Source organism: Podarcis gaigeae (assembly GCF_964106915.1).
Source record: "Podarcis gaigeae genome assembly, chromosome: 1".
Taxonomy (NCBI): domain Eukaryota; kingdom Metazoa; phylum Chordata; class Lepidosauria; order Squamata; family Lacertidae; genus Podarcis; species Podarcis gaigeae.
The window spans coordinates 14,916,272-14,988,360 of NC_139678.1; the positions used below are offsets into that span (position 1 = coordinate 14,916,272).

The window sequence follows — 72,089 nt, forward strand, 5'->3', positions numbered from 1 at the left end:
CCATTGCGTTGCTCTTCCCTCTTTTCTAGTCAGCAGCAGTGATTCATCTTCTGGGAAGGCAGTGCTGGATTATAACTGTGTTAAAAGTGGATTGTGACTCTGTTAAAGAAATAATCAAACAAAGAAGACTTGCCTGGTGCCCACTCAATGATCTTTTCGCCCTTCATTTTAAGACATACTTTATGTCTTAAACCTCAAGCAGATTAATGATTTCTATGTAAAGCAGTGATGAGTGAAACCACCAATCTGGGCTTCTCTCAGTTTCTCATTCTTCCAATCATTAATTTAGTTCTTCAGTTTGCAATATTTCTAAAGGCCTCTTGAAGATTCATCAACATTCTCCTAATACACACATTCTGTATGCAGTTTTGCCTAATGTAAATATCCTTTGCAAAGCAATTTTTCCTAAAATAATGCATTGTTGGATGTTGCTTTCACTTGTATATGCATTTTTTTGTAGGTTATTGTCACCAATATATGCATTTTTAAGCACACTTTACCTCAGTAATAGGCATTTTTGTACCTGGCTGGAGAGCTCTTATTGCAAAATTCAGAGAAATGCAAATTTTGGAAGACATTTACGAATTGGTTCTCATTGCTTTAGAAGGTGTAAATTAGACCCACTCTATTTTTGGTGACTATTTTTTTAACTGCAAGCTTTTTAAACTGTATTAAACTGTATTTATTGGTTTTTAATTGGCTCACAATCCAATTTCATCCACATGTACACTGAAGTATATCCCATTGTTTCCAAAGGAGCTCTTTCACAGTCAGGTCACTTTATGTTTAGGATTTATTGTATCTCTTGTTGATTTGTTTTAATTTGCATTGCACTTTTTAATTTCCATTGTAAATTGCCCTCGGACATATACATTATGCTCTGCACAGGGTGATTTTTTTAAAAAAACACACACACACATTAAAATTAAAATGTTGGCAAGAAGATCTCCCTTGCTTGTGTAGAGTTTGGAGCCAGGTTCCTAATGATTAATCACCGGAGATATGAATTAAAGTAATCTCAAAAGCAGGAAAACTCTTTCATCATGAAGGAGCCCCGCTCACGACAGGGTATGTAAACAAAAGCATTGACTTCTCAGAAGTGTCTACACATTTTTTTTTAATGGAATCTGTTTCCTTAATGAAAGTTCCAGGAATTTTACCAAAGCCAGTCAGGAAATTCTGTAAATGTACCTGACTCCTGGTCTTGCTCCCATGCTGATTATGGTTTGGATTACTGGTGCTTTGGGATGTCAGAGAACTCTGGTTGACGCAGAAATAAGTGTGGATAATGCCTCTGTTTGCATATTCGCTCATTGTCAGCACTGGATCAGCTTCAGAAAAAGGCAACTAACGCAGCTACAAATATCTATCATTAATTAACTTAACTTGCATCCATGTTAAGTTTCCCGGATGCAAGCTCCAGTGAACTCTGTGAAACTTACTTCTGGGCAAGCATGCATAGGATTACCTCTGTAATAATAACCTCTAGAAAGAAACATAGTGGGTGGGGAATCTAAAAGAGAGAGGGGGGGTTGTTTGCTTATCTGACAGCAACCAAACTTGCAGAGCAATAAACAGGGCTCATTCCAGAAACAGAGCAAATGCCCCCCCAAACAAAGGTGCCTTATTTACTCAGTGATCAAGGGATCACTTACATCATAAGGATAAATAAAAAATAAATTGTCCAATAGCACCTTAGAGACCAACTAAGTTTGTTCTGGGTATAAGCTTTCGTGTGCATGCACACTTCTTCAGATACGAAAGCTTATACCCAGAACAAACTTAGTTGGTCTCTAAGGTGCTACTGGACAATTTTTTAATTTATTTCAACTGCATCAGACCAACACGGCTACCTCCCTGAATCTAGAACCATAGGGATGTTGCGCTCTGCTTTCTAAAGGGAGAACGTTCTTCCTAAACGCAGCAGGACATACTTTGTAAGAATAGTAGAAGTAATAATACAGTGGTGCCCCGCAAGACGAACGCCTCGCAAGACGAAAAACCCGCTAGACGAAAGGGTTTTTCTGTTTTGGAGGCGCTTCGCAAAACGAATTTCCCTATGGGGTTGCTTCACAAGACGAAAAAATCTTGCGTCCCCCAGCGGTTTTTTTTTTGCTTTTTTTGCCCTTTTCCTAAGCCGCTAAGCCGCTTATCAGCTGTTCCGCTGATAAGCCGCTTAACAGCTGATCGCTGGAAGCCGCTTGACAGCTCTAGCACTAATTTGCTAAGCTGTCAATGGGCTTGCTTCGCAAGACGAAAAAACCGCTAGACGAAGAGAATCGCGGAACGGATTAATTTCGTCTAGCAAGGCACCACTGTAATAATAATAATAATAATAATCTTACATAGACTGAGGTTGCAAGCTTAAACCCATTTACCTGGGTGACGGCCCCATTAATTCAATAGGAGTTACTTTTGGGTAAGATTGCAGTGTTTGCTACATTGCAGGGACATTGTGCTGTCCAATAATAGTAATAATAGTAATAATAGTAATAATAGTAATAATAATAATAATAATAATAATAATAATAATAATTTTATCATTTATACCCCGCCCATCTGTCTGGGCTTCCCCAGCCACTCTGGGCGATTCCCAACAGAATATTAATAATAATAATAAATAAGGGATAAAACATCAAAAATTAAAAACTTCCCTAAACAGGGCTGCCTTCAGATGTCTTCTAAAAGTCAGATAGTTGCTTATTTCCTTGACATCTGATGGGAGGGCGTTCCACAGGGCGGGCGCCACAACTGAGAAGGCCCTCTGCCTGGTTCCCTGTAACTTCGCTTCTCGCAGTGAGGGAAGCACCAGGAGCTGGACCTCAGTGTCCGGGCTGAACGATGGGGTGGGATTTACTTTTGAATAAGCATACATAAACAAAGACTGCAATCCTAAACCCACTTAGGCCATATTCACAACATACATTTAAAACATTGTGATACTGCTTCAAACAGCCATGGCATCCCTCACCAAAGAATTCTGGAAGCTGTAGTTTGTTACGGATGGTGAGATTTCTTAAAAGAGCTCTAGTCCCTTCCCCCGTGAGTGGTTTAACAATCAATCCCCAAGGAACTCTGGAAATTGTAGTTCTGGGATGTGACTAGGGGTCTTGTTGTAGCCTTATGAGGCTTTGCCCTCGGGTGGGAAAAATGTTGCGCCTGGGAAAGGGAAGTGGGAGTCAACAAGACACTCAAGGAATAGTTTCGGAGAAAAGGCTTTTATTTCTACCATCCATGAACTGATAGATAAGTCACAAAAAGCATGCACGAGTTCACAATCATGTGCACAAGCATATATACCCCTTCCAGTTCCCTCCTCCTTTCTCCTCCTTCTTCCAGAGTCCTCCCCCATGTTGAGGTTCCTGAGCATGTACAGAAAGCTGTCTTGGGACTATTGTGGCCTCTTGGCACCCTTCCCAGGAAAGGGGGGGGGGGATTTCAGAGTGTTCAGATATGTTTCAATATCTTGTTCTGGCATGGTTCCCGGACAGAAAGCAAGTTGCAATGTGGTTCTTTAGCAAGGCCAGAAGGCCTGAGAAAGGCCTGAGAAACAACGGACTGTTCTCTACCTTTGTTACAGCAGAGCGGAATGTTTCTGATGCTTAGCTGCTGAGAAAATGATTTTGAGAAGCTTGGGGGGGTGACTTTGGGCCTAGGTGAGGTCACCTGTCCTCACCTTCCTTCATTGTAACAATAATTGGACAATGACCGCACGCCCATTAAACGGGGGGCGCCCTTTGTGGGGTTGCACGCAGCCCCTGGGACCCTATGCGGCACTGTTAGCACAGGCTTAGCTTCGCCTTCCCCAGGTGGGATACCTGGAGGTCTCTGCCTACCTCAGCCAGTTGCCCAATCCCACCTGGGGAGGTGTTGCCAAGGTGATCAGGCCAGGTAGGGGGAGGGACCATCCTGACCACACAACAGGGGGAGGAACTTACCTGGGAATCATCAGTTGGCTCCAGAGCTTCTCCCACCCTCCCCTCCCTCAGTTAAGACTTCTTTTGCAGGTTAACCCTTTCTCCACAGGTACGCGGGCGCTGCTACGTCAGGGTCGTTGTTGAAGGGCCGGAAAGGAATTCCCCTGCATTGACAGGCTTGCCTTTCCCATAGCAAAATGTCACAACTTTGTCGGTATCAGGTCTTGGGCGGAATCCTTTAGTCTATCTTCCCTAAATGGGAGTGGGGTGTAGCGGTGACCCACACCCCCTCCTCTTTGCGGCGGTGATACCAGGGTTCCCCATTAAAGGGGTTGTTTGAGGGGAGGCATTGGTTGTACGCCTAGAGGTTGTCATTGCTCTCCTCTGCGATGGTGGCGTAACAGGGGCGGACTCTCTCTGCTTGAACATATGTTCTCCAGAGCCAGCCCCCCCCCCACACTGGATAACCCTGATGTCCCCCAGATCCCTGGCGGGGGACTGGGAAGGATAAACACCCAGTGCGCGAGCCAAGGTCTACCCACATCTGAAACATAATAAAGTTGTGGCCAATTTTAATTCCATAGCACGTTGTCTTGAGTCATTATTCCACACGGGGCTGCCCAGGGTTTGGGGGACTCCGCCTGTCCACGCAATAGCTATTCACTGTGTCGAACAGTGGGACTGTATCTGCAAAGGCTTACCTAGGAGTAATCCCCACTGAATTCAATGGGACACCTTTGAGTAGACACGGTTAGGATTCAGGCAGATGGCGGCTTTGCCCCACCTCTATGGAGGGAAAGAGATGCAATTGCCTCTAGAACCAATACAAAAGGAAAAGACGATGGGGTTATTTATGTAAAAACCCACCGCTGGGGCAAAAAAAATAAAAATAAAGGATAAAATTGTGTGTTGCCAATGCAAGAACAGCAAAATGGGAGGCTGGCAATATTTTCCCTCATTTCCAGGACTTCTCTTGTTGTGTGGGTCTGGTGGAGAGATGAACATTCCCACGCACAAGGTGAAGATAACCGACTTAGCTGAGGGCTAGACACATCTGCAGCCCTTTCTAAATGTGTGTGAGTAATTCTGGAGAATGGCAACATGTTGCATAGTTTTGTGGGAAGGAAGGAAAAGATTTGTTGAAATAGCTAACTGAACTAGAATACAAAAAAGGGAGGTGCGAGGAGGTCAAGGAAACAAGCAAATGAAAGATAAGCTATGGGAAGATTTGTTGTATTTTTTTCTTTTTCTTTTTCTTTTTTCTTTTTCTTTTTGGTTTAATTGTGTCTATTTTTCTGTTTGTTACAAGTCTGTGTTTAATTTGGTGTGTTCTCTTTTTCTTTTTGTAACCTTTAAAACCTTAATAAATATTATTTTTTTAAAAACCAAACATGTTGCATAGCTTTGGCTCTGAATCATCAGGCAGCTGCTCTGCTAGTTTAAAGATTAGTGTGAAAGCAGGTGCCTAATTGAGCGAAACGCATGCGGTTTGGATTAAGCGTAAGGGCAAGCAATGGAGCTCAGCGTTTATTGTTCGTTTGCAAAGTTCCTGTATTTGTGACTGGGTGGGGTGGATGCAGGGGGTTTCCATGTAGCTGGGACAGTGGCCTCGTCTGTGTTATAAACCTAAAGCAGTATGATGCCTTCCTGCAAAGAATCCTGGGAACTGTAGTTTGTTAAGGTTGTAGAGTCATAAAATGAAATTACCTTGGGAAAAGTTGGTGGGACTTACTGCTGATGGCGCTCCAGCAATGTGTGGAGAGAGAAATGGCTTGGTTGGACTGTTAAAAGAGAAAATGAAAAAAAGTAATTGCCACACGCCACTGATTATCACTGCATTATCCACCAAGAAGCTCTGTGTGGCAAGGTTCTGCAACTGGATAACATAATGTCCACAGTCACGAAAACAGTGAATTTTCTGCGTGCACGGGGTCTGAATCATCGTTAGTTCAAACAATTTTTAAAGGAGGTGGGCATGGAACATACAGATGTGCCATACCATACAGAAGTAAGGTGGCTGAGTAGGAGCACTGTTCTCAAGAGATTTTTTGAGCTTTTGGAAGAAATTACTCTTTTTATGCAAAGTAAAGGGAAGCCCTTGTCAGAACTTGTCAAAACTGGCTGTGCGATTTGGCCATGTTGCGTGACATAACAGAGCATCTCGCCCAACTGAATCTGAGGCTGCAGGGCCGCAAACAAGTCATAACCTCAATGTATGAGGCAATAACAGCTTTCCAGGAGAAACTGCGCCTATGGAAGTCACAGCTTGAAAAAGACAGTCTTCCCCATCTGCCAGAGCATCTCAACCTCATTCCCAGGTACTTTTTCATGTGCTCGATTGGGTACCAAAGTGAATCGGCTGACTGATGAATTCAATCGATGCTTTTCTGACTTTAAAGAACAAAACTTAACCTTTACCAGCTTTGCCAATCCCTTCAACATTGATGTTGACAGTGTACCACATCACCTTCAAATGGAATTAATAGAACTTCAGTGCAACAGCAGTCTGAAAGCGAAGTTCCAGGATGTGACAGTCGACGACTTTTACCGTCTCCTCCCCCTGCTTTGATGCCACAGCTCCGACTTCAAGCTGCACGTGTTCTGTCCATGTTTGGGAGCACCTATCTATGTGAACAGATGTTTTCAGTCATGAATCTGAAGAAGACCAAGCTCTGATCACGCATCACTGATGATAACCTCCATGCTGTTTTGCGGATTGCTACAGCACAAGACCTAACGCCAGACATCGATGGACTGACCTCAGGAAAACGATGTCAGCCATCTAGTCAGAAAAAGTTTTTAAAAAGTTAATGCCTTGTGTTTACCATATGTGTAATAAACAGTGTTTGTCAATATTTGTATGTTTAAAAAAAATACACTGTCTGTTACCAAAAATCATTTTTCAATAAATTGTACAATAATTGTACATTTGAATAGCTACTTGCCATTATTCTGACTATGTTTCTGCTTTCAGAGCTAGTTATTACTTACATTATTACAAAAAACAGTAATAATTGAATGCAGTGACAATAATTTATGATAATAAAGAGTGGACACATAGTCCTACAGATACAACCGGCCCTTTGAGGGTGACCAAACTGCTGATGCAGCCCCCGATGAATTTGAGTTTGACACCTCTGGTGTAGACAGTTGTAAGGAGACTCCTATTCTCCTCAGAGCTACAGTTGCCAGAGTGGTTTAACGGTTGATCATTTTACTGACACCTGACCTCCCCATAGGGCCTTTGTGGGTCACAGAATTGCTTTAGCAATTACTGCTTTCTGCTTAACGATCAAGAGCACGCACTGAGGTTGGGCTGAGCTATAGAGAGAAAGAAAAGCATGTTGTAACACTGTACCAGGTTTTCTGTAGGTGATAAATTTTCCTAAAGTCAAATGGTGAGGCTTGTTAGTAGTTTCTTGCATAATAATAAGCAGAAAGACTTAGCTGCTAGTTCACCGATCTGGAAAACTTCTGTGGTCTTTATGATGTAAACCATTTCTCATAAACCCTGCTGGTTTTTGTATGCATTACTAAGCAGCAATGTGTTGAATGAAGTATGAGGGAACATGGACACTCAACCTGTGATCTGAGTCTCATTAGTTTTCAGTGGGAGAAATGGACAGTGAGCACCATTTTATACACGCCTGTTCAGGGAAAAGCTTCTTTGAGTTCAATTTCGACTCCCTTTCCCCTCTTTCCGAGGTTCCTAACATTTATTTCCATCCTTTCCTGCATACTCCAAATTGTCTTAACTTAATTCTTTTATCCATCTGTTCTCATATACAGTGGTACCTCGGGCTAAGTACTTAATTTGTTCCGGAGGTCCATTCTTAACCTGAAACTGTTCTTAACCTGAAGCACCACTTTAGCTAATGGGGCCTCCTGCTGCTGCCACACCACCGGAGCACAATTTCTGTTCTCATCCCGAAGCAAAGTTCTTAACCCGAGGTAGTATTTCTGGGTTAGCAGAGTCTGTAACCTGAAGCGTATGTAACCTGAAGCGTATGTAACCCGATGTAAAGGAATAATTGGACAGTCCTCTGGATGGAGAGATGTAGAAAGTGGCGTCCCCTAAGGATCAGTATTGGGGCACGTGCTTTTAAACTTAGAGTTGGGAGTGAGAAAATTGTCATCTAGTTCGACCCCCTGCAGTTCAAGACTCCTCTGCTCAATTCAGGATTCGAACGCATGACTCTGAGATTAAGAATCTTATGCTCTACCAACTGAGCTACCAAGGAGTATGAATACATGCATGTAAGCTACGGTCAGGCAAAGAATCATAGACACCGAGAGACAACAGGACTGCTCAAGGTGCCCCGACTATAAAATTGGAGAAATTGAGAGAGATATAGATGCACCGGCAGCATATCTCTTCTTTCTCCTATCCAAAAAATGCTAGAAAGGCCTTTACACTCGCCAGAAGCTCGGCCCTGCCCTCACCGGTCCTGGAAGGAGCTTTCAAAAAAGGCCCATATGCTCAGAGACTTTGCGACTGTTCACTGGGGGATATAGGAAGCCCAAAGCACTTGTTCTTTAGATGTCCCTTTTATGAAGAGGCATGAAGTAAGACCATTGATCCCCTACTGGTGAGGTTCGCTGACCTCCCGGAAAAGCAAAAATTCGACCTTTTCCTGTTAGACAAAGATCATAAGACAACCCGGATGGTTGCCAGATTCCGTGTACAGATCTGTAGGTGCAGATCATCCCCTGACTCAAACTAGTTCATGAAGAAAATCCCCAAACTCGGTTCCATGGGTGACTCTGGGTCATATCTTTGTGGTAGCTTATCTTAAAGTTTTAAGTGTCTATATGCTTATCACATTTATAAATTTTAAATTTATTGTTGTACATTGTTTTAACTGTTTTCTTTCTGGTATTGTACCCCCAAGTGTGTTTTATAAGCTGGTCTCTGACCATAATAAATTATCTATCTATCTAATCTATCTATCATCTATCTATCTATCTATCTATCTATCTATCTATCTATCTATCTATCATCTATCTATCTATCATCTATCATCTATCTATCTATCATCTATCTATCATCTATCTATCTATCATCTATCTATCTATCATCTATCTATCTATCTATCTATCTATCTATCATCTATCTATCTATCTATCTATCTATCTATCTATCTATCTATATCTCTATCATCTATCTATCTATATCATCTATCTATCTATCTATCTATCTATCTATCTATCTATCTATCTATCTATCTATCTATATCATCTATCTATCTATCTATATCTATCTGTATCTATCATCTATCTATCTATATCATCTATCTATCTATCTATATCTATCTGTATCTATCATCTATCTATCTATATCTATCTATCTATCTATCTATCTATCTATCTATCTATCTATCTATCTATCTTGTATTTCTTCTTATTCCATGAAAGCCAGCCAGCCAAGATATGTAGTCTCTTAATTTCTTGACTAGCCTGACTTTTAATGAAATGGCTGTGTTAGATACATCACTGCTGTCTGGTGAACTTTATTGCATGATTAAAGCAACAGAAAAGGACATATCAGTGGCTATGGAGCCATAGGTATGTGGTTGGCCTCTGTGAAAACAGGATGCTGGGCTAAGGTGAGCCATGGGCCTGATCCAGTAGTCACATCTTGTGTTTTTATTATCTTATATTTCTGCAGAATTTGCAGTCTTTTAAATAATAATAAAAAAAATCCACATGAAATTTCACCAGCATTTTATTGCAGTTTTCACATTTGTGCATGCATATGTCCACCTTTGTAAGCAATTTCCTCTAATTCATTTTTGTATGTATGTTTACCCCTAATATGTGTTTTTCTGTGCACTGGTTGAAGAACTGCATTTTAAAATTCAGAGAAGAGTGGATTTTGGAGGGCAGCTGTGTTTCATTTCACATATTGGTTTGAGAAGTGAGAATGCAAATAAAATTGGATCAAAATGCAAATAAAATGGAATTTTCTCCTCCCTCCTTATCCTGAATACACATTGTACAATATCCAGTCATCCCAGTTTGTGGATTGTGGCTTATTTAACTCCAAACAAACCATGGTGTCAAACCAATAGTCATTCTTGGCTTACCAAATATAGCAAAGATTGGTTTACCATTCTAGTAGGGCTGCTGTTCTGTTATTTAATTATTGTTTATTGGTTTTATTTTTTAAAAAATTGAGCCTCAGAGGAGACTACAAATTTGAGTGACAGAGTATGTGGTGATGAGAGGGACTGCTTCACCAACCCTCCCCCAGTTCTTTTTTTGTATGATAATAACTTTCCATTTTTCATTTGCAAGACAGGAAACAGGTGCTCATGTGACTTCTGCAATATGCTTGTGAGTTAAAGCAGAAGTGAGTATTTCCTACTGATGGGAAACAAAGCATGCCCTAAGAACACAGTTTGGCCCAGGTCGAGATCCTGACATTATGAGAATTAATTGTGAGGCACCTCTGAGCCTCATAGGTAACTAAAATATTGACAGTTTCAGAGCGAGGAAATGCAGAATTTCAGAATTCTTGACTTTTCAGAGCAAGCAACTCACTCTCCCTTCCCAGCTCTGCTCCCTTCTCTAGGAACAAAGCATCTTTAGATATCCATTGATTCCCATTCTTTGGAGGTTAGCTCATGCTTGTGCCAAAGTGGAAATTGCAACACAGTGGGGGATTTTTGCCGGTTGCTTCACAGACCAACACAGCAATGAAGAGTGGTCAGTTTAGCAGAGGCCTAGAAATGATTGCATCATTTGCAGTTGCTCACTTAAGGGCTCTCTGGAATACCCCTTGTGTAATGTTCAGTCCTGAACCCACATTCTGCTGAGCAATGTAGGCAATTCATCACTTGTTAAGGACAGCTATTAAAAGCCCTGGCGGTTATTGTTTATAAAGCTTGTTGCTGCAAAGGATAATGATTGTTTAACAATACAGTGGTACCTCGGGTTATAGATGCTTCAGGTTACATATGCTTCAGGTTACAGACTCTGCTAACCCAGAAATAGTACCTCGGGTTAAGAACTTTGCTTCAGGATGAGGACAGAAATTGGGTGGCGGTGGCGGCACAGTGGCAGCAGGAGGCCCCATTAGCTAAAGTGGTGCTTCAGGTTAAGAACAGTTTCAGGTTAAGTATGGACCTCCAGAATGAATTAAGTACTTAACCCGAGGTACCACTGTATATAAAAGCTGGAATGCCTGTGTAAATGAATTTGGAGAAGAGTAGTCATGTTAGTTTCCTGCTGCAAATACAATGAAGTGTCTTGTGGCACCTAACACATTTATCATAGTGTAAGCTTTTGTGGACTACAGTTAAGGATAGTTCTGTTTTTTCAACTTATCAGTTTGTGATATTTTTATTATTTTACAGATTTGACTAATATTTTTACAGATTTGACTAATATACACCTCTTTGCAATGCCATTTTCCCCAACACATTTATTTTCTCTAATGTGTGCATATTAACATACATTTCACATTGCATTTTGCATTTTTTTGTACACATTACTTGGCTGGAGAACTGCTTTGCAAAATTCAGAGAAATGCAAATTTTCAAAGCTGGTCCATTAGAAATGTCTTCTATATGCTTGGTTAGTTTCTCCTTAACAATACTTTCCACCTGTTTTCCTGGAGCAGATGTTAACATAACTGGCCTGTAATTCTCAGTATCTCCCCTGGATTCCCCCCCCCACCTTTAAAAAAATGGTATTATATTGTCTATATCATGTCCTCAGTTGTGGAGGCTGATCTGAGGGACAAAATACATATTTTTATTAGAGAATCAGCAATTTCACATTTGAGTTATTTGATAACTTTTGGGTGGCTGCCATCAGAACTGGGGATTGGCCGGTTTCTATTTTGTCGATTAGAAATGAGAGTGCCTGATCACCTCATCTGTCTCCTGAGAAATCTCTATGTGGGACAAGAAGCTACAGTTAGAACTGGATATGGAACAACTGGATATGGACCATAAAGAAGGCTGACCGCCGAAGAATTGATGCTTTTGAATTATGGTGCCGGAGGAGACTCTTGAGAGTCCCATGGACTGCAAGAAGATCAAACATATCCATTCTGAAGGAAATCAGCCCTGAGTGCTCACTGGAAGGACAGATCCTGAAGCTGAGGCTCCAATACTTTGGCCACCTCATGAGAAGAGAAGGCTCCCTGGAAAAGACCCTGATGTTGGGAAAGATGGAGGGCACAAGGAGAAGGGGACGACAGAGGACGAGCTGGTTGGATGGTGTTCTCGAAGCTACCAGCATGAGTTTGACCAAACTGCGGGAGGCAGTGGAGGACAGAAGTGCCTGGCATGCTCTGGTCCATGGGGTCACAAAGAGTCGGACACGACTAAACAACTAAACATCATCATCATCATCATCATCATCAACAACAACAACATTTTGTCGATTAGGCCTTAGAACTTCATTTATTTTCAGCACTATCTGCCTTGGTTCCTCAGACACAATTCCCCTTGCAATAATTAATTCAGGCACTGTTATCTGCCCCATATCTTCCAAAGTGAAGACACATGCAAAGCATTCATTCAGCTTCTCTGCAATCTCATTATCCTCCTTTAGCACACCTTTGACTCCCTCGTCATCCAAGAGTCCAACTGCCTAGATGGTCTCCTGCTACGAAGGTATTTAATTCGTTTCTTGTTATTGGTCTTAAGGTGTCAGCAATGTGCCCCTCAAATTCTTTTTAGCAACCCTTGCTGCCTTCACTTTTTGTAGTTGCCAAAGTTGGTTTGCCTTTTTGTTCTCTTCATTTGGCAGGAAGCCTTCTTGCCTCCAATAGCTTCTTTGCTTGTTAATCTCATTGGCATCCTCTTGGCTCTCATGGTACCTTTCCTTCTTTCCAGTTATTGTGTTTTTGACCTTGCCTTTCAACTTCCTTTTTTACCAATTCCCTCATTTGGGGGAAGTTCCCTTTTTGGAAATCAAATGTGATCACACGGGATTTTCTTAGCACTTGGCCATTTAGTCTGGTTTAGTTCAATATCACTCCGGTCACCAGGAAGCCCCACAAACAAGATCTGAGTTCAATGGTCATCTCACATGAACAACCATGCGCCTATGAAATGCTGGAGAGCCGCTTCCATTCAATGTAGACAATGCTGAACTAGATGGACAAATGGTCTAACTCAGCATAAGGCAACTTCCTACATTCCTAAGCCAAAAGGAGGAAAAATCCTGCCTGGCTCCTTGCTTCTCTAGCAACTGGCTTGAATGCAAAAAATACCATACAAGTGCTGTTGTTTTGCAATGGTTAGTTTGCAACATTAGCGGTGGTTGGGGAAAGGGCATCTCCTCCTCCATTTTGGAGATTTAGTTATTAAATGAAAAGTACTTTAGCTCTCTTTTCCACCCCAATTCCTCCTTACGAAATAACACTTGAAATATTGGAGAGGATGACATTCTTTAATCACAGATAGGTAGCCGTGTTGGTCTGCCATAGTCAAAACAAAAAAAAATCCTTCCAGTAGCACCTTAAAGACCAACTAAGTCAGTTCTTGGTATGAGCTTTCGTGTGCATGCACACTTCTTCAGATACACTGAAACAGAAGTCACCAGACCCTTCTATATAGTGAGAAGGTGGGGAGGGGTATTACTCAGAAGGGTGGTGGGAATGGGTGATTGGCAGATAGCTGTGATGAGCCTGTTGACGACTCTTAACGACTGCAATAGGTCTTACAGGAAGAAGCAAGGGGTGAAAAGGTGAAAAATGGCTTTGTCATGTATAATGAGATAAGAATCCAAGGTCTTTGTTCAGACCAGGTTTCTCCATGGTTTTAAGTTTGGTGATAAGTTGTAATTCAGCAGCTTCTTTAATCAGATTGTGATCAAAACCGCCAAAACAAACATTAACAACAATGGAGGGGAAATTGGACTTACTCAAGAGCATGAGCAAGGATGGGGGTCTGTTCTCCTTGCTCTAGCAGTCTAATGTACATTTATCACTGTGCTAACTTTGTTACGTCCATCAGAAGGACAAGGCCACTTGCCTCTGAGAACACACTGTCTGTTAGTAACCATTTGCATGTATGTTCTTAGTGCACTCAATCAAGCTCCAAAAGAATTATTCCCCAAGTGCAAATTAGAGGGCCTTTAAAGGAGATCGTTTAAATAATCTGAACATGTTCTTGCACAGATCCAGAAAATTAAAATACAATTGCTTGTTTGTTGTTTGCCTTGCGATGAATTTAATTAAGTCATACTCGGAGTTAATCAATGGCCCTTACTAACTTAAGTCCATTGTTACAGGTAGGTAGCCGTGTTGGTCTGCTGTAGTCGAAACAAAATAAAAAAATTCCTTCCAGTAGCACCTTCGAGACCAACTAAGTTTGTTATTGGTATGAGCTTTCGTGTGGTATCTGAAGAAGTGTGCATGCACACAAAAGCTCATACCAATAACAAACTTAGCTGGTCTCGAAGGTCCTACTGGAAGGAATTCTTTTATTTTGTTAAGTCCATTGGTTTCAGTAGGTCTACTCTTGTGCATGGCTTTGTCGGATAGCTACAATCCATTACGGTTTGCTGGTCTAAGAGTATGGGATTACTGAAAAAGCTCAGTGGTGTGGTGGGAAATTATGAAACGCAGGTGCTTTTCATGGCAACCCTTCTAAAGCTGTAAAACACAAATAAAATGTTGACCAGTGCAGACATCAATAACAAGCAAACTTTTCTCTCTCACACCACCAGCCCTTTTATTTAACATCCAGTCTGCAAACGAATCTCCTTGCTCACTTGTTTTGTCACATTTTGGTTGGCAATATTTCCAAAATGAAATCCTTAGTCATTCATGCTCAGGTCACCTACTTCATCCTCTCATTTGTTTATTTGACGGGTTTCTCTCTTAGGAAAGAAAGAAAGCTTATTTATTCAGCACCCAGAAGATTGGCACATAGCTTCCCTGGAGATGACATCATTGTCTCTGCTGTGAAACAAGTGGCAGTGCTTAATCCTGGCCTGTCCCTGCTTCACATCACCACGGGGGAAAACCCATGAATTTAGCTTTCCCAGGGATTAGTCCGGGCATGGCCAAACTTGGTCCTTCAGCTGTTTTGGGACTACAACTCCCATCATCCCTAGCTAACAGGATCAGTGGTCAGAGATGATGGGAACTGTAGTCCCAAAACAGCTGGAGGGCCAATTTTGGCCATGCCTGGATTAGTCAAACCGGAAGCTCTTCAAACCAAATGGGTTATTTCATTGAGCAGCCTTTCTCAACCTGGTTCCTGCCAAACATTGTTGAACTCCTATCAGCCCCAGCCAGCATGACCAGGGATGATGGGAATTGAATTCCAGCAACTATCAGAGCATCACAGCCCACCCCGAATTGCTTGTGTGGCTTGATTCACTCTTCATAGGTTAATCAGTTATAACAGATGGCAGGGCTCCTGTTATCTTGAATAACTGTGCTAGGGAATAATTTGGCTAGTTTCGCTTTCCCATGTGAGGGGTGAGGAAAGCCTTGCTACTTCCCTATAAATATATATTTCCAGCATTGCATGAATTTTCTGTATTTATTATGAAAGACCAAAGGAACTCCCTTAACTTGTTTTTCTCACTCTGCTGAGATGTGTTATTCTGGTTGTTTTTTTTTATGTCTGTGGTCCCATGGCTTGAAAATTAGAATTCGTATTGGACTGGTTTCAATATTATCAAATTAATGAGTATTTTTTTTAAAGGATCTATTAAAAGGTTTTATAGATTGAAGTTCTGACTTTGAAAAGATTCTGCTCTAAGGTTTCAGAAATGTATAAATTGTTATTAGAATGGGAGATGAAAGATGAAATGCAGCTACTAGGCTGGTGACTGGGAGCGGCCGCCGAGACCATAGAACACCGGTCTTGAAAGACCTACATTGGCTCCCAGTACGTTTCCGAGCACAATTCAAAGTGTTGGTGCTGACCTTTAAAGCCCTAAATGGCCTCGGTCTAGTATATCTGAAGGAGCGTCTCCTCCCCCATCGTTCTACCCGGACACTGAGGTCCAGCCAGCACCGAGGGCCTTCTGGCGGTTCCCTCATTGCGAGAAGCAAAGCTACAGGGAACCAGGCAGAGGGCCTTCTCGGTAGTGGCGCCCGCCCTGTGGAACGCCACCAGATGTCAAAGCGATAAACATCTACCTGACATTCAGAAGACATCTGAAGGCAGCCCTGTTCAGGGAAGTTTTTAATATGTGACATTTTTGTGTATCTTTCATCTTTGTTGGAAGCTGCCCAGAGTGGCTGGGGAAACCCAGCCAGATGGGCGGGGTACAAATAAATTATTATTATTATTATTATTATTATTATTATTATTATTATTATTATTATTAAATGGTTAAATCAGTGATGATACAATGGGCTAAAAGTTCTTGGATATAATATAGAAATAGAAATGAACTCTTGGGAAAAGCTGTGGAAAGCTGATCTGAAATCTACTGGAGAACTGCATTGCACAATTTGTAGAAGTGCGAATTTTGAAGCATGGCTGTGTTTCGTTTTTTGTATTGTTTCAGAAAGCACAAATGAGGTATTTAAATAGGGACTGACTTACAAAACCAGTGATGTTTGGTGTTTCCGCTCTGCCCTTTCTTACTTACTTAGTGGCAGCCCTAGCACTTTCCATTTTAAACAGAGACCATCCTCCAAGGCATTGTGAGATATTAAAATGGCAGCTCCTTGTGGCAGACATGTTTTCTAAGGTGAAGGCTCAGCAGTGGGGCTGCGCTAGGGCAGAAGATGTGAATGCTGATATTATTATTATTATTATTATTATTATTATTGAAGAATAATACTTTAGAATTCAACAATAACAAAGGAAAAACCACAGTAATTGTTACATTAATTCATTACAATTCACCAATTTTAACAATATATAAATAGTAATAGAAAAATTACACATCACTTTTGACTTACTGAAGTTTTCATGTTACACTTTTATCTCTTTATCTCCTTCTTAACACATCAAAAAGAGAAAGACCAAGAAAGGAGGCACAAAAAAAGAAAAGAGAAAAAGGGGAGGGAAAGGGGGGGGGAGAAAAAAAGAAAGAAGGGAAAACACACACAAAACAAACACGTTTGAATGCTGATGTTATTAGGCCTGATTTACATTCGCTCTGAGGTGAGAGGTAAGATTCGTATCACTTGACTGATCTATTCAGAAAAACTGGCTGAACTTCCTCTTCTGAAAAGTATGGTATCAGGAGGAAAATCAAGTGATGAGAAGGTCTGTTGTGGTGTTTGACATGTGACAGCTGGTCGCCAACAGATCTTCTTTGTTTTCTTTTGGGGAATGTCAGTGTCATATTAATTCTATTCACGTGTCGGGTGCGGCCGTGGTTTCTTGGGAGCGGGGCTATGTTTTTAGTCGAGTTCCCCATAGCGTGTCTCCTCCCTTTAATTAATTAATTAAATTTGTACTTCCTTCATCCATATATCTCAGGGCTGTTCATAGCATAAAAAAATACAAGATAAAAGCACAAACTACAGAATAAAAACAAGAACAAGACCAAAACAAACCAATAACCCCCCGCCTCCCTCAAACACATTTAAATAGATATAGGAAGTTAGTTTTCACCAGACTCCGAAAGGTGCGTGATGAAGGTGCCAGGTGAACTTCCCTGGGGAGAGTATTCCAGGGATCAAATCTGAGAGATGGGTGAGGTCACCCATCTTTCAGTCACCTGACATGATTGATGGGCATATTTGAAGGCACTCCCACTTTTCTAAAAACCCTTCTAAAATTAAGACTTATCGGTTGGGCGCTGGGAATGTGCTTTTCTCTAGCAAAGGAGTAATAGGAAGCTCAGTTTAACCTCCCAGTTGTGCCTTTGAAACCATACCCACCTGCCCCACAAAAGGCATCAGTTGTAGGGTAGGCAGCTGTGGTTTGCAGGGAATGATCTGGTGTGCTAAACTGGGACCCCTGCGGGGAAGAAGTTGACTTGTGGGCTGGAGGTTTCCCACACCTGAGAAAGGACAGGCAAACACATCTATAAATACAGCAAGGAGAGAAGACCTTCTCATTATTAAATTCTGAGACTATAACTCAGAAGTAGTCTTCTTCTTCTTCTTCTTTGGAGATCACTCGTAGCTGAGTAAGATTGTCTTCCACGAACACAGTCTTAACAGTGAGTCTGTGACTGTGGAGGCCAATTCTGGATCCACATGTCCTTCCATAGTGGGGACATAGGTTTCCGGGCAGGAATTTATCACGGTGAGGGTTTGCCAAATGTGCTTTCCGCTTAGCACGTTTGTCTCTTTCATCCTGAGTTTGAGCATCTTCAAAGTCCATGACACCTTTGGTAAAGGCTGTTCTGCAATTGGAGTGCTCAGAGGCCAGTGTTTTCTAGTTGTTAGTGTTTCTACTGCATTTTTTTTAGATTTGCCTTGAGAGATTCTTTAGACCTCTTTTGTTGACCACCAGCATTACGCTTTCCATTTTTAAGTAGTGTCCATTTTTAGCAAGTATCTAACCTTCTGAGACTCATCCCAGCCATCTCCTGCTAAAAGGATCATTAAGGAGCAAGAAGTGGAGATCCACAGAGAGATTGACAAATGGCCTGACTCTGTTCAAGTGCTTGTATGTTCATAAATACATGGAAACAAGCATAGCTCAACATTTCATTTCTGCAGATTTTAAAAAAAGCACTGGGTGGTTCTTGGGACTTCTATTTCAGCAAAGAGCGTCCTGTGTCCCAACTCTTCTGACGGCTGCTTCATGTGGTCAGCTATCGCTTGCCTCTTATTTCGACTCAATCCTCGAAGAGCAAGAACAGCGACAATGTGCTCCTTTCTGCAAAATGCAATGAAGGTGAATTCTCCAAGAAACAAATGGGGGAAATATGCATGTAAAACAAAAGCAAAACGAGGCAGTAAAAAGATCAGCTCCCATTATTCATTGGCAAACATTGACACCCAAATGATCATAGAGGGCTGGAGTTTCTAAAATGCTGTTGTCATCCAATAAGCTGTAATCTGGTCAATTGTAGGTCAAAGACTATAGGGCTTCAACTACAAAGTCATTTCCCCATGTCTGGGGTGGTGGGGTGTGAGGGGAGGGAATTCTGCAAAGTCCTTTCTTGTAGAAAGTGGCTAAGTTGGGGACTTTCCACTTTAACACCCCCACAATGCACCTGGAGAAACGTTACATGGAGGGAGGCATTGTGGGAAATTAAAATGGCAGCTTCTAGCTGCCCAGTGCTGATTCAGAGTGCTATAGCCTGTTTTTGCCACCTGGCCCACTGACATAGGAGGGTCTTGTGGGGGGGGCATTTAGCCAAGGTGGAGAGTGACTCTGAATGTCCTAACCTACCTAGGATTGCCATACCTTAGAAAGCACCTATATCTGTGTGATGTTATATTATCAGTTAGTGGTTGTGCTGCCTGTTCTAGGAATTCAGTTGCTTCCATTATGTTTGGCTTATATATTTGCAAAGAAACAGATATTATGAAGACACCATATGCCAGCCTCACCAACCAGGTGCTCTCCAAATGTTTTGGATAGCAACTCGCACCACTCCCAGCCAACACGGCCATTTTGGATTACAAGAACCACCAACTGTGCTGACTGGGGCTGAAGTTAGTTTTAGCTCCCGGCATTAGGAGGGTGGCAGGTTGGCGGAGACAGCACTAAATCTACAGTAGGGATGGGCCTCTTTGTTCCTTTCAGTTCTTGAAGTTTCTCATTTTTCCAGTCTTAAATTTACCTTTCCACAACAACTAGTGATCGTTTTGTGTGTCTTTTTAAAAAGAACCTTGTGAAAATTCACCAGCATTTTCGTGCGAATTTCCCACCAATATTACCAAATTTTTCCATCTACAAGACGCCCTCATGTATAAGACACCCCCTGTTTTGGGGGACTCCAATTTAAGAAAATGGGGGGAGATGGCCCCGTGTATAAGACACCCCCTAATTTTTGACATTATTTTTTAGGGAAAAAACCTAGTCTATACACGGAAAAATATGGCAACTCATTTTTGTATATTATGCATTTTTATGCATACTTTACACTCGTTTACACATTATTGCAATGTGTTACTTGGCTGGAGAACAGCACTGCATATTTAAGAGAAATGGCAATTTTTGAAGGATGGTTGTGCTTTGGTTCGCATATCGTATTTGGTTCTCATATGTGTTCTGCTTCAAACTTAACTGAGTTTCCCCCCTACCACGTCATCTGCAGAATTCTCTCTTATCATGAGGAAGCAGACCCTGTAAAGAGGAACGGCCCTGGAACTTCCCAGTACATACAGAAAGGAGGCCCGTCTTCTCTGGCAAATAGTTGTTTGCGCTTTTTTATGGTAATGGTTATTTCATTGTTGTTGCAATAATAGCCAGTGTGTCAAGAATTATGACCGTTAGGGTTGGCAGCTGTGCTAAGTTTCTGTTTAAAAAAAGCTGGTTAGGAATGTTTATTTAAACATCTTTTTGTAAAAAAAAAAAAGAGTAAAATTAGTGTCTCCTTCTGCTGTGGATTGAGGAAAGAGGAACATGGAATAAAAGAACATGGGAAGAATTCAATGTCACACACTTCTGATTGTTTGCTTTGTGGGGAGGAGATGCAGGCAACCCTCTTGCACAAGCAGAAGTCCTTACACAGTGCTTCCAGTGATGGGATTCATTAGTTGAATCCTAACCAGCTCCCTTTATCACCTCCCTGTAAACAAGCAAAGCTGGCTGGAAATGACTTGGTTCTGCCTCTTCTCCGCCCTTCCATCTTCTCCGGGGCCGGCCCTATCATTAGGCAAAGTGAGGTGGCTGCCTAGGGCAAGATGATGATAGCTGTCATGAAAGGGCAGCAAATGGTTAGTAATTTTAATTTCTTATTGTTGGGTTTTTGCTGCCAGAGAGGTGGAGACTTAGTTGGGGGAGTTTTTGCCTTAAGCGCAAACACAATATGGGTACAATATGACTTTAAGTGTGATTTTTTGGGGGGATGGGGGTGGGGGCAGCCATTTAATTGTCTCAGGCACCAAGATGTTTGGCCAACTCTGATCATCTTGCTCTGCCTCCTCGCTCCAAAAATGCCCACATGGTGTTTAAAGAAGGGATAAGATGGGCTCACCCTGTGCAGAATGCACTGAAGGAGCCCCCAACTGCCCCTGATAAATTTAAAGCAAAATTCAGGGGGAAATGAAAGAATGCAGCAGAATAGAATGCATTACTGGTTTTGATCTTTAAGGCCCTATGCGGCCTAGGACCCTTGTACCTACGGGACCGCCTCTCTTGGTATGCCCAGCGGAGGACCTTAAGGTCCATAAATAACAACACTTTGGAGGTCCCAAGCCTCAAGGAGGTTAGATTGGTTTCAACTAGGGCCAGGGCCTTTTCAGCATTGGCCCCAACATGGTGGAATGCTCTGTCACAAGAGACTAGGGCCCTGTGGGATTTGACATCTTTCCGCAGGGCCTGCAAGACGGAGCTGTTCCGCCTGGCCTTTGGTTTGGACTCACTCTGACCTCTTATATGGGATTTAGTATATAAATTTTCCCTTGACTTTTTTGCTGGCCCATGTAGGACCAGCATGGATAGCTGGCTTGGGTGAATATCTGGTGTTTCCTCCCTTTATGGTCTTGATTTATGGGCTACTACTAAAATGAGGCTATATTTTAAGCTGTATTTTAAGCCGTATTTTAATTGTTTGTTGTTGTTGTTGTTGTTTTCTTCCCTATTACATTTTATTGTAATTCATATTTGGTGTTAGCTGCCCTGAGCCCGGCCCTGGCTGGGGAGGGCGAGGTATAAACAAAAACAAATTAAATTTATTTATTTACTTTTACTTACTTACTTACTTACTTACTTACTTACTTACTTACTTACGCTCAGCATAAAACTGCTGAAATTGATGGACCTAAGTTGGTGATGGTCTTTAATTTCAGAGGGTCTACTCTGAGTAAAGGAAGGGACGCAGGTGGCGCTGTGGGTTAAACCACAGAGCCTAGGACTTGCCGATCAGAAGGTCGGCAGTTCGAATCCCCGCAACGGGGTGAGCTCCTATTGCTCTGTCCTTGCTCCTGCCAACTTAGCAGTTTGAAAGCACACCAAAAATGCTAGTAGATAAATAGGTACCACTCCGGCGGGAAGGTAAACGGCGTTTCTGTGCACTGCTCTGGTTCGCTAGAAGCGGCTTAGTCATGCTGGCCACATGACCCGGAAGCTGTATGCCGGCTCCCTCTGGCAATAAAGCGAGATGAGCACCACAACCCCAGAGTCGTCCGCGACTGGACTTAATGTTCAGGGGTCCCTTTACCTTTACTCTGAGTAAAATATATTTGAAAAAAACCCAATGAATCAAAGCAGCAATGTGCCCCCACAAAGAACGGAATGGGGGAGCATCTATAAGGCCCAAGGATGGGTGAGTCTAGCAGTTTAGGTCTCTCTCAGTTTCTCATCGTTCCAATTTGAGAGAACCCAAAACTGGCAGGTTCACCCATCCATCCCTAATTGCAATAAAACTGAAAAAGTGGGAGTGCCTCCCCCCGATGCAGCTACTTATGCGGCAGTGGGGTGGGGAGATATGACATACATATGACCGCTCCCTAGAAGTCACTTTGCACTCTATTTTGCACCCACAGAAAACCTCCACCTAGAGAACGAGAGATATTGTAATAATCAAACCTGCGAGTTACAGCTATTCAGAATGGGTTGGCATACCTGATGTCTGGATAATCCTGGTATAAACAGTTAATGTGGTCCTTGATCCTGGGTTTTTCTTCCTCGCCAATTATTCTAGCAATGTATTCTATGGCAGGAGCAAGCCAGTCAGAAGTTGAACCCTGGAAATATGTTAGAATACCTGGTTATTCTCCCCACCACCAAATGACCTGCAGTTAAGATGGAAGCATTCAGGTTTCGAAAAAGCAATGTATCTCTGATAACATTTTGTCACACAAAGGTTTGATCACACTCCTAGCTGGTCTCCTACTACTCACGTATTTAAATACTTTTTGTTGGTCTTTATCTTTTTAGCAGTGTACTCCTCAATTTGGTTTTTTTCCATCATCTTTTATAGTCTGCTTGCATTTATTTTGCCAAAGTTTGTGCCCCTTTTTGTTCTCCACATTTCAACAAGACTTACATTTTCTAAAGGAGGGTTTCCCAAACTTTGGTCTCCACCTGTTTTTGGACTACAACTCCCATCATCCCTAGCTAGCAGGACCAGTGGTCAAGGGTGTTGGGAACTGTAGTCCAAAAACAGGTGGAGATTCAAGTTTAACATACCCTGTTCTAAAGGAAGATGTCTTGCCTCTAATAACCTTTTTTTGACTCTTACCACACAGACATCCTCTTGGTCTTGATCAGGCATAGGCAAACTCCAGCCCTCCAGATGTTTGGGACTACAATTCCCATCACTCCTGACCACTGGTCCTGTTAGCTAGGGATGATGGGAATTGTAGTCCCAAACATCTGGAGGGCTGGAGTTTGCCTATGCCTGGCCTTGATGGTACTTTTCTTGATCTGCAAGAGCTTCTAATATTGTGGTTCCAAACAATTCCAGATGTTTTGGGCTGTAAATCCCAACAGTCTTGTATTCCTAAACACCTGGTTGGAAAAGGCTGATGTAGTCAGTGGTGATGGAACTCCACTTAAGACAGCTTCTAACGTTCTACCTTTAACCCTACTACTCTTAAAATGAATCTTGTTAACACATTTTAGGAAAGAAACAACTTTAAAGGTTACAGATCTTGAGGTTTTGTTGGCTCACTTGCATTTAAATAACCTCAGGTACTTTCACATCAATCCACTGCTACGATGTACTGTGTTTTTCACTCTATAAGATGCACCAGACCACAAGACGCACCTAGCTTTTGGAGGAGGAAAACAAGAAAAAACATATTCTGAATCTCAGAAGCCAGAACAGCAAGAGGGATCACTGCGCAGTGAAAGCAGCAATCCCTCTTGCTGTCCTGGCTTCTGGGATAGCTGTGCAGCCTGCATTCGCTCCATAGGACGCACACACATTTCCCCTTACTTTTTAGGAGGGAAAAAGTGAGTCTTATAGAGCAAAAAAATACGGTAGATACAAATGGCAGAAATTCCTTACCAGATCCTGCATTGTGTTGTTAATAGCTGTGGCATCCTGAGACATTATTTTGCTGACCTCGTCTCGTTTCGTTTTCCTCATTCTGCCTCTTGGCTTGAGAGTTCGCGTGATGTACTCTTTGACCACATCCTTGTGAACCTCGTTGAGAAAATCCTGCGTACAACAAGAAAACGTTAAAAATAATAACAGTGGGTTGGCCAAAGCACAAGAGCACAGCCAGGGGCTTATTGCCATGCCAATCCACAAGGACTGGGAAAGATTCAGAGAACCCAAAAGGATCGCAAGAAACCCATTGGATGAGTTTTTCAGTGCACAGCCACCTGTAAGATCTAGTTTTATTCGTGTCACTGCGACGTATTGAAATGGTTACCTTTAGGCTTATTAATTCTGTCCGTTGCACCTCACTAAGAATGTCACTAATCAATTTACAGCCAAAGCAAAACAAAAATAATAAACAACAATACAAAGCAAAACAACAATACTAAAATCGCAACATAATAATAAATAAAATAATAATCATCATAATAGCGATAATAGTAATAATAGTAATAATAATAATAATAATTTTCCTTAACATCTTTATTGAAAGTTCAAGTTTATTGAAAGTTCAAAAAGTACATAATTAGATGTGCACTAAACATGGTGAAAGGTAAATAAAAGAGAGAAAAGGAAAAAGAGAAACATCATCATCATCATCTAATCTCTCTCCACCCTCAGGTCCTAGGTTTGCAACGATTAAACTCAATGTTAAAAACAACTTATTATCACTAAAATAAATTGGTTCCTTATATATTTGGGTATATATGGGTATATATATTTGTTGTTGTTGCTTATTACATTTTTGAAATCTGTTGTTATGCTATGGATGTAAGAAATAGAGTTTGTCAGGCTTCAGCCCAGTAGTCCTCAGGGTCTCTATAAATGAAATCTAACTGGATGCACCTCCAGATGTTTCTGGACTACAACTCCCATCATCCCTGATCACTGGCTATGCTGACTGGGGCTGATGGGAGTTGTAGTCCAGAAACATCTGGCGGGGCGCAGGATGTTCACCCTGGGACTACATCATCCACGAGGCCCAGCCAGTATGACGGCTGACAATAGTTAAAAAAATCTCTATATACGCTATGCCATGTGTACATTGTGTGAAAGACAGGTTAGGAATGTTTTTGTTTTAATTACTTACTTGTGTTTTTATCTTGTATTTTATTCTGTGAACTGCCCTGTGATGACTATAAATTTAATAAACAAACAAACATTTTTTTAAAAAATCATTACTGAATTATTAATTCTTACTATTACCTGACGGACGGGTTCCTGCAGATACTTTAGATGTTCTGAAGACTCCTCAATGATGGACAATATTTTAATGATGAATGAATCGAAAGTTCTGCCACTTACGACCCATGCCTGGCTTAGAATTTTCTTGAACATTGGCTGGTGAAACACACACACACACACGTCAATATAATAATAATAATAATAATAATAATAATAATAATAATAATAATAATAATTTATTGTTTATACCCCAACCAACTGGCTGGGCTTCCCCAGCCACTCTGGGCGGCTTCCAACAAAATATTAAACTACAGTAATGCATCAAACATTAAAAGCTTCCCTAAAGAGGGCTGCCTTCAGATGTCTTCTAAAAGTCTGGTAGTTGTTATTCTCTTTGACATCTGGTGGGAGGGCGTTCCACAGGGCGGGTGCCACCACTGAGAAGGCCCTCTGCCTAGTTCCCTGTAACTTGGCTGCTTGCATAGGTGGGGAACATACGGCCCTCCACTTGTTGTTGGACATCAACTTCCATCAGCACCATTTGTTATGGCCAAATTCCTCCAGTGGCAGACACCAGGCTCTCAAATTTCAGTGGTGCCCTGCGCAATGGTAAAATCCGGTGCCCCTGCCTCTCGGGCTCTGTTCTACTTCATTGCTGTGGTGCCCCCTGCAGCATGGTGCCTAAGATGGCCACACCGATCATGCCACCCTAAAAGCACCTCTGGTTCCTTGCAGCTGGCCTTAAAGGATTGGAGCCTAAGGTTGTTCTGTGGCTCCTTGGGTTCTCATTCTTCAAAATCTTGATCATGGTCCTTTGGTCTTTTCCCATAGCTTTTAAACCATCTTTAAGTACTACTTGGCACATGATTCCACGAATATTTCAGACAAGCCCTCCTGTTTCTGTGTCGATGTTTTGCTGATATGCAAGTGCATTTAAGAATAACCTGGTTAAAACACCATTGATCTATCTGCTAACACTTCTTTCCTAGGTGGGCATGAAAACAAACTACTGGAATCTACTGGGAAACATTTTAAACTTTGCCAGGAACTTTGGGAAAAAAAATATAGCCCCTCACAATGGACGTCTGGGCATGGAGACTTTAACATACGATACTGAGGACCATGTTCACACACTATAAAAGCTCAAGAAATGTGGGAAGATCACTTGGGGGACAGGTTCCTGCAACTGTCTATTGCAGGGGTGGGGAACCAGTGACCTCCCACAAGCTGTTCGATTCCCATCATCCCATACTCTGACCATTGGTCATGCTGGCTGGTGCTGATGGGAGCTGGAGCATAGCATCCTCTGGAGGACCACAGCTGGCCCATCCCTGGCCTACTGGAATAGAACTAAACCCGAAGATAAGGCAGTATGTATTGGCTATTAAGTTTTATGGTAGGAGGATAGTTTATTTTCTATGTCAGTGTAAAAATCTAATTATCATTCCTACTTTAAAAAGAGATTGTTGGCAGCCAAGTAAACAGTTTCCCAGGTTTTTGATATCTGGAACTTTCCCCCATCCTTGATTCACAGTGCAGGACCACGTTACTCTTACGACGCAAAACGATGCATATGTTACAATCAGCTCCCAGGAAAAAGCATCAATAGAGTCAATATTCAGGGGAAGGGCTTCAGCTCAGTGGTGGAGCTGAAGAACTAGGATTTATGAATCCCTTGAACGCTGTGCATGAACACATGTAACAGAAGCACAATTTTAAAGAAAAGCACATTTGGGGAGGAATTACAGTCATACCTCGGGTTACAGACCCTTCAGGTTGCGTTCTTTTGGGTTACGGATCGCCGGAACCCAGAAGTACCGGAACGGGTTACTTCCGGGTTTTGGGAGTCGCGCATGCGCAGAAGTGCTAAATCACGCTTTGCGCATGCACAGAAGCGCCAAATCGCAACCTGTGAGTGCGCAGATGCACCGCTGTGGGTTGCAAATGTGCATCCTGCACAGATCACGTTCGCAACCTGAGCGTCCACTGTATTTGGAGCCAATGGCGAGGGGTGCTTCACCCTTTCCCACCTTTGCCCTCAGAATTCTCTTAGAATAGAATCATAGAATCATAGTTGGAAGAGACCACAAGGGCCATCGAGTCCAACCCCCTGCCAAGCAGGAAACACCATCAGAGCACTCCTGACATATGGTTGTCAAGCCTCTGCTTAAAGACCTCCAAAGAAGGAGACTCCACCACACTCCTTGGCAGCAAATTCCACTGTCAAACAGCTCTTACTGTCAGGAAGTTCTTCCTAATGTTTAGGTGGAATCTTCTTTCTTGTAGTTTGGAACCATTGCTCCGTGTCCGCTTCTCTGGAGCAGCAGAAAACAACCTTTCTCCCTCCTCTATGTGACATCCTTTGATATATTTGAACGTGGCTATCATATCACCCCTTAACCTCCTCTTCTCCAGGCTAAACATGCCCAGCTCCCTTAGCCGTTCCTCATAAGGCATCGTTTCCAGGCCTTTGACCATTTTGGTTGCCCTCCTCTGGACACGTTCCAGTTTGTCAGTGTCCTTCTTGAACTGTGGTGCCCAGAACTGGACACAGTTTGAAACTGTGCAGCGGGGAGGACAGTTTCAAGTGGAGATGCGGTAGGGGAAGGGTTAAGCACTTTCCTCCTTGCTCCCTTTCTCCTCTGCCTGGTTATCCCCCAAAGGTGTTTCCAATAAACCCCTGTGTGTGCCATATGTAGTTAGGGTCTGGTCCCTAACCAGCTGCGTGTCAATGCAGTTCTTCAAATCCAGGGTGTGGTGCAAGATCTTAGAGACAGTTCAGGCGTGTGGGAGGAGGAGGAAGGCTCAAAACAGGAAGCGCTGCAGATCGCTTTGGTAATTGTCAAGGGTGGCCTGTGTGCATTTACCGTAGATGCTCCACCTAATTAAGGGATTATGGGCAGTTGGAATGCCTCCATGAGATCTGGGCTTCTTCAGATCCCTAAACTGTATTCCCCTAGATAAATATAAGCCTTTTCCACCAGCTGGCAACTGTATTAAAGAGGCAGGAACCAATTAAAATGTAAATCAGAGGGAAAGTAAAGTGGGATAGAGGAGCGGGTCAACGAGCTGTGCTAAATCACTTTGAGCAGCTTTTCTTGGTGCTTCGGCCAGGAGCCTCTGCTTTTAAAAAAAGTAGCACAAGTCTATTTCTGTTGCGAAGACAAGGAGGCGCTGATGCATACGGAATGACCGAGCATCATCTGGTCCATGTTTTAGAGATGCTCTGGGGTAGAAAAAGCATGCCTTTGAATTATTGTATTTTTTTGGATCCACATTCGCCAGGAAAGTAATCACAACATCTCAGGGCAAAATCCTCCTGCACTGTTGTCGGTCCCTGATGCTATGGTAATGTCCGCAGTATACAGTGGTACCTCAGGTTACATACGCTTCAGGTTACATACACTTCAGGTTACACACTCCGCTAATGCAGAAATAGTGCTTCAGGTTAAGAACTTTGCTTCAGGATAAGAACAGAAATTGTGCTCCGGTGGCGCGGCAGCAGCAGGAGGCCCCATTAGCTAAAGTGGTGCTTCAGCTTAAGAACAGTTTCAGGTTAAATACAGACCTCTGGAATGAATTAAGTACTTAACCTGAGGTACCACTGTATGTTTAAAGCCTCTGTCCTGGAAATGTGAAAAATCCCTGCAGCAGTAGGGCTCTGTTTACATCCACAAATCTCAACAGTCAGGGCTTCACCCAAAGAATTCTGGGAAATGGAGTTTCTTAAGGGTGCTGGGAGTTGTTAAGAGACCCCTCCACCCTGCCAGAGCTACATTTAGAACTCATGTGCATTCCCCACCTTGCCTGAGGTGGCTGAGGGACTTGGGGGAATGACATAGGATATGGGAAGCTGCCTTACAGCAAGCCAGACTAAATATTGTCTACACTAACTCACTGGAATTAGGGTAGTGCTGGAGGAGACTATTGAGAGTCCCATGGACTGCAAGAAGATCAAACCGATCCATTCTTAAGGAAATCAGCCCTGAGTGCTCACTGGAAGGACAGATCCTGAAGCTGAGACTCCAATACTTTGGCCGCCTCATGAGAAGAGAAGACTCCCTGGAAAAGACCCTGATGTTGGGAAAGATGGAGGGCACAAGGAGAAGGGGGTGACAGAGGACAAGATGGTTGGATAGTGTTCTCGAAGCTACCAGCATGAGTTTGACCAAACTGCGGGAGGCAGTGGAAGACAGGAGTGCCTGGCGTGCTCTGGTCCATGGGGTCACAAAGAGTTGGACACGGCTAAACGACTGAACAACAACAACAGCTCACTCCACTGTTGCAAACAGGCAATATTCTCATCCTTGCCTGGAGATAACGGGGATTCAATTTTGGACGTTTTGAATGGAAAGAGGAGACTGAGAGAAGATAGGATGGCCATCCTCAAATATCCGAAGGGCTGTCACAAGGAAGATGGAGAGAGCTTGTTTTCTCCTGTTCTGGAGGGTAGGACTCGAACCAATGGCTTCAAGTTACAAGAAAGGAGATTCCGACTAAACATCAGGAAGAACTTTCTGACAGTAAGTGATGTTCAACAGTGGAACAGTCTCCCTCGGAAGGTGCTGGACTCTCCTTCCTTGGAGGTTTTTAAGCAGAGGTTGGCTGGCCATCTGTCGTGGATGCTATAGCTGAGATTCCTGCATTGCCGGGGTTTGGACTAGATGACCCCTGGGCTCCCTTGCAACTCCACAGTTCTGTGATTCTATGAAAGCAGGTGATCGGCCACTGACCAGTGGTACTTATTGTCTGCCACTGCCACTGACTGTTAGCTATGCTGACACACCAACCCCTGTGCAGACGGCAGCTTGCAAGTGAGGATGATGTCTGCCTTTCACAATAATTCTGCCTTGCAAGGGGCTTTACAGTTGCAAAAAACATCACTGTTGTTTGCAACCTTGGCTTTGCTTGAAAGTGAAAGCAGCGATGGTGAGAAATTAAGTTATCCGACTTCTTAGAATTGTTCCCGTTCCTACCACATGAAAGAAGATGTGGTTTGGGTTGTTCCAAGGACATGTGCAAGGCTGTCAGTTAAACTGCTCGGAAGATATACTCCCCCATCCGCTTTTCGAAGAGCCCTGACCTGATTCAAAGAGGCCTGATTCATAATAAAATAAAATTTCATCAGTTCATAACAGCAATTCAGTTATGGTAAGTGAAATATACTCAGTCGCAAGGTGATTTCATGCTCTTTATTCAGCTTATCGTGGTGAGGAGGAATGAATGAAAGTCCCCTCAAAGTATCTGCTTTATATACATTATTTACACAATGGGCTGCACATGATTGGCTAATTCTGGAATTCTACTGTAAGCCAATCAGGTTGTGGATTCACTTCTATCTGGAGCATGATTGGGTGGTTCCTGCCAACCAATCATACTGCTGCATTGTTCTAAGACCAATCAGACTGCTGCATTCTGAATCCTATTGTTCTAGGACCAATCAGACTGCTGCCTTTTGGGTCCTATTGTTCTAGGACCAATCAGACTGCTGCAGTTTGGATCCTATTCAATTCAGTACATAACAGTAAGTCCCTTTTCTCATTTCAGAATCCTGGGAGCAGTGGTCTCCTCGCCACAGAAACATGATTCAAAGAACCCTTAACAAATCACAGTTTCCAGGGTTCTCTGGGGGGAAGCCATGTGCTTTAAATGTGTGGTGGGTGTGTTTTGAATGCATGGTGTGTCAATCTGCCCATGCACACACCCTGGCTCAGTGATGGCATCTCACGGAGGAAATCAACAAGACCTGCTGCGGCTTGGAATCTCAGCAGCTGGGTTCTAGCACAGTCTTCTTGAATTGCAAATACTCCTCTTACCTGTGTTTCCAGCTTTAATTTATTTAAAAAGCATTTCCTGTATCTCAGCATCAGACTAGTCAGGGTCTTCTCCAGTTCTTTGCAGTTGATGTGAAAAGTCGTTTGCAAGTTCATCCTGTAGTGAAAAGGCCGACAAGTCAATGTTCATTAAGGTGTAATTTACAAAGCCAATACTACTTTATCTCTTAAAAGAGCAACCCCCTTTCTCTGATTACAAAAGGCATGAAGCATTAAAGGTAAAGGGTAAAGGGACCCCTGACCGTTAGGTCCAGTCGTGGCCGACTCTGGGGCTGCGGCGCTCATCTCGCTTTATTGGCCGAGGGAGCCGACGTACAGCTTCTGGGTCATGTGGCCAGCATGACTAAGCTGCTTCTAGTGAACCAGAGCAGCGCACGGAAATGGCGTTTACCTTCCTGCCAGAGCAGTACCTATTTACTTGCACTTTTGACGTGCTTTCGAACTGCTAGGTTGGCAGGAGCAGGGACCGAGCAACAGGAGCTCACCCCGTTGCGGGGATTCAAACCGCCAACCTCCTGATCAGCAAGCCCCAGGCTCTGTGGTTTAGACCACAGTGCCACCCGCATTACTTGCTATTTAGTGTAGAGCAAACAGTCTAGGAACCCACAGCTAAATAATTTCACTCTGATTTCTGACGAAGATCAAAGAAGGCCAAATAGAACGATGTTGAAATTTAAGGTTTTCTTTCGGCCACTTATTTTCCCGCTGGTTATCCTCATTAAACGCCTCACTCTTTTAACAACTTCAAAATAAATGGCATTTCCCAAAGATCCAAATTGATTTTTGCCAACCTCTGTCTTAATTAGAAGCCTTAATTTCCCATCGCTAGGAAGAGAAGCGAAGGTGAAATTAAAAGCCTGAAATTAAATTGCATGCTAGATGGCAACTTGCCAGCTTGATCGCTGCATACCAGTAATAATGAACTCAAAGTAATGATAAAGAGAAGAATCGAAAGAGGAGTCGTGCACCAATTAAAGGTTTTGGCTTTGAACCGATTAATCAGTTAACAAATTGATTACATTTTAATACATCTGTGTATTTTTAGATTCTATATAGGAGTCCTTTCACCAAATGTGCTGGCTGGGCTTTTCAAATTTCTACCCCACCTTTCTTCCAAGATGGATTCCCCCTCCCTCCAGGTCAGGAACTGGGGTGTGCAGAGATATCCCCTGAGGAGTTCCACAAAGCCTGTGTTTCTATATTTCTTGCAAATGTGAAATATACTCGTGCTCTTTATTCAGCTCATAGTAGTGAGGAATGCAAGTCTGCTTTATATACATTATTTACACAATGGGCCCCACGTGATTGGCTAATTCTGGGATTCACCTGTAGGCCAATCAGGTTGCGAATTCACTTCCACCTGGAGCTGGATTGGGTGGCTCCTGCAGACCAATCATACAGCTGCATTGTTTTAGGACCAATCAGACTGCTGCATTTTGGATCCTCCAAAATGCAGATTTTGGAGACCTCACCTGGAGTACTGTGTCCAGTTCTGGGCACCACAGTTCAAGAAGGACACTGACAAACTGAAACTGTGAAAAGGATCTAGGAGTCTTGGTGGACCACAAACTTGACATGAGCCAACAGTGTGACGCGGCAGCTAAAAAAGCCAATGCAATTCTGGGCTGCATCAATAGGAGTATAGCATCTAGATCAAGGGAAGTAATAGTGCCACTGTATTCTGCTCTGGTCAGACCTCACCTGGAGTACTGTGCCCATTTCTGGGCACCACAGTTCAAGAAGGACACTGACAAACTGGAACGTGTCCAGAGGAGGGCAACCAAAATGGTCAAAGACCTGGAAACGATGACTTATGAAGAACGGCTAAGGGAGCTGGGCATGTTTAGCCTGGAGAAGAGGAGGTTAAGGGGTGATATGATAGCCATGTTCAAATATATAAAAGGATGTCACATAGAGGAGGGAGAAAGGTTGTTTTCTGCTGCTCCAGAGAAGCGGACACGGAGCAATGGATCCAAACTACAAGAAAGAAGATTCCACCTAAACATTAGGAAGAACTTCCTGACAGTAAGAGCTGTTCGACAGTGGAATTTGCTGCCAGTGGAATTTGGTGGAGTCTCCTTCTTTGGAGGTCTTTAAGCAGAGGCTTGACAACCATATGTCAGGAGTGCTCTGATGGTGTTTCCTGCTTGGCAGGGGGTTGGACTCGATGGCCCTTGTGGTCTCTTCCAACTCTATGATTCTATTCAACTCAGTACATAACACCGACACTGTAAGTGTCCCTATTTTCCAGGGACGCCCCTGATTTACAGAAGCCATCCTAGTTTCTGATTTGATCCTGGAATGCCCCACTTTTCCTTAGGATGTCCCTCTTTTCATTGGAGAAATGTTGGAGGGTATAGAATGATCCGACCCCCCTGCCATCTGAAGGCAATCCTGTATAGGGAAGGTTTTGTTTTTTGAAAAGAAAAATGTAATGTTTTATTATGTTTTTAGATATGTTGGAAGCTGCCCAGAGTGGCTGGGGCAACCCAGTAAGATGTGTGGGGTTATAAATAGCAGAATGATTATTATGGAATGGGACGTCCTGATTTTCATGGGAGAAATGTTGGAGGGTATGAGAATGCCTTGCTCCGCATCCCCCTTTGCCAGTTGGCTTAGGAGCGGGTCTCTGTTTTGCTTCCTAAGTGATGGATACGCTTCTGGAATTCTCCCCCCCCCCCAAGCCGTCAGCCACAGGGTGGGATCCGTCAGGGAATCCCAGGGTGGTGACACTGTTCACCTGCTGGCTGAAAGGAGGAAAAACCGGTGCTGCATGAGATATTTGTGCTCTAGGGTCCGTCAAGCAGTGGATGGATTCAAGAAAGTGATTGAGAAGCGGAAATGACTGGCAGAATCCGAGACCAGGGAGAAGAGTCGGTGGAAGAAGATCGGAAGAAATTTAAAGTTTATTTACAGAAACATTGTAAAATTAAGGAATGTTAGAAGGATGTTGGAATGAAGTTACGTGGTTTTAGCAGAAATGTTATAAAGGATTAAGTAAAAATAGATTGTTAATTGGTGAGAATGTAAAGTTACATTATATTAATATAAATTATTAGGATAAAAACAAAGATGGAAAGGATTTGCTGAAATAGCTAATTGAACTAGAATACAAAAAGGGGAGGTGTGAGGAGGTCAAGGAAACCAGCAAATGAAAGATAAATTATGGAAGGGTTGATTTGTCTTTTTTCTAATTGTTTTTACTCTTTTGGGGTTTTTTGTTCTCCTTTTTTTCTTTATTTTTGTAATCTTTCAAAACCTCAATAAATATTATTTAATAAAAAAAAGAAAGTGATTGAGAAGGGGGCGTACCGTGCTTAAGATGTGTAACAAGCATCTCATTTGGTATCTCATCCCCAACAATTCTTAAAATAAATGCCTCCGGCCTTTTAGGGAAGGTACAGTATCTCTAAACATTTTTTTCTAAGTTCATTGTATATACTGTCCCCAAACACCTTTGTTTTTTTACACATGTGGTAAAAATCTACCTTCCTTATCTAAACATTTCCAGCATCTTTCACTTCTAATCCTGTACATTTTTGCCAACTTGGTTGGGGTGAGATACCATCGATATATCACCTTCCTGATGTTTTCCTTTAATACAGTGCATGCCGTAAATTTTATCCCCTTGTTCCAGAGTTTAGACCATGCCTCAAACTGGATGTTGTGACCCACATCTATTGCCCATTTCATCATTACCACTTTGATTTCCTCATCTGTATTTAATTGTAGATAATTGCAGACCCTGGTTAATAATTTGGCCTTTCCTTCTATTAATATTAATTCCATGTTTGATTTACTCTTATTAAAGCCATGTTTTATTTTATCTTTGTTAAAAATATCATTCATCTGGTGATATTGAAACCAGTCCGTCAATTTGTCTCTAATCTAATCAAGAAAGTGATTGAGAAGGTGGTGTACTGTGGTTAAGATGTGTAACACCGGGAGAATCCGAGACCAGAAAGAAGAGGAATACCAAGAAGACTGGAAGAAATTTAAAGACTATTTGAATAAATATTGTAATACTAAAGATATGTATCCACTTGAAAGAACTAATTAGGCCTAGGATTAAATTAGATTTAAATATATAAATAAGAAAATGTACTATAAGAAAAGTTAGGAAATTGGAATATGACTGTAATATTGTTTTATGAAATAATGATATTGGAAACTGCTACATTTAATTACGAGGAAATTCAGATGGAAGAGATTAGAGGAAGTCAAGCAATATGTTTATGAAAATGGATTTTAATTAACTAATTGAATTATTTTGCAATGCCATACAGCAGCAGCAACAACAAAAAGTATGCACAAACATGTCTACATATTGGAGGAAATTGTTTGCAGTAATGTGTATACTAGTTGATAATGTGTGATCATGGCCACTGGTCCCATCACCTCCTGGCAAACAGAAGGGGAAGAAATGGAGGCAGTGAGAGATTTTACTTTCTTGGGCTCCATGATCACTGCAGATGGTAACAGCAGCCATGAAATAAAAAGACGCCTGCTTCTTGGGAGAAAAGCAATGACAAACCTAGACAGCATCTTAAAAAGCAGAGATCTCATCTTGCCAACAAAGGTCTGTATAGTTTTCCCAGTAGTGATGTATGGAAGTGAAAGCTGGACCATAAAGAAGGCTGATCATCGAAGAATTGATCCTTTTGAATTATGGTGCTGGAGGAGACTCTTGAGAGTCCCATGGACTGCAAGAAGATCAAACCTATCCATTCTGAAGGTAATCAGCCCTGATTGCTGGCTGGAAGGACAGATCCTGAAGCTGAGGCTCCCGCACTTTGGCCACCTCATGAGAAGAGAAGACTCCCTGGAAAAGACCCTGATGTTGGGAAAGATGGAGGGCAGAAGGAGAAGGGGACAACAGAGGACGAGATGGTTGGACAGTGTTCTCGAAGCTACCAGCATGAGTTTGACCAAACTGCAGGAGGCAATGGAAGACAGGAGTGCCTGGCGTGCTCTGGTCCATGGGGTCACGAAAAGTCGGACACGACTAAACGACTAAACAACAACAACAATACTAGGAGAAATGTACACTAAAATGCAGATGAATTTTCACGAGCAGCTTCTTTTTAAAATTGCCAACTGGTGCAGAAATGTGGTGAATTGAAGGTGGGAAAAACAATAAACTAAGTACAATCAACACTGACAGATTTGCTCATCCCTAGTCATTGCCATTGTTTTTGTTTGTTTTTTAACCATGTTTGGAGAAAAAAATGTATCCCACACATTGCTGGGTGTACTAATCCTTCAAAACAAAAAAAATGCATATTTACGTTTACACAATAATTTCTTGTTTTTCTTTTAATTGCCTGCTTGGCAATTAAATAAAAAAATGACAGTAACAAGCTGAATTTATTTCCAGCCCCTTCTACTGTCTTGCTAATTACTGGAGGTGCCCTGCCACCTAGAGGCAGAATAATGCTAGTGCATAAAATAAAATCTAAAAACATACTATAAATGTGAAATGGGCTGCTGATATATTTTTTAAAATGCCTTTACTTATATTTTGTGTTTAAATAGATTTTGAATGGCTGTAAGATGATAACGTGTTTTTGTCTCTTGTCTTTCTGATTGCATGTTAATTTTTATTGCATTGATTTCCATGGTGACTATGGGCGAATGCACCTCCAAGTGTCCCCATTTTTAAGGGACAGTCCTGGATTTACAGAAGCTGTCCCAGTTTCTGATTTGATCCGGAAATGTCCCACTTTTCCTTAGGACATCCCTATTTTCACTGGAGAGATGTTGGAGGCTATGGAGTTATACGACCCCTGAGCCAAGAAAATACGGTAACTAACTACAGTGGTACCTTGGGTTACATACGCTTCAGGTTACATACGCTTCAGGTTACAGACTCCACTAACCCAGAAATATTACCTCGGGTTAAGAACTTTGCTTCAGGATGAGAACAGAAATCGTGCTCCAGCAGTGCAGTGGCAGGCTCCATTAGCTAAAGTGGTACCTCAGGTTAAGAACAGACCTCTAGAACGAATTAAGTTCTTAACCTGAGGTACCCCTGTATTCAACCTTTAGAAGACACCTGAAGGCATGCCTGTATTGGGAAGTTTTTTTAATGTTTAGTGTTTTATTATGTTTTTATATACTGTATGTTGGTGGCTGGGGCAACCCAGTCAGATGGGTAGTGTAATAATAATAATAATAATAATAATAATAATAATAATAATATGCCCCTATTTTCATTGGATAAATGTTGGAGGGTATGAAAGCGGTGTGTGTGTGTGTGTCTAATTTCCTATCTCCATAACCAGAATGGAAAAGGGGGTTACTGGCCTCTTAGTGGGCAGGTTCATCCGTTTGGGGGTGCACTTGTAATTTTTGTGCAGGGCTGCTTTCTAAAAAGAAATTGTAAGTCAGTAAAATGGGCATAGGGAACTTGTGTCACACCTTAATTTACCTTTGTTGGATAAGTTCCCCTGATACTGGTACTTCCACCCAGCACAATGTGCGGAGACTGAGGAATTGTATTTTCCTTGCAAAACGACCCCTGGACGTTCTGTTGTCCAAAAGGACACAACCAATTTGCCTTCTGTGCTAAATCCTAAGATCTGGTCCAACATCTCCTCTTCAAACACAGGGTGAGTAAAAAAACAAAACAGGTTTACCTCAAGTCCTGGAAGCTGTTAAGGTAGGCCATCATGAACATCAGAAACTGGGGGTGATCTTTCGCTTGGTCCAAAAATGCTTTCCCAAAGCTGTAATAAAATTGTGGCTAATTAAAAATGGCCACTAACCAGTGATAAACACAGAACAAGCATAAACACCACAGACTTCAGCATCCTTTCCTGTTAGAGGAATCCTGCATTTGAGGATTAGCAGAAATCCTGTCTGTCTAGTCCAGTGTTTCCCAAACTTTGGGTCTCCAGCTGTTTTTGGACTACAATTCCCATCATCCCTGACCACTGGTCTTGCTGGCTAGGGATGGTGGGAGTTGTAGTCCCAAAACAGCTGGAGACCCAAGTTTGGGAAACACTGGTCTAGTCAAAGAGCCATGGGGTTAAGGAATAACCTACTGGCTGTGGGATTCACAGCTTGGCTTCCTTTACAACAAACTCCACTGTCTAATGTGGGTTTTTTAAAAGTCAGAGGAGCTGGGAAAAACTTTGGGAGAGTGATTTGAAGTTCACAGCATGTGAACAGCATCTTTGAAAATGATTTACAGATGGTATTTAATGTCAAGTAGATTTGCTAAAATGTATAAGTCCGAATCACATAAGTGCTGGAGATGTAATGATGTTTAAGGTACATTTTATCATATGTGGTGGACTGGTAAAAGAGGATTGGGAAATGATATATAATTATTTGGAAGAAAAAAACTGTTTAAAAGTACCTTTCAAAAACAAACAAACACCAGAGTCCTTTTCATTGGGGATAATTCCCAACTGTTAAAAAAGCCTATTTATGTTTTGTTAGCCCCAAAATGAAAAACAAGTGAGGTCCCAACCAAAGAAGAATGGCAACTTAAACTGATGGAATATATGCAGCTTGCAGATTTAACATATAGAATAAGAGAACATGAAGAACACACGTATAAAGAAGACTGGAAAATGTTTACTGAATATATGGGTGAAAATTGGGTTCATTTAAAAACGCTGGTAGCATTAAGATAAATCCAACAGTGTAAATAAGTTTTGATGGACTACTGAATGGTTTAGTGTATGCAAAATATGCAGGGGACGCGTGTGGCGCTGTGGGTAAAAGCCTCAGCGCCTAGGGCTTGTCGATCGAAAGGTCGGCGGTTCGAATCCCCGCGGCGGGGTGCGCTCCCGCTGCTCGGTCCCAGCGCCTGCCAACCTAGCAGTTCGAAAGCACCTCCGGGTGCAAGTAGATAAATAGGGACCGCTTACTGGCGGGAAGGTAAACGGCGTTTCCGTGTGCTGCGCTGGCTCGCCAGATGCAGCTTTGTCACGCTGGCCACGTGACCCGGAAGTGTCTCCGGACAGCGCTGGCCCCTGGCCTCTTGAGCGAGATGGGCGCACCAACCCCAGAGTCTGGCAAGACTGGCCCGTACGGGCAGGGGTACCTTTACCTTTACCTTTATGTTATGCAAAATGAACCACAGAAAGAGAAGAAGGGAAGTCATTGGTTTAAGGTTGTTTAAATGAATATTTTGAAATGTAATTTAGAAAATTTAATAAAAAATAAATACAAAAATAAAATAAAAGTCAGGGGAGTTATTGGATGATAGTTTTATCAATCATGTTTAGCCAGGTCAGCTAAAATGGGTCCTTCATGCTTAGAGAAGCAATATGAATTTGACTACTAGTTGGTGATGAGGACATTGTGATTTGAAGAGATGGCCAAACAGGCCCCAGATTTCTTTTCCAGCTCTTCCGTCTGAAGTCCTTTTCCTGGTGATGTCAGAGTCAGAATTTGGATTCATTTGGATCCATCATGCCTATTTGCTAGAACCATTAAGCATAAAACGTGATCCAGTTTAGACACTGGTACTTTGAAACAAGCAGACATTACCGTGGTAGGAATTCTGCCACTTCTTTCACGATACCTTTGAGAACGGCGTCTTCCACTTTTTCGCAAATGCAGCCGGCTACCTTTCTGTGTTGTTTGGCGAGCTAGACCAAAGGGGACAAGGGATGTAACAAAAAGCAGAGAGGCAATGGCTTTCTTTGATGAGTACAATGGGCACCTCGATGTTTTTTTCCAGCTGTGGCAGACACAGAACATGCCAGAGCTTGCATTTTTCAAAGAAAAAGAAGGACCTGGGTGAGGCAAGGGAAATCTATTTGCCAGAATTTTAACCGACTGGGGCAACAAAACACCTCATTGTTTTTTCATAGGCAAATGGTCAGGGGAAAAAGTGTGGGGGGTGTAGCTTTTGAGAAGTGCAATTTCTGAAGGATCTCATTAGTGTGAATTAAGCAGGGTTGCCTTTAAATGCAAACGGAATCACATTTCTGCTCCATCCCTACCAGCAGGCCTGTGTTATTCTGATTTCTGAGGGATGGCCATGCCTTAACTAACATCAGGCTTCCTCAACCTCGGCCCTCCAGATGTTTTTGGCCTACACCTCCCATGATCCCTAGCTAGGAGGACCAGTGGTCAGGGATGATGGGAATTGTAGTCTCAAAACATCTGGAGGGCTGAGGAAGCCTGTTAGACTAACATCATAAGACGTGCCTTATGGCAGGTCCGCTGCATCCAACTTCCTATTTCTGTAAGGTGATCAAAGCCGATCCTCATGGAAGCCAGCAAACAGGACACAAAGGCAATTGCTGCAACCCCTTACAAAATTCCCAACACTTCTGCTAATCCATATACTTTTTGATTATTGAAAACATATAATAATCCCATGAAACGTTCGTAATGACAGCAGAACAAAAAGCCCTGCCTCCAAAACACCTCACCTTAAATTTTATTTTCTCCCAATATGGGTTTATTATTGTTAAGTTGGGGGCGAACATAGCAGACACAGCGATTCTTCAAACAGCTCTTCTTTATTCAGATGTCAGAACAGATCTAAGCTGAGGGGCTTAGTCAGCCTGCTTATATAGAGCTCCAGAACAATTGTAACTGTTGCCATTTTCTAAAACTATCCGATCACTGAACGTCACTTTTCGATACTTCATTTGCATAACTATCTACAGTATCCCCCTGCTGGCCCAGGGTGAGAACTTCAGTACATAACAATTATTTCTTTTGCATTTTATTTAACTGAAATGACTCAGCCCGTTGCAAATTGCAAAAATATGAGTTCCTCCTGGCTTCATTGATCTCCCAATCCCTAAATCTAGCAGGGGCTTTTATTTCTCTCTCTCTCTCTCTTTAAATGTGGGAGGTTGTCATTCTGCTGTGGTCACACACCTCACCCCCAATTTCTCCCTCCTCCTTTCTCTTTTTTCGAGGCTGCCGCAGGCCTAGTAGCAAGTGGCTTCTCCCCACCAAATATTTTTTTTGTAACAACCCTGTTCTCTGAACTCCCTCCTTCCTTCTAAAAAGACTCTAAAAATCACTTGCCTATTATGTCTGTGACACAATTGACAGCAGGTTTAATTTGTAGCTAGTAAGCGAGGGGTGGCAGTGTTAAAAATTGTAATAAAACTACATTTTGCTAATACATTCTCCGAGGACGTGACTAACATAAATTAGCACAGTAGGCGACACCTACATACCAGAAGGTAATATTTCAATTTCCCTGGAATCAAAGAACATGCATGTGCTATGAACAACCTCAGCAAATACCGTTTGAATATCGTAGGACAGCAACGAATCGTATGGGTTTTTTCGCTCATCTGGCTGTCCTTTCCACTTTTCCTTGGTCTCCAGCATCAAAATATTCTCCAAGCAGTTCTTGGTTTCCTGCTAAATATTTAGATAAAGGGGAACAACACAGCTCAACATAATCATATATGCAGACACTTCTTTCATGCATACGCATCCCAGTTCCCTGTAGCTCTCCAGCAAAATACCGCATTTTTCACCCTATAGGACGCACTTTCCCCCCTCCAAAAATGAAGGGGAAATGTGTGTGTGTCCTATGGGGCGAATGCAGGCTTTCGCTGAAGCCTGGAGAGCGAGAGGGGTCGGTGCGCACCGACCCCTCTCGCTCTCCAGGCTTCAGGAGAGCCGCAGCGCCAGCCCTACAAGGTCGGGGGACAGCGGGGAGGCGGACGGCGGGGAGACGCGTGCTTCTCCCCTCGCCAGCCCCGCAAGCTCTGGGGTCAGCGGGGAGGCGCAGCGCGTCTTCCCGCTGTCCCCGGACCTGGTCTGCAGGCGGGCAGTGGGGAGAAGAGCGCTTCTCCCCGCTGCCGGCCCCACAAGCACCTGGGGGAAAATAATTTTTCCCCTTTATTTCCCCCCAAAAAAACTTGGTGCGTCCTATGGGCCGGTGCGTCCTATGGGGCGAAAAATACGGTAGTTTTCAAAATGGGTCCAAAAGATGCTTTGGAAGCTAGTCAAGTTCTGCTGCTTGAGAAAAATCAGCAAGGGCAGACAAACTGCCTTGCAAAACAGTGTGGCCCACTGCTAAGTATGGGTGGGTGGGTGAGAATTCAATTCAGTCCACATTTAAAGACAAACCATTCAAATCTTCCCTTTTGCAAACGATATGTTGAACCGCAAAACACAGCCATCTTTGAGAATTTGCCGAATTTAGCAATGCAGTTCTCCAGGCAAGTAATGTGTATAAAATACATATTATTAGGATAAAGTAAAAATCACGTACAAAAGTTTCATTATATTAGGAGAAATTGCTTCCAAGAATGTGTACATTAGTCAAACCTGCACACTAAATGAACCCGTCATGGGGCTTTGATGAAAAGAGCTCACACTCACTTCTCAATGCTCCTTGCATCCCTATTTTCATCGGAGAAATGTTGGAGATTATGCCCTACTGCATGCCTTTGTTGTGGCCTAGGGTCTGTTAAAGGTAAAGGTAAAGGGACCCCTGACCATTAGGTCCAGTCGTGACCAACTCTGGAGTTGCGGTGCTCATCTCGCTTTATTGGCCGAAGGAGCCAGCGTACAGCTTCTGGGTCATGTGGCCAGCATGACTAAGCCACTTCTGGCAAATCAGAGCAGCGCATGGAAATGCCGTTTACCTTCCCACCAGAGTGGTACCTATTTATCTACTTGCACTTTGACGTGCTTTCGAACAGCTAGGTTGGCAGGAGCTGGGACCGAACAATGGGAGCTCACCCCGTTGCGGGGATTCAAACCGCTGACCTTCTGATCGGCAAGCCCTAGGCTCTGTGGTTGAACCCACAGCGCCACCCGCATACCTGAGCACTGGATAGGTTTGCCTTTAAATGATAATTGAATCGAATTCCCCCCACCCCCATCCCCATATGTAAACCAGGAAGTAGACAAGGAATTTCCATTCAACAAATAATGCATTGCTCCTGTGGAAGTTTAAGGGGCCTTTGGATCCCATTCATGAATGCATTTTCTAAGGCGATCACTTCATTCCAAAGGAAGTTGGGGCACTGAACGCTACAGTCTGGAATAAAAGCAGCATGTGTTCAGTTTCAAAGGATTCAATCAGTGATGCAAACTTCCCCACCCTCTCCTTTGATTTATACAAGGAAATTGAGATGTTACCTGGACAGAGTTAACGTAGTTGCTCTTCAGTTTGTCTAAATCTTCTGGAGTTAACAAATCCGGCAGAGCTTCAGTTTTTATTTCTGGTTTAAGGTCTGGGCATCCTAAGAGATTTTCACTACAAAAACAAAAGCAGCATTCCATGATGTTTCTACATCTGGGACCTTCGTCCAGAAGCCTGTGGACAGAATCTGGCTTACAGAAAATACCTAACTGGTCTTGGCAAAGTCTTTCTCTCCCATCACTTTAAAGGAAAGGAGGGCAGCAGCTGGGTTGGTCCCTAATCTAATTCATTTTGGTGTGTTATTTTTACTAACATACACGTTTTAAAAATCTATGGTTTTTAAAATGTTTTTGGGGGAGAAGGGTTATTGGTTTGTTTTTGTTTTATTATGCATTCTGTATTCTCATTTTGTATTTTTTGTGTTGTGAACTATCCTGGGATCTTTGGAAGGGCAGTATATAATAATAATAATAATAATAATAATAATAATAATTTTGCATGCTTTTCGTGTGCACTTTTTTGTAGCATACAGTGTTTTGTATTTTTTTTTAATTTTAAACTTTACAAAATGTAGAGATGCACAAAGCAGATTACCAGCATCAGACCTAGAGCCAGGAACCAGGTTCATTTCATTATCCAGTGACTCTCTAGCCTCCAATGGTGTCCTAGTAATTACTGGATTCCAGGGTAACAAAAATATGAAGGGGAGGCTGGAGGAATCCATACAAGCACGTGGGAGGGGTCAGCGGTACAATCCTGCTGCATCTTGATCACATGGAAATCACATGGACATGGGTGGCGCTGTGGTCTAAACCACTGAGCCTCTTGGGCTTGGTGATCGGAAGCTCAGCGGTTCGAATCCCCGCGATGGGGTGAGCTCCCATTGCTCTGTCCCAACTCCTGCCAACCTAGCAATTCAAAAGCACGCCAGTGCAAGTAGATAAATAGGTACCGCTGTGGCAGGAAGGTAAACAGCATTTCCGTGCACTCTGGTTTCTGTCACGGTGTCTCGTAGGGCCAGAAGTTGTATAGTCATGCTGGCCACATGACCTGGAAACCTGTCTGTGGATAAACATTGGCTCATTCGGTCTGAAAGCGAGATGAGCTCCACAACCCCCATAGCTGCCTTTGACTGGACTTAACTGTCCAGGGGTCCTTTACCTTTACCTTTTTTACTGAACACTGCAGCACCTATAGCTTGTGACATGGACCAAACAATATTTGAGACTTAACCATCCAGGGGTCCTTTACCTTTTCCTAATCATCATGTGATTAATGGGAAACCTACCTGCGGTATACATTAGTGACCCAGTTGAGTACTGCATAGAATTGATTGCATCCCAGGCTCTCATTTTCTTCCAGGATGCTTTGTAAATGCACAGAAAGGGCTTTGTGGAAAGCCTTCAGGTATGCATCGCCCACACTGTAGTCTGGTGGATAGCATTTGTGTACCCAGTGTTTGATTGTCAACAAATCTGTTCTTACGACTTCTTTGAGATATCCTAAGTGTATCGACAGCCAAGAGGTGTTGTCCTCCTTCAGTGGCACAGGCACTTTGGAGATCCTGATTTCCACACTTCGCTTGACAGTGTCTTCCCAAAGCTGCCTCCAGTTCCTGGATAACCCAAGGTTGGACACAGCCTCGGATGGGGCAGCGATGCTTGTAGCCCCAGCATGGGCTTTTTCTTCCTCTGCAATCAGAGTCACAAGAGTGTTTAAAGCCTTTGCATCCACCCTGGGAAGCTCCAGGGTTTCCTCCACGATGCGCTGGATGGCCTTAGAAACCAAGTCGTAGAGCAAGTCAATGTCCTTGGCCTTCACAATGCATTCCTTGGGGTTGTCTTCATATTTCTTGGCATCTATTTCAGTCAGAAGCTCCCTTTCTAAACCCTTGATGTTGTTGAAGGATTCTAGAAGTTGCCCGTTTTTAATAAGTTCATTTATCTGCATAACTAAAGAGAGAAATGGAGTGTGAGAGCAAGCCACAGCTACTGCATGTTTTCCTCTTCAGAAATAATTTGGAATAGTTCCTCTGGGGCAGTGGTGGGGAACCTGTGACCACATTGCAGGATTCCCAAAAAATAGACCAGAGGCAATTAATATTTCATCCAGCAGAGCTTTACTGCTACTGAAGGCAAATGAACATAATGGTCACAAATCCAGTACATTCAGGATTGGCACTGCCCATAAGAAATCCAGTTAAGGCAGACTTAACTTAAACTTAAAATAACTTATAATAAGTTTAAACCTTAACACTACATACAGAACACCACACCAGATGGAAAAGAGATAGAAACACAAAATGTGAAACTCAGGCTCCTTCTGGCCTTGGCTGAAGAGATAACAGTTTAAGTCAGCTACCGGTATATTCAGCTTCTCTGAAGGAATAACCCAAACATCATGAACCTTCTGCTCGTTTCTTTCACACAGAGAAGCTTCCAGAACCCTCTTGAATTAAGTAGAATAGGAAAGATCAATACTTGCTGCACTAAGAAATGCAAACTGACAGTCACAGCAAGACGGAAAGCTCACAATGAGGACGCAAGGGAGGCGACTGTACTATTTAGAAATTATCAGAGTTCAAGAGCACATTCCAGAGAGACAGAAACTCTTAAGGGGAGTGCGAAGGAGGGCTGGAGTGGGTATGTGGCCTGAGGAGAGTCCCATGGACAGATGGAGCAGGCCAGAGGGCTGGATTTGTTCCCCAGGCCTGGGGTTGTTCACCCCTGTACTGAAAGCTTTTGTGTTCAGAAAAAGATGACTAAGAAAGGACATGATGGAGATAGATAAAACTGTGCAGTGTAATGAGAGACTGCTCCCATCATGGCCCAGTTAAATACTTGCTCTGCACTTTGCGGTTGTGTAGTTCACATGCACAGAAATGATTTGCTTAGTGCCTCTGTGTGTGATGTGAGCGAAGGCAGCTGGCTAGTAACAACTTGTACCAAAATACCGCTGACAGACAGAGAGTTTGGGCTCTGGCAGGCACTGAAGATTAGATTTCGAAAAAGTGGCTGACCCCAATTAATTTACCAATTTTCCTTTCAAGGCAAAGTTGAAACAAGCACTGAGCACATTCCGGCAGATAAAAAGAGACTCACGCAAAACTGAAAGCAAGCAAAAGCAGCGTCCAAGAGGCACTTATAAGCAAGAAAGCAAATCTCCTAATTGTTGTTCCCACAAATTATAATAGCTGAGGGACACCTGGGTTCAATTCCCTGCTCATCCAGAAAACTGACTCTGAGCTCTCAGAGCAGTATCTTTCAGATCTAACCATCCTCCCTAGATTGATATGTGAACAAAAAGTAAAGGGGGCCGAACGGTACAGGGCCCTGAGATCCGTGAAACAACACAGCCAGTGGTCAGGATGGCACCACCACCCAAAAGTCCCTGCTTCTGATGGACACCCATTGAGTCTCGTTCAGTAGGGGTACCTGATAAATGTCATTGACCGAATTTACAAGGAAGGCACCAGCACTCAACTCAGTTTCAATATTTGATTTGGTATAGTAAATATGCCCTGTATTGTGATAGGCTGAAAGAACTATACACCTGTTTTCAAGCCTTGCCATCCAGAACAACCCAGAAAAACAACATCAAGCAACAGTATCTTCAGTTTCTTACCAGACAGTGGTTCGTTCTGAACATGGTCGTCTTCTTCTTCTTCAGGCTCCTTACTCTCCTTCGGAAGGGTGGTCTTTTTTTTCTTTAAGAATGAAAAACGCTTGCTGGACCTGGAGGGGTCTGCTTCTTCAGCCGATTGCTCTGTGACACATTTTGATGCATTTCCCATCAGGCTCAAGCTCCGAACTGGTTTGAATTCCTTTGGCTCGTCTTCTCCTTCATGATTCAGGTGCGGATAACCTTTGGGAAGACAATGATTGATTGATTGATTGATTGATTGATTGATTGATTGATTGAACACCCTTCACCCTAGGGTCCCAAGGCAGGTTACAGCATTAAAAACAACATTCAAAACAATTGACAACAACAAATTGTCACCTTCTCCTTCTGTGTAGTTCACTGAAGGTTTCATTTTCTCCTCCTTTTCCTTCTCCCTTATTTCTGTTTTAGTTTCATCCAGTTTAGGTTCAACCGATTTCTCTTTGAGAGATTTTGATCTACCTTTCCTCAAGCTCATTCTTATTATCTTATTGATGTTTGGGGGCTCCTTTACTTTGGGAAGGCGCTTGCCATGTTCACTCCCCTCCGTATATTTTGCCAGAGATCTTGGCTCGGATGGCAGCTCCATTTCCCCGTCCGCCTCCCTTATTTCTGCCTTATCTTCACCCACGTTGACTTCAGTAGATTTCTCTTCGGCAGATTTTGATGCCTCTTCCGTGTGTTTTGCAGGAGACTTTGGTTCTGCTGTCGGCTCCATTTCCCCATCAGTCTCTCTTGTTTCTGTTCTCTGCCCATCCGTGTTAGTGTCACTTAATTTCTCTTTGAGACTTTGAGACTTTCTTTTCCTGGAGCTCAGTGTTTCTCTGATACCCCTGATGAAGCTTTTTGACTCGTTTTCTCCTTTTTTATGCAAGGATGGAAAGTCTTCGGGAGGACAGTGTACACCTTCGCTCTCTGCACTTTTCCCTGGAGACTCCGGCTGTGATGGCACCTCCAGTTTCCCATTCCTCCCGCTTATTTCTGTTTTATCTCCATCCATTTTAGCTTCAGCCAGGTTCTCTCTGGCCAATTTTGATGCGTTTCCCCTGAAGCTCAGCACTTCTCTGATACCCCTGATGAAGTTTTTGGGCTCGTTTTCTCCTTGCTGACTCAAGGGCGGAGAATCTTTGGGAAGACAACTGCCGATTTCACTCTCTGTGCTTTTTCTGGAGACACTGGAACTCCATTTCCCCATTCGTCACCCTTACTTCTCTCTCTTTCTCTTTTTTTTGTACTGTGGGAGGCGGGGGGGGGGGCAGGGCAGGGAAACAAAGCAGGAAAGTTAATCAGTATGTTACAGAAGTGGAAGGCAGGAAACAACTATTGCTGACATGTGCAGTAGACCTCCACTATCAGTAAGGCCAGCTTTACATATGGGTGTGATGGCCTGGGACTCGGGCTCGGACTCGGAACCAGAGGAGACTCAGTCTGCACCAGATCCTTTGCCTCAGGCATCATCTGAACCAAGTATGCGGTCTGATCCTGAAGAGTCCCAGTCTGCACAGGTTCCCCTGCAACAATAAGCACCAGCTGGGCCGAGTCAGGGGCCTGAGCCTGCCTTGGCTCTAGATGCAGGGATTACCTCGTTGCCTCCAGCTGGGCCATCACTTACAGCTGCTCCACTACTGGTTTGGTCAGGGGAGGCTGAGGCGGCTCCTGGGTTTACTCACCCACCGACGCCTCCCGAGCTTCAGAGACTCAGGTCTGAGAGAAGGAGAGACCTGAGTACTCGCAGGAGGAGTGCTCGCCTTTGGGCGAGACAGGGAGGTGAGTCGCCAGGGGATCAAGACCAGCCGCTACCCCAACAAAGATAAAAGGCTGTCGGACCCTGCCCTAGGTTGCGGGAGCAACATCGCTGTATGCTAGATCCTGCCTGAGATCCTGTATCTGTCCTTGCCTGGTTTCCTGCCTTGTGTCCTGCCTTGGCCCTGTTGGACTGACTCCCAGTGGAACCTTCGGATTCTGGACTGGTTCTTGACCATGTTCCACGGGTTACCCCCGGGCCCAGCACAATGTAATACAGTGGTACCTCGGGATGCGAACAGAATCTGTTCCAGAGCCCCGTTCACATTCTGAATGGAACGTAAGATGCAATGGTGCATCTGCATGGGTTGTGTTTTGCCGCTTCTGTGCATGCGCGTGACGTCATTTTGAGCATCTGTGCATGCGTGAGCAGCGAAACCCGGAAGTAACGTGCTCCGTTACCTCCGGGTTGCCGCGGAGCACAACCCGAAAGCGGTCAACCTGTAGCACACTCAACCCGAGGTCTGACTGTAGTATCATTGCCTGACCATAAAAATTGTAAAAACCAGTTTGGAGGGTGGTGTCTAGCTGACTGCTAGAGTGAAAAACAGCTCCAGATTAGATGCAAAGAGGCCTCTGCAAGCACAGAGAAAACGTTTGGGTTGGGCGATTGTTTCCAAGGACTGAGGCTGGATGAGAGACGGTGGGGCAATGAGGGGCAGAAGATGGCTGGGGAGAAGCTGAAACATCTCACATCCCCCCCCCATAAAGCATATACAGTGGTACCTCAGGTTACATATGCTTCAGGTTACATACGCTTCAGGTTACAGACTCCGCTAACCCAGAAATAGTGCTTCAGGTTAAGAACTTTGCTTCAGGATGAGAATAGAAATCGTGCTATGGTGGTGCGGCGGCAGCAGGAGGCCCCATTAGCTAAAGTGATGCTTCAGGTTAAGAACAGTTTCAGGTTAAGTACGGACCTCCGGAAAGAATTAAGTACTTAATCCGAGGTACCACTGTACAGTCATACTGCCAGCCAATTGCAGAGGCCGCTGTTGCACATCCACCTTGCCCCTTTCATTCCAGAAGCTATTTAAGCACCCATACGCAGGATTGAATTAACCATTAAGTGAAATAAACACATGTGTCAGGGTTTCAGGGACAGAGAGCGAGGGGGAGGGGTCCCAGGGCGACGAGGAAGAGGACGACGACGACCCGAGGTTGTCAGTGAGTCCGTCAAGTGAATCCGAGGATTCCCAAAAGGGAGCCCCCCTGGTCAGGCCAAGGGGCAGTAGAGAGGGAAGCAGTCAGAAGCAGGGGAACGAAGAGGGAATCCCCAGTGGGGGTTGGAGATCGGGACCGGCCTCTCCGTCGGAACGGAGTGAAGGGGGTGGAGTTGCCAGTGTGTCAGAAAGAGCAGAACAGGAAGCAGAGAGGGGAAGGAGTTCGGAGCAGAACGTCCTGCTGGAAGGGGAGGAGTGTAGTACCGAGAGTAGCGTAACGGTCGAAAGGAAGGTCAGAGGCAACGTACGCGCGCCAAGTTCAAATGTGGAGGCGCGCGGAAATGAGGAGAGCCCTGAGGAGGAGCCTGGTCCCAAAGCACGAAGGAGGGGGGAGCAGGCGTCAGAAGACTCAGCCTCGGGGGAGTCCCGGAGGGAGGGAGCACAGGGGGGCAGGAAGACCCTGCGGAAAAGGAAGGAGAGGAAAAGGTGGAGCAGTACAAGCCTCTTAAGCTGGTGCAGGGGCGGGACTGACTCAGAGGGGACTTCTAACATCTAGGGGTAACAGATGCGGAGCCACGGAGCTTGGATGTAACGACAACAATGTTCTTCAATAAAACCTTTTGTATATAACTTGGACTGGACTCTGGTCTCTTGTGAGCTGGGACCTCGGGTGGCTCTGACAACATGCATCAAGAAAAAGGGGGGGGGGGCACCACAGAAACATTCCATTGCCGGATTTTTAACACTAATGGTCACAAATTGCTCAGCCGAGCATTCATTTTCTCCGCTGAAGTACATTAAAAATCCCAACAGAACAACAAGGCATGCCTTATCTCTGCTAACTCTAGAAGCAGATGTGTTATGTAATATTAGTTTTGAGGACCTGATCAAAGGCTTTGCAATTAGAAAAAGTAGGGGAATTTCCACCCTAAAATATAAATACAAAAATAAGCATTATTTCCCATCTTACTGTAGGTTTCATTTCATTTCGGGGGTGTGTGTGTGTGTGTGTGTGTATGATTTTACAGTTTATATATTGAATTAGATAAATATGGGGACTAGGGTTGCCATATTTCAAAAAGTGAAAATCCGGACACAAGCTTTTTTTTGGCAAAGTTGTTGAGCTTCTCTTTTCTTTTTAGGAAAATCACCAAAAAACCTGTACTTCCAGTATGGGCTGCCATGCAGCTGGGTTTTTGATGGACGAATCCAGGCTATGTCTGGGAAACTCTGAATATATAGCAGCCCTAATGGGGGCACCCAAATCTTTTAAGTGCTTAGGGACCCTAAAGGTCTTATTCTGGCCCTACCCACACACCACCCATAAGCCACATTGTCTGGTCCCAGGCTAAGACCATGACATTCTCAAAGCCCTGGACAAAGTCTGCATGCATAAATCCCAGCCTGTCTGTCTGAGATCATTCATAAAACACATTGACAGTTTCCTCCCGTTGCTGTTGGACATTTTGCAGCAACTAGGGATGGTCAGATCTGTCACTTTGGGCTTTCTCAAGTTCTCATTTTTCTAATCTTAAATTACGGCTCTCCACATTTCTTTGGCAATTTGCACTTTTTTGAAATATTGCTGTGAAAATTCAGCAGCATTTTTTGTGTGAATTTATCCTAAGAAACCTAATTTTTGTATGCGATTTCGCCCAATGCACACATTTTTGCAAACCAGTTTCCCCCTAATATAGTGCAATTTTCTATGATTTTCACAAATACTTGCATATTTCTGCACATTTTATCCTAATACATGCATTTTTTTGACACATTACTTGGCTGGAGAAGTGCATTTCCAGATTTGGAGAAGTGCAAATTTTGAAGCCTGGCTGCTGGCACATCATTTTGAAAAATGCGAATTGGGCAGGTTTGCATTTAAAGAGCCAACTTAATTGAATTTCCAACCCCCATCCCTAACAACAATGAATCAGCCCAACTGTCTCCTTGCAGGTCTGGTTATAAGGGCTATAATGATGAGCTCCCACACTTCGAATTTTGCTACTCTGCCACTGGCCAGATGTGTTCATTGCTACATCCAGGCATGTCCCTGACCTACTAAAAAGATGACATTCAATCTCCACACTATAATAGGGCTCCCTTCCTCTCTGTCAATCCGTTGAGTGAAGCTGAAGATGGAAAACCTCCAAGGATCTCAAGCAGGTCAAGGTAAGTCCAGGGATTGATTTTTCACTGCGCCGTTTATTGGCCTGATCTCTGGAGTCGATTCAGTACTTGTTTCTGACCTGTAAGGCGAACCCTCATTTGCACACTCTGCCTCGGTTAAAAGGGGCCCTCGATAGCTTAAGTTTTCTGAAATCAGAAATACGTCAATTGCCATGGTTACTGCTATGTGGTTTTGAAACGTGCAATCCGTTTTTGTAACGCCGTGTTCGGTAGGCCGGCCAAGTGTAAAGGGGGAAATGAAGCTCCTGTGCTTTTAATAATGCGTTGCGGAAGGAATTTCAGGAGGTGGAGCGGGGAAGAAAAAGTACAGCTAATGATTTATTTATTTTTAACGAAAGGACAGCATCTAGCTGTCCTACCGACACCCTACTTTTCCGACTTCTATGGCATCATAGGATGGCAGCTCCCCAGCCCCCTCCCACACTAGACCCGTCCTTTCAGTGAGTGGTGTGACAGGCAGAAATAGCACAGGTTGAGCTTTCCACCCATCGCTGCCCCTTGTCGTTGCCTGGGAGGGCTTTGCCACCAAATTTTGCTGGTCAAAATAGCTGCTAAAGCCCAGGAACCACAGCAAGCGAAGGAAACAGCAATACAAGTTACAAAATAGAGAGAAAGACACTAGGAGAAAATTACAGCTCTTTCTTTCAGTTGAAAGAAAGGGATTTGAGTAACTATGGGGGTGGAAGAAACAGCAGAGTGGACCAAGATGGTTTCTGTTATGCATTCAGTGCTCTGTGTTTGTCTTGAGACTGGACTAAGGATTCTGAGCCCCTGTGTTCTGATTAGATACATGATAGCCAATCACAGAACATTTCAAGATTTGGGCCTCTACCATTGTCCCTTAAACTCTTGAGTTGCGATTCGCAGCTTGGAAGTTTAGACAGCCAATCACGTTGGGAGTGGGTGTGGCCCACGGCTTCAGAAATGCATAGAAGCAGTTGCTTTGCCCCTGTTGTCCAGTTCTGTTAGTTCAGTAAAGGTTCTTGATGTTAGCACTGTGTCTTGCCTTGTGGGAACCCACCTACACTTCAGTTTCTATTCCCAATTTAATAGGAGTAGTGTTTGGGGAAGGTAGGAGAGCCCATCACACACAGAAAAAGACACACACACCCTAGCTGTCAAGCATTATATGCTTTGTGTGGGGAAAGCTTGCATTTTTGAAATTTCCAGGTAAGGCCTGGAAGCCTGGAGAGCTGCTGCCAGTCAGTGTGCACAGTCTTGAGCTAGATGGACCAATGCTCTGGCTCAGTATGAGCAGTTTCCTATGTTGCTATCCCTTCTCCCCATGTTCTAATCTAGACCACGTGTGATTATCCATCAGGTGCTTTTATTCTCTCCAGGCAGAATGAGGACCATTGTGCACCAAGTGAGCCCATGTTCTAAATATGTACGGCATAAACACAAATCCCTGTGCTTTTATTTTATTTTACCTTCCATTTAAAGCTAGCATGAGCTCTTGTTTTCCACGCCCATGGGATACACAACCATAGCAAAGCCCAGCATGGAGAGTTTGTGTGCGGAAGTGGGAGGCTGGAAGGATTAGAGGACGCCATAATCCAACGGCTGACTCCCAGACCTTTAATCAGTGTAAAGGCAGGACATTTTTCCAGCTGGAACTCAGCGGAACTCAGTTCTGGTACCTTTCCCGTGGGTGCCATTGTTGCCATTCTAATAGAACAAAGGAGGTGTTCATGGTGAGTTCCGGCACCTCTTTTTCTATAAAAATAGCACTGTGTAAAGGGATAGAGAGCATTGCATTTGCGCTAACTCCATGTGGCTATTATAAACCATAAAAATGGGATCTATATAGTAGGTTTGCATACAAACCCCTTTGGTTGCAGTCACAGACTTCTGCTGCAGTACTTTTAAACCTCCCCCCTCCTCCAAAGAATCCCGGGAACTGTGGTTTATCCCACAAAGAACTACAATTCCCAGCATACTTAACAAACCACACTTCCCACAAATGCACTCGGGTTCAAAGTGGTACAGAGAATATAAACAGTCCCAAAACAACGGCCATATCAAAAATGACAACATTGCTGAAACGGCCCAAGAAATCTTGCTGTCTGAAGAGAGGCTGGAAGAGCTCAAGAGGAACAGATCAGGTGTAGCTGTTGCTGCCCACCACCATCTGCCACCCGAGGCAGTTGTATCACGGTGCCTAACAGCAGGGCTGGCACAGATTACTACATAACACTTACTACATAGCACTATTAACAATTCATTTAAAACAGACCAAATATTTACCGTAGATTCCTGTGTAGTAGGTGACTGGGCATATTCCCCTGACCATTAGGTGCAGTTGTGGCCGACTCTGGGGTTGTGGCGCTCATCTCGCTTTATTGGCCGAGGGAGCCGGCGTACAGCTTCCGGGTCATGTGGCCAGCATGACTAAGCCACTTCTGGCGAACCAGAGCAGCGCACAGAAACACCATTTACCTTCCTGCAGGAGCGGTACCTATTTATCTACTTGCACTTTGATGTGCTTTCGAACTGCTAGGTTGGCAGGAGCAGGGACCGAGCAACGGGAGCTCACCCCATCACGGGGATTCGAACGGCCGACCTTCTGATTGGCAAGTCCTAGGCTCTGTGGTTTAACCTACAGCCCCACCTGCGTCCCTTTAATGGGCGTATTAGACGACCCCCCAAATTGGCAGCTGCCCACCGCCTCTGCTGCTGCTTCAGAGCCGCTGCAGCAGCAGCGAGGGGTGGGCTCCGCTCCGCGCCGCCAATACCCGGCGTATAAGACGACCCCCGACTTTTTAACCTCTGTTCCAGGGTTAAAAAGTCATCTTATACGCCGGATTCTATGGTAAGTGCCCTTCGTGTTGATGGTTGCTTGTCCTCTACTGATAAAACGTAATTTATGCCTTCTCCCCCATTTAATCTTGTAAATATCTAGGGGGAGGAGGGAGGTGGTTCATATCCACCTTGAACACACAGACTATGACGGGGAACCCAAAAGGGACCTCCAGCCCTCCAGATGCAGTTCTCTTCATGACTCACCTGGTTTTCTTAAATCTGCAATTTCTCGCACTCCCCTCAGACAAACGCTTGTCAAGACACCTTCTCCGCAGAGGCAGGGCGTGATCTCATCTTCTTTTGGCTTTGCAAAACTTGACTGAACCCTGTACGGAGAGCATAACAGAGATGGAAGAGGGGGTATTTTAGGCTAAAACCAAAATCCGTTCACTACCAATCCGTTCGTTTGTGTGTGTGTGTGTGTGCTGCAAAAGGAAGTAAAAAAAGAAAAATACTCCGGTTACCCTTTATTTTACTTTCTGTTTGCAAGATGGAATAGGCAAGCTGAGAACAGTTCCAAAGGTCAGTTTGGGGGAATTCCACCTCTGCTTGATTAATGATTTACACAGCAGAGTTTGCAGAAAGGCTTGGCACCCAGACAGCAAATATGTATATTTAAGATCCACACTGAAATGTTAACCAAACATGGCAGATTATGCTCGCTTGGCTTATTTCCTTCTGGGTTCCCCCTCCTTTTTCTATCCTCACAACAGCCCTGTGAGGTAGGTTAGGCTGAGAGGCAGCACCCAGGGAGCTTCCTGGGCCAGTGGGGATCTAGGGCCTAGTCTGACACTCTAACCGCTAGGCCACACTGCCTCTCACACAGAACTTCATGACTTGGCTTTCAATAATAATAATAATAATATATTTATACCCTGCCCATCTGGCTGGGTTTCCCCAGCCACTCTAGGCAGCTTCCAACAAAGTACAGTGGTACCTCAGGTTACGTACTTAATTCATTCCGGAGGTCCGTTCTTAACCTGAAACTGTTCTTAACCTGAAGCACTACTTTAGCTAATGGGGCCTCCTGCTGCAATTTCTGTTCTCATCCTGAAGCAAAGTTCTTAACCCGAGGTACTATTTCTGGGCCAGCGAAGTCTGTTACCTGAAGCGTATGTAACCTGAGGTACCACTGTATTAAAATACAGTAGTCTGTTAAACATGAAAAGCTTCTCTAAAGAGAGCTGCCTTCAGATGTCTTCTAAAAGTCTGGTAGTTGTTTTTCTCTTTGACATCTGATGGGAGGATGTTCCACAGGGCGGGTGCCACTACCGAGAAGGCCCTCTGCCTGGTTCACTGTAACTTGGCTTCTCGCAGTGAGGGAACCGCCAGAAGGCCCTCGGCGCTGGACCTCAGTGTCCGGCAGAACGATGGGGGTGGAGACGCTCCTTCAGGTATACTGGGCTGAGGCCGTTTAGAGCTTTATTTTTTTTAATAAATTATTTTTATTCAATTTTTCCAATACAAAATTTATACAAATCATACATCTTTTTTATATCCATTCTCTTTTTGACTTCCCTCAACTTGCCTGATACTCCTTCCCTTCTTAATTTTTTACACATTTCTAAAACCTTTCTTCAATTATTTTTATAAATTATTTCTTAGTTTTACTCATATTCTAACATTTCTTCTTACAGAGATTCATTAAAGCTTACAAACGTTATTTGATTATCACTTAATTTATGCATATATTCTGTAAACTTTTCCTAATCTTCTATAAATCTCTGATCTCGTCGATTTCGGATCCTTCCAGTCAGTCTATCAAGTTCTGCATAGTCCGTCATCTTCATTCTCCATTCATCTAGTGTATGCAACTCCTCTTGCTTCCATTTCTGAGCCATCAGTATTCTTGCTGCCGTCACTGCATATAAAAATAACTTCTTTTCTTTCTTATTAATCCCATTCCCTGTAATACCAAGTAAAAACGCTTCTGGTTTCTTAACAAAAGTGTACTTAAACATTTTTTTCAATTCATTATATATCATTTCCCAAAAGCTTTTTACTTTCTTACACTCCCACCACATATGATAGAATGTACCCTCCTTTTCTTTACATTTCTAACATTTGTTACATCCTTTATACATCCTTGCTAACTTCACTGGTGTTACATACCATCGATACATCATTTTCATCACATTTTCTTTTATTGTTGTACATGCAGTGAATCTTAAACCTTCTTTCCATAATTTTTCCCAATCCTCCATTTGTATATTATATCCAAAATCTTTGGCCCAGTCAATCATAACCGATTTTATCTCTTCATCCTTTGTGTGCCACTCTAGTAATATCTTGTACATTTTAGCCAGCACTTGAGGCCATTTAGGGCTTTAAAGATCAGCTTCAACACTTTGAACTGTGCTCGGAAACGTACTGGGAGCCAATAAAGGCTGTTCTCTCCACCGTTGAAGGAGAGTAGCACATGAGGGCATATCTGTGCTGCAGATTTAAACTAATTGTCCTCTGATAATGCTAGGAAAAGTTATTTACTGAAGTGGCTGAGAAATTCTTATCAGAGAGGGTGGAGCACCTAATTGAAATTTCACCTTTGTACACACGTACACACACACACAAACACACACTTCTCTCTACCTTCCACAGAGACAAGAGGGAGCCGGTATCAGAGTTTGAGAACACATTTTAGCAAGGCAAAAGCTACTCTTGACTGCTGAGATGCCAATCCTTGCTTCCAATCTATCAGGCACTACTACTGTATTGCTGGATGCCACATCACAAAAAATAAAATAAAAATAAAAATCAAGCATCAGGTGCTTTAAACTTGGTGGTAAATATACGTTATTATATTAGTTTCATTATGCTTTAGCTGGTATACAGCCATTCCGAAGACACCTGGGAACTGTAGACCCCACCATTCGCATATCGTTTGAGAGATTCAGGGTGCAGAATCTGGCACAATCGAACTGCCTCACCCCTTCAAACATTTCCATCTCAGTGAGTCAGTCTTAAGAACAACTTGTAGCTAAGAACATGCTCCCATGCTTGCTTATTTCCTTCTCCCTCCCGGTTCATTTTCCTTTTGTGTTGTGTCTCTTTAGATGGTGGGCGGTTTGGAAGGTGGTCTGGGAGCAATTTTTTTTGGACTGTAGTGCAGGGTCGTAAAATTCTCACAGATAAATATAGTACAGTTGGGCCAGCGGATGCTATAGGAGATGAGAGACATCCAATTCCATGTGCTACAATCTGCTTTTAACTGCCCTTATGAAGGTGAATATATCTGTGCCTTTCATATTTCTTTGTTACTGCAGCAGGTTAACTTACAGTTTGAACACATATCTTTTTCCATCCTCTGTCTCATCTTCTACTCTTCCTTCCCTCTTTCAGCTGGTGCTACAAAGTTCATCTCTCTCATCCAGAAATGTTGTTATTCAGAAATGGCCTTGCAGGGTTTCCATAGAGACTGTGCCTGAATCCAGATCAAATAGTTCATTTTTGAAGAGGGTGGGTTTGTGTGTGTGTGTGTGTGTGTGTGTGTGTGTATCTCCTAGATGCAGTAAGATGGCTTCTTTTTCCAGCTCACATTTTCATCACAAGTTTAGTAAGCCAAGCATTTGTTGTTGTTGTTTAGTCGTTTAGTCATGTCCGACTCTTCGTGACCCCATGGACCAGAACACGCCAGGCACTCCTGTCTTCCACTGCCTCCTGCAGTTTAGTCAGACTCATGTTTGTAGCTTTGAGAACACTGTCCAACCATCTCATCCTCGGTCGTCCCCTTCTCCTTGTGCCTTCCATCTTTCCCAACATCAGGGTCTTTTCCAGGGAGTCTTCTTATGAGGTGGCCAAAGTATTGGAGCCTCAGCTTCACGATCTGTCCTTCCAGTGAGCACTCAGGGCTGATTTCCTTCAGAATGGATAGGTTTGATCTTCTTGCAGTCCATGGGACTTTCAAGAGTCTCCTCCAGCACCATAATTCAAAAGCATCAATTCTTCGGCGATCAGCCTTCTTTATGGTCCAGCTCTCACTTCCATACATCACTACTGGAAAGTTCCCTTCATGGATCACTGCCTTGCCATGGTGTAGGGGCTTGAATAACTCGGAGAAGCTATGAGCTATGCCGTGCAGGGCCACCCAAGATGGACAGGTCATAGTGGAGAGTTTTGACCAAACGTGATCCACCTGGAGCAGGAACCGGCAAGCCACTCCAGTATCCCTGCCAAGAAAACTCCATGGACAAAGGACAAAAGCCAAGCATTACCTTTCATTATTCCTCCACAAACACCACTGGCTCACCATTATCCTTCTGTGCCACTAGCAGGACTTCCGCAGGTAGGCACTTTATTCAAATATTAAAAATAAGTGTTTTTAATAACCTGTCACACAGTTAAATGCCATTTCTAAAAAGCAGAAACAACAACAAAAAACCGTTCTTCTTTCACAACCACTCATAACCAAGTAAGATTGTGTTCCATGAATGTGGTCTTAACCGTGAGACCCTAAGTGACACTGGAGGCCAATTCTGGATCCGCACATCCTTCCATAGTGGGGACGTAGTTTCTGGGCAGGAGTTGATCACGGAGGGGGTTTGCCAAATGTGCCTTCCTCTTATCTCATTTCTCCTTTTGTCTTGAGTTCGTGCTTCTTCAGAGCCCATGACACCTTTGGAAAAGGCTGTTCTCCAATTGCAGGCCAGTGTTTCCCAGTTGCCAGTGTTTATACTTCCTTTTTTCAGATTTGCCTTGATTCTTTAAACCTCTTTTGTTGACCACCAGCATTACACTTTCCATTTTTTGAGTTAAGTTGCTTTGGAAGACGATAATCAGGCATCTGAACCACATGACCAGTCCATTGAAGTTGATGTTGAAGAATCCTTGTTTCGATGCTCATGATCTTTGTTCCTTCCAGTGCGCTGACATTAGTTTGCCTGTCTTCCCTAGTGGTGCATACAAATTTTTCAGAGACAGTGTTGATGGAATCTTTCGAGGAGTTGAAGATGGTGTTTAAAACCCCTATCACTGCCATTCCATGATGCTGCATGGTGGGGGGAAATCCACAATTTGTGTTCGAGATGCTCACTGCATGCAATTATGTTAAGTGCAATTGGCACTTCGCCATGGTTTACAGTTTAATGGGGCTTTTTTATTTGCATTTTGCACCTTCTAACAGTGGCAGTACAGTGGTACCTTGGTTCCCAAACGGCTTGGCTCCCGAACATCGCAAAGTCAGAAGTTAGTGTTCCGGTTTGTGAACGTTTTTTGGAAGGTGAATGTCTGTTTTGACTGTCGCCATTGTTTCCGGGGCCAATCAGCCAATCAGAAGCTGCGCCTTGGCTTGTGAATGTTTTGGAAGTCGAACGGACTTCCAGAATGGATTGAGTTCAAGAACCAAGGTACCACTGTACTAGAAACAAACAAATTTGAGACAAAAATAAGCAATGCCAGGTCACTTGTTTACTGTGGGTGAGAGGATTCCAAGGCTTCTGGGTACTTACCCAGTGTACCATTTCTATGGAATAAGGAAGGGGAGATAAGGATCTGGTCTGCCTGCTTGGATTCAGTTCCTTGTTCCTGTTGAGGCAGAATCTAAAATTACCTAAATGTACTGCTGATGCTGATAACATAAGGCTTGCGTCACAGAGATGCAGTGAAAAAAGGAGCATTCCTGTTTGGCTGCAGAAAGACCCATAGCCTACCATTGTCAACAGTAGCTTTCAGTGCCAGAATCTAGCCTTCTCTTTTCAGATGCAAACCTGGGGTCCAATCCAGCCTTGGCTAGGAACTGTATTGGCAACCCCCCACCCTCACCAGAAAAAACACACTTTGTGCCGCAGTGTGAGAAAGACAGGAAGCTTCTCCCGTGTTTGATCTCGCCATGACAGCAGTGGCACGACACACAAACATATATGCCACGTACTCCATAGTCTCCCCCTTCATACCGCCTTGCCATTTCTCCTACAGCTTAGGTCCGAGCTCTTGTCTGAACTCAAGACCTTACACAGATAAGTAGAGACGGATTTATGGGGTGATTTTTCCACCCCTCTGGGGACTGGTTTCACCATCCGCTAGATATGCCTCTGCCTCCTCTTTGCACTATGGTTTTGGACACCCAGTCCGTCACAATGGGCATTGCAATATCAGATTGCTATTTGTGTTCACAGCAAATTAGGCACATCATTCCCTTTTTGCCACAAGCAAAGTTTTTTCCAGGCTCTGATCCACCTAGCAAATTCATTTCTAACCCATATTTTCTCGCTCCCTGTCTTTGTTGAGCCATATTGACCCCAGACCAAGGCAAACCAGTAGCTATCAAGCACCAGTTATCATCACATGCAGTCCTCCGTGTGACTTTCACCCAAAGGCCCTCGTTTTCTTTTTTTTCTTTAAGGAGGCCAATATCTCACACCTTTTCTTTTGTGTGTTAGGGTCTTCTCTTTCATTGTCCAAAGGTGTTGACAAGCAATTAACAGGCAGCCAACTGGACTGTATCACACCCGTTTATAGGAGTCAATATGCTGACTGGTCCCAATAAATCAACCTTGCTAAGTTGCCATCATCCGCTTGGTGAAACCTGCTAGTGTGATCTGCGATTTCCCTGGGCTTTTTGAACACGTAGCCACAGTGACAGAGGAAAATATTGATATTTTTGTTTTGCTTTGTAGCCTGACAAGATAAATCCTCCCATCTGCCAAGAAATTCCACTCTCAACAAGTCTTGAAAAAAGAATTCTACCTTTTGTGCATGGTTTGATCCTCAGAGTTAACTCATGGAGGCATTCGGCAAAGTTCTATGTTTTCACTATTGCTTGGCATTTCTGTTATGCGGCCCGGACGCAATCAGAGGCTTCTTGTTCTCTCAGGTTTGTGTTTCAAAGTCACTGGCTGTGGCAGCATGAATATGACAAGCAGAAGAGGCAGGTGGTAATGACCAGAAAGCTCTCCAAAACTTGTTAGAGCGGAGAGCCTGCAACTTCACACCTTTCCATCCTCCCCGCTGCAATTTCATACCACAGCTCGATGGCTACCCGAATGGGCTTTTACAAATTGGCCAGAAGGAGCTGTCAGAATGGGGACATGCAGCTGTCTGACATGGTCTAAGTGAGTGTGCTCATTGGTGGTTTCTCATCTGGAATTTGAAAGCTCAGCTGAGATATGGCACGTTTCAAACCCACCATTTTGAGCGTCTGCGCATGCGCGAGCCGCGAAACCCTGAAGTAACACGCTCCGTTACTTCCGGGTCGCCGCGGACCGCAACCCGAAACTACTCATCCTGAAGCTACCTTCCAGGTATGACTGTACTTAACAAATAGAAAAACACCATTTCTGCCCATCCAGGGCTCTACCCTGCAATCCAGTGTGCACTTAGCTCATTTTCTTAGCAAATTTCTAGGTGCAGAACTGCCTTCCACCCAGTCAAAATACAGGGTGTGTTTCTTGTTTTACTTTGAATGGATCCTTGAGGCCTGTGCGTGAAAAGTGAGTGCGTTTGCAGCATCCCACCTGGGCAGAAATGCCGGCAGCATCCCCATCCATGAAGTAAGAAAGAAGACGACAAAGCTGTATATTTTTGCTGGACCAACATTAAATAATAATAATAATAATAATAATAATAATAATAATAATAATAATAATAATTTATTTGTACTCCGCCCAACTGGCTGGGTTTTCCCAGGCATTCTGGGCGGCTTCCACAAAGACCAAAAATACACTAAGATGTCACACATTAAAAACTTCCCTGTACAGGGCTGCCTTAAGATGTCTTCTGAATGTCAGGTAGATGTTTATCTCTTTGACATCTGATGGGAGGGCGTTCCACAGGGCAGGCGCCACTACCGAGAAGGCCCTCTGCCTGGTTCCTTGTAGCTTTGCTTCTCACAATGAGGGAACTGCCAGAAGGCCCTCGGCGCTGGACCTCAGTGTCCGGGCAGAACGATGGGGGTGGAGATGCTCCTTCAGGTATACTGGGACAAGGCCGTTTACTTGATAGAGTTGAGCATGTGCTTTCAGACCCTTGTCTTTATGCAGAAAGGCATTCCAGGAGGCTCACGGAATTAAAGCAGTTTGAGCCTGAGCACCAACCAATTAAAATCATGGAAGGCTCTAACAATGGAATGAATTCCCTCACTTTGGCTGTAGCAACCTGGCTTCAGCACATCAAAGCAGACTTAACAGTGGTTTGAGCAGCAGGAAGTCTCACAAGCCCTGATCACGACTCAACAGGACATCCCCACATCCTTCTTTGCATTGGGTTTGCCAGGCTGGTTAGCAGATCCCCTCCTATGGTCCATTGTCCCTCAACAAGACCCCTGGCATTCTTTTTGAAAAAAGAATATTTATTCAGAATTCCCTCCCACTCTTATTTTTCAATTTCCTTTCTTTAATTTTCAGGGAACTTTATCTGCTATATCTCAGGCATCCTTTACCACAGCCCTGTTCTTTTTTACAAGGGGAGGTCAGTATGTTCCATCAGCCATAAGGGTCTTTAATGCAAAATCGGTTTCCCAACTTCTCTACACTTCAAACGTCTGGTACAACGGTTCATTTCCTAAGTTAGATGGGTTCTAGCGAAAGTTTTTTCGGTCCCTATTACAGGTCCCAAACTGTGTCACAAATTCAATTCTATTTTTGGAAATAGGTGAATGCCCACTCTCCACCAAACATGGTGGGCTGCCCTGAGATAATGGCTCAAGATTTCAGTATTTGGCCTGGGGAAGGGATTATTCCTACATTTAACCAACAAGGAGTTTATCAGCCCATGGCTGAAAACTATGGCCAGAAAAGCCACCTCGATTGGACTGCCACAATTCCTCTTGTATCATCTGGGCTATGATACAGCCCTTGAATCTCTGAGGCAAAGGCTTTGGGACATCTCACATAGCGACCTGCGATCTCGATCCCATGTAATCTGTGGCCTGGTAGCAGCAGGAATCCAATATGGGTACGACTTTCAGATATCCTCATATCATGTAACCTGTCTGTACCAACCTATTGGTGTTTATTTACCAAAGCCAGACTAAATGTATTTCCTTCGGAAGTGCTAAATGGTAGACTGAGAGGCATCCCTTATCAGAATAGGCTTTGTTTATGTTCTTAGGGACGTGGGTGGCACTGTGGTCTAAACCACAGAGTCTAGGGCTTGCCGATCAGAAGGTCAGCGGTTCGAATCCCTGCGACTGGGTGAGCTCCCGTTGCTCGGTCCCAGCTCCTGCCAACCTAGCAGTTCGAAAGCACATCAAAGTGCAAGTAGATAAATAGGCACCACTCTGGTGGGAAGGTAAACAGTGTTTCCGTGCGCTTCTCTGGTTCGGTAGAAGCAGCTTAGTCATGCTGGCCACGTGACCCGGAAGCTGTACGCCGGCTCCCTCGGCCAATAAAGCGAGATGAGCGCCGCAACCCCAGAGTCATCCTCAACTGGACCTAAAGGTCAGGGGTCCCTTTACATTTATGTTCTTAGGACGTCGATTATATGAAGCATATCTTACTGCATTGTGGGCAGTATGAGCAAGCAAGGGACCAAGTGATCAAACCCCTACTGGCAAATCTGCCAGGAAAGTCTGAAGCCTCCCATATTAAATATCTTTTGGATGACAGGTCTAGTGATATTACACTGGCCGTGGCAAAGTTTCTTTCGGAAGTCAAAAGAAACCAAGACCATCAAGCGTGAGACAAAGCAAAAGGACCGCCTCGGTTTCTCTCTCTTTCATGGTTGGCTGTCTTAACTGTATTTTGTTCTGAAATTGTTCTATGGGTCTTTAAAAAAAATAATTATCAATCAATTTCTACATAACAAATTATCAAACCATATAACCACATACATTATTTCCCCCCTTTTCCCGCCGCCCCCCCCACCAAGGAGTTCCCTCGGCTCCTCTCCCTGATTTCTCTTCACACATTTCCTCTGCATATTATAAAATTGTACATATCCTTACATATCTATCCGCCATGTTGTCAACCAATAAATTTGTGCATGTTTATTCAAAACCTGCCAGGGAGTCCAATTCATTTTGTTGTCTTTTTAGATAATTTGTAAAAGTAAATTGTTCTATGGGTCTTTGGACCTCAATAAAGAGAGAGAGAGAGAGAGAGAGAGAGAGAGAGAGAGAGACCATAGCAAGACCCAGGAAAACGGGCTGAGACTGCAGGCAAGGAAAATTAAGAAAATTAGCATGGACAGATCCAAGTGGAGAAAGGAAAAGAGTGGCTGGATGGAGGCACCCAAGAGAAGCAGGCTAGGATGTTGCTCCAGCAGAGATGCGGACTGATAAAGGACCTACACTGGCTTCCAGTAGGTTTCCAAGCACAATTTGAGATCTTTGTGCTGACGTTTAAAGCCCTAAATGGCTTTTGCCCTGTATACGAAAAGGAGTGTCTCCACCCCCATCATTCAGCCCGGACACATTGACTGACAGCAGCTCTCTGCAATATAAGACAGGGGGGTCTTCTTTCCCAGGACTCCCCAGAGATGTCAGGATTAGGCTCTAGGATCTTCTACATGCAAGGCTGCGTGAGCTACGACCCTTCCCCAATTGGACAATCCAAGTATTCAACTGCCTTTTAAACAGCATTGAAACTATAAGTACATTTCCAAGCACAATTCAAAGTCTTGGTGCTGACCTTGGTGCTAAACGGCCTCAGCTCTGAAGGAGCATCTCCACCCCCATCGTTCGGCGTGGACACTGAGGTCTAGCTCCAAGGGTCTTCTGGTGGTTCCCTTACCGCGAGAAGTGAGGTTACAGGGAACCAGGCAGAGGGCCTTCTCAGTAGTGGCTCCCACCCTGTGGAATGCCCTCCCATCAGATGTCAAAGGAATAAACAACTATCTGACATTGAGAGCCAGTGTGGTGTAGTGGTTAAGAGCGGTAGTCTCGTAATCTGGGGAACCGGGTTTGCATCTCCGCTCCTCCACGTGCGGCTGCTGGGTGACCTTGGGCTTGTCACACTTCTTTGAAGTCTCTCAGCCTCACTCACCTCACAGAGTGTTTGTTGTGAGGGATGAAGGGAAAGGAGATTGTTAGCCGCTTTGAGACTGCTTAGGGTAGTGATAAAGCGGGATATCAAATCCAAACTCTTCTTCTAGAAGACATCTGAAGGCAGCCCTGTTTAGGGAAGGTTTTTTTTAATGACTGATATTTTAATGTATTTTTACTCTCCTGTTGGAAGCCGCCCAGAGTGACTGGGGAAACCCAGCCAGATGGGCAAAGTATAAGTAATATATTATTACAGTGGTAACTCGGGTTACATACGCTTCAGGTTACAGACTCCGTTAACCCAGAAATAGTACCTCAGGTTAAGAACTTTGCTTCAGGATGAGAACAGAAATCGTGCTCCAGCGGCGTGGCAGCAGTGGGAGGCCCCATTAGCTAAAGTGGTAAAGTAAAGGACCCCTGACCATTAGGTCCAGTTGTGACTGATTCTGGGGTTGCGGCGCTCATCTCGCTTTATTGGCCAAGGGAGCCGGCGTACAGCTTCTGGGTCATGTGGCCAGCATTACTAAGCCGCTTCTGGCGAACCAGAGCAGCGCACGGAAACGCCGTTTACCTTCCCGCCGGAGCGGTACCTATATATCTACTTGCACTTTGACATCCTTTTGAACTGCTAGGTTGGCAGGAGCAGGGACTGAGCAACGGGAGCTCACCCTGTCGTGGGGATTCGAACCATGGATCTTCTGATCGGCAAGTCCTAGGCTTTGTGGTTTAACCCACAGTGCCACCCGCGTCCCGCTTCAGGTTAAAAACAGTTTCAGGTTAATAATGGACCTCAGGAATGAATTAAGTACTTAACCCGAGGTACCACTGTATTATTATTACAGTGGTACCTCGCAAGACGAATGCCTCATAAGACGAAAAATTCGCAAGACAAAAAAACTTGCAGAATGAATGAATTTCGTCTTGCGAGGTACCACTGTAATAATAATACAGTGGTACCTCGGGTTAAGTACTTAATTCATTCACTGTATTAGTAGTAGTAGCAACAGCAGCAGCAGCAGCAGCAGTAGTAGTAGTAGCAGTAGTAGTAGTAGTAGTAGTAGTAGTAGTAGTAGTAGCAGTAGTAGTAGTAGTATTCCCAGCACTTTAACTGGGTTAATTTGTCCAGTGTGGGAAAAGTCCAAGATTTATAGTTTATATTTTCCTTTAGAAGTCCTGTAAGTTCCAACTAAAGACTTATTGTAGCAGCAACACGCTCTGTGTATCTTTCAGCCTTTTCGAAATTGGGCAGGCCACATGTCAAATTCCTTGTCAAAAATAATACGGTACATATTTCTTTTTCAAAACTCTGGCTGTGTAGGGGCTATGAGAGAACCTTGAATTACAGTAGCAATAACAGGAGCTATTATCGTGATACAAGTTTTTGCGTTCCTGGAGCTTGGTTTGATTGTAAGGAGTGACAGGGACACAATGAATCACCCACACAGGGGTGGGTGTTGCCCATCCCTCTGGCATCTTCGGGAAAACTACCTGTGACAGCTGATTGACAAGAGTCCTATCCATCACTAGTTTTCAGCAGCAGACAATATCCCCCTCCCATCCGCTGACATCCCATACATGCAATGGCTACAGTCAGTAAAATTTATAGCACAGCATTCCTATAATGAAGGGGGCGGGAGCCGGGGGGCGGGGCTGAATGTGGCCCTCCAGAATTCTCTATTCGGCCCTTGGGACCCACCCCAGGTCATGCCTTTTATCCATTAGCCACATCCCTCCCTAGCACTGCACCACACGCTTATCAAATTTTTCTGCTTGTTTGGAATACGCCCTTGAACTCAGCTCACATCCCAAAGAATCGTACTGCGGAGCTTCCATTCCCAGAACCCTTAACAAACTACAGTTCCCAGGATTCCTTGGGGGAAAGGCAAACGGCGCCTCACTAACCAAGCCCGAGAAATGTGTGCTTAAAAGAAACTAGCAGGAAACAGAAAACCGAAGTGTGAACAAAAGTCACATTCAATTCTTTTAATAATAATTTTTATTAATTTTAGTATATTAATTGTCGCACATACCACAAAACTTCACATCTCATACAATCTTTTTGGACTTCCATCAGCACCTCTGACGAACCACCATTCTTATTATTTCTTCTGCATTTCTTAAATTCATATTGCCTTTAATTGTCTTAACTAACAATCCTCCTCTTTATCCATTTTTGCAAGAATTCAAATAATTCACTCCACAAAACTTCTTGCAAACCTACAAACGTAATCTGATCGTCACAATTACTTTTCAAATATTCCGTCTTCTGTGAATCTCTGGTCCCGCCGGTTTCGGATTCTTCCTGTAAGTTTGTCTAATTCTGCGTAGAATTAGAATTAGAATCAGAACAAAAGTCACATTTGAAAAGGGGTAATTAATGGATTGAAGAAACTGTGTTGGAAATAAGCACTCAGCAGCTTCCCCACAAGGATCTGGTATTGTTCAACATCTTTCTTAATGACTCTAGCAATGCACAGGGCTTGTGAAATGACTTATCTGGCATTGTCTATGCATGACAGCTGTTCTAAGCGGGCTCTTCTAACTTGCTGCTGTGTTCAGTCCACACGATGGCAGCATATTTGGTTTCTTCAAGGGCCTCCAATGAATGAAATAATACGTTGTTAAAAATGGTCACTTCTCTCTCTCTCTTTTTATATATATTCAGGCTGCTTACTCTTTAGACAGGATTGCAGCTAAACTCTTTTTTTCATAAGACCACTGTAAGATGAGGTGAGAGGGTTTTTCCTCCTCATTTTTCTTTCATAAAAGCAATGGTTTGCATTCAAGTGATGGGCAAGCTACAATCAACAGACTGGAAGCATTCATAATTAGCCAATGGCAACAGAGATTTGGTCAAATTCATGGAAGATAACAGTCTCCAACTGGCCCCTAAATGCTGGGACTGTCACGAAAACCCTCAGGCCATTGCGGCTTCTCACTTCGTCATGCAGAGTCCCGGATTTCCAAATGCAAATCTTTCCTCCCAGCTCAAAAAACTTCAAATCTTTCTTCACCTTTTCATTCATTGCTCCTTCCATCTTCTGGCCAGGGAAAGAGAGAAGCCATAATCTACTTCAGGTTCTCATTTGCATGCTCTTAAAAGATACTCAGCAACACCTCACACAACAGGGAGGGTCTGCTCTGCATCCAAACCTCTTAGGTCCTTGCCCAGTTTCCTTGCAACACTGCAATGGCCTTTCATTGCCATTTTCGTTTGGGAACTTGAAGCGTCACTGAGCCTGTATGTGTAGCGGGAGTTTCCTCTTTGGCGCCTGCTTTGAGAGAGATGCAGAGAGATCTGATCCTGCAACTTGGCACTATCTGTGGCTTAAAATGAACAGGACTAGATTCTTAGAGAGGAAGGGGATTTGGGGAGATGGGGAGGAGTCCTCTGGAGCAAAAACGCCTCCCTCCAAAGACACTTCCTGCTTGGCTTCTAATGTGGATGGGAAAAAGGCATTGATCTCAATTTCTAGAACCTTCTGAAATCTGATGAGTCTCCCCATTTTGTGCATTTGGGTGAAGGGGCGTCCTGGGGCAATTGGCAAAGGGGATACCTGTGGGGTGGGGGTGGGGGGTCTGTGCAGCTGCACATTCCTAATTTGCTCAGAAATTTGAAACACTAAAAAAGGGGGCAGTTTATGTAGCCCCGAACTCAAAAGTCTGTGTGTTCCCGGACCCTAAAATACACATCGGGATACCCCATTTCACACACCTGCACAATCACAACAGTAATGATGGTTCCAAAATACTCACAAATGCATGATAGCATTGCATAGCCTACACACACTCACACACAGTCAGCTGTATTTATTGATTTGAGGTTTTCTTTCCCCCTCAGATTTCCCTAAATGCAATACATAAATTCAAAGATTTCTGTGTATAAAATACTGTAGCTTTGTGCATTTCCCCTAATAACATTTTGTACGTGACCAGGAGGAAATGCTCAGGAAGTGATACTGATGTAGAACAGAATGTCCCTGTTTCGGGGGCGCCAACTCCTGGGGGCCAAGCCCTTTTGCACCCCCCCCCACAATGTCTGAAAAAATCAGGGGGTAGAGGAGGCCGAGCGCAGAGCCAAGCATGTGTGACGTCAGTCGCTGACTTCTCCTCCTCCTGCTGCTGCCAGTCAGTGTAAACAGTATTGATCTAGATGGAATGAAACTCTAACTTGGTATACAATAGCTCCTTATGTTCCCAGGAGTCTTGTGGCAGTTTCAAGACTACCAGTTTTCATTGTGGTGTGAGCTGCAGTGGACCAGTACCCACTCCATCAGATGCATGATGTGTACTCCTCAACTGCAGGTATATTTCCTTACGACCGCAATTTGAGGGATTGTAATTTGAGTTGTCTGCAGTGGGGTCAGGAGGAAATAAAATGGCAGAAGTACAGGGAGGGACGAGGCAATTAGAGGTAGGCTGCGTTCAAAATCGGCTCAGTGACTCGGTAAAACAGCAGTGGCAGGTGATGAAACAATCATCTTGGCAGCGCTGAGGTAATTAATCGCTGGACTGGTCATGTTGTACAGATGTCAGATGATCGTCTTCCAAAGCAACTACTCTATTCCAAACTTAAGAATGGAAAGCGTAATGCTGGTGGTCAACAAAAGAGGTTTAAAGACTGTCTCAAAGCAAATCTAAAAAAATGGAAGTGCAGTGGTACCTCAGATTAAGAATTTAATTCGTTCTGGAGGTCCATTCTTAACCTGAAACTGTTCTTAACCTGAGGTACCACTTTAGCTAATGGGGACTCCTGCTGCCGCCGCGCCACCACCGCCGCATGATTTCTGTTCTCATCTTGAGGCAAAGTTCTTAACCCGAGGTACTATTTCTGGGTTAGTGGAGTCTGTAACCTGAAGCATCTGTAACCTGAAACATCTGTAACCCGAGGTACCACTGTATAAATACCAACAATTGGGAAACACTTTCCTGTGAGCGCTCCAATTGGAGAACAGCCTTTACCAAAGGTGTTGTGGGCTTTGAAGACACTCGAACTCAGGATGCAAGGGAGAAACATGCTAAGAGGAAGGCACGCTTGGCAAATCCACACCGTGTTCAACTCCTGCCCGGAAACCAACCTCCCCACTGTTGAAGGACGTGTGGATCCAGAATTGGCCCCCACAGTCACTTACCTACTCATTGTTAAGACTGCGTTTATGGAAGACAATCTTACTCAGCTACAAGTGATTGCCAAAGAAGAAGAAGAATCTGTAACGGGAAAGGAAGCCATTGGCTCTATTCAGACCCAAATGAAGGGAGCTGAAGTTCTTGATGAACTCTATAATTCCACCATATTTCTTCACCATGACACCTCTGCTGGTTGCGGCGCTGTGCTTCACAATCCATCATAATAATGTTTCTGGGGATGCTGTGAAATTAGACACATTCTCATTAGGCGAAAGCTGGCCCAAATATGTGATTCCATTTGCACACAACAATGCTTTCTTTTATTTTTTATTTTTTTGGGGGGTGTTGTGCCAGTGCATAATAATTAGGGCTGTCCACTGTAATCCATTTAAATGGTGGATTAATCACACATAGTTTCAATCAGCCTGCCAGTCAATTAGTGGGACCGATACTGAAGGCCAAATTTGAAGAAGAAGAAGACAACAACAACGATAGCCTTGCCAGGTTGTGTCAAAAGCTAGGGGATATTTTGCCTTTCAGGATGAACCTGCTGTGGATTTCTTCCACAGCAACAAGAACTATTCCAGTCCCAGAAATACTGGACAGGGGTGCCATCTAGGGGAGGCTGAGAGGCTGAGGGCCCCCAATTTTTCAGGGAGGGGGCCAGGCCCCCTCAATATTCTGTGGCCTGCAGTTATTGGCAATTACAGAGTAATATCAGCTAGAGATCAGTTGAGAACTAACGCAACAACGGGGGTCTATCTTGGACATATCTTGTAAGGAGAGTGGGAAAGTGGTTTGGGAAATTGTATTAAATTGAATCAATTCGGTAACAATTTGTAATATTTTGGAAAATCAGTAAAATAATTGGCCAAAAAGAAAAAGAAACTATTAAACCTGCCCACTTCCATCTAGTAATAAGCGGCATTTGTTGCATATTGTAAGTTTCTTCACCATCCGTATCTGCTGCCTATGTTGAGGATTGTTAATATTAACACGATGGCTTTTTAAAGTGCTTTCTGTTTGTTTGTGCCTTTTGTTTGATACTTCACACTTAAGAGAAACTATGCCTTTCATCAGAATATAATTCTGAAACCTTATACTTTAGCCTTTCTGAATTAAAGAAACAGTAACCAAGTTAAGTTCAACATATAGCAACCATGCAAGCTAGCATCACTATTGAGTGCCCTTTAAAACAAAATATAATTAGATTCCCCCTCCCTCCCCCTGCTTTTATAAAGCCAGCCAGCCAAGATAATATGCAGTCTCCAAATTTTCTGA

The 72,089-nt window shown here is 43.7% G+C and overlaps 1 protein-coding gene across 2 annotated transcripts; it reads right to left on the reverse strand.

Moving 5' to 3' along the window:
• Positions 1-16,676: 16,676 nt before the first annotated feature.
• Positions 16,677-55,263, reverse strand: EXOC3L4 (exocyst complex component 3 like 4). Of its 2 annotated transcripts, XM_083732537.1 has the most exons (13): positions 54,971-55,263; positions 47,151-48,045; positions 46,773-47,012; positions 44,437-45,100; positions 43,145-43,262; positions 41,288-41,407; positions 39,560-39,660; positions 37,693-37,782; positions 31,037-31,151; positions 25,242-25,376; positions 23,940-24,092; positions 22,550-22,671; positions 16,677-18,688 (listed from the first exon to the last, which is right to left on the reverse strand). In XM_083732537.1, the coding sequence occupies exons 2-13, from the start codon at positions 48,004-48,006 to the stop codon at positions 18,532-18,534; spliced, it is 2,871 nt and encodes a 956-aa protein (XP_083588663.1). In that variant the 5' UTR covers positions 48,007-48,045; positions 54,971-55,263; the 3' UTR covers positions 16,677-18,531. The 2 variants fall into 2 exon arrangements, with proteins under 2 accessions (XP_083588663.1, XP_083588664.1); XM_083732538.1 differs by lacking the exon at positions 54,971-55,263 and having other exon boundaries at positions 41,288-41,404.
• Between the last annotated feature and the right edge of the window lie 16,826 nt (positions 55,264-72,089).

Bases quoted from the DNA above. Each gene is read 5' to 3' on its own strand.
- EXOC3L4 (XM_083732537.1), bottom strand. From the start codon at position 48,006: ATGGGGAAATGGAGTTCCAGTGTCTCCAGAAAAAGCACAGAGAGTGAA. The intron at 47,013-47,150 runs GTGACAATTTGT...GTCTTCCCAAAG, and splicing joins GAACTACACAGAAGGAGAAG to GTTATCCGCACCTGAATCAT. The intron at 25,377-31,036 runs GTAAGAGGAGTA...GTGTTTCACCAG, and splicing joins AATTAAAGCTGGAAACACAG to CCAATGTTCAAGAAAATTCT.